The following is a 72,089-nucleotide window of genomic DNA, read 5'->3' as shown; positions in this document are numbered from 1 at the left end:
TGCGCCGTCAAAGTTGCCATACAAATGCTCTATTGTTCCAGTTACTTTCTTAAGGAAGCGCTGGTTTATGCACTGAAGCACAAAAGTAACTGGAACGCCAATGCATTTAGTCGAACACTGAAAATTAGTATCTCGACACTGGTGGAGTCCTAAGAATTCGTCCGGAGTCCTGAGTCGTCGCGCTAAGCAAATTTTCATAAAGGCGCAATGCGGCAGGAAAAAGTTACTGTTGTTCAAACGAAAGGAAACGTAACATAATAATTAATTATGGAAACAGATGGGTGCTTAGGTGAAACATGTCGTGCTAGAACAACAACACCTGCCAAACAATTAAATCGATGTTTCGCTCGCGCATGTGTTGCCCTATTACGCGATAAACATGAACACTTCCATCAGCTATTTACTTCTTTCCGGGACTTGGATCTCTTGAAGTCGCGCACAAAACGTGCAAGTGTACAATGCACATGGAAGTGCAAATTTATTAGCAAGCATCTTTTGACACAATCGTGCACTTTCCCGTGGCAAATGTTGCCACGGGAAAGTGCTCGATTGTGCACGTTGCACAATCGCACATCTCTTGCACATTGCAAAAAGCTGTGAACATTGCAAACCTTTTTGAATCGACCCAGCGCACCTCCATCTGGATCGGCCCAGGTTGTAATGGAACAGGATGTAACTTTTCTTCATCTGAGTGCAACAAATCAGTTCAGTACATTGATCTTAAGTAAAATACAGTTCATGCAGCAGCCAAAATTAGAAATTGGGATGATATGAATTGTGCAATAAGAAAACGCCCATTCCTTACTCGCCCTCGTTGACACTGAAGCATCTGCCAAGCGAAGGATTTCTTGACTAAATTGTACAGCGTCTTCGGGACTGACCACCGTCATGACATCGTCGTCGTGTCGTAGATTTATCATGGTCGTCTTCATCTTGCAACTGACATCATCATTGTGGTAGTTATACCAATGTCATTGCTGTCGTTTTTTTTTTTTTGTCACGTCATCCTCGTTTTCATTGTCGTCATGCTATTGCCCTCGCACGGTCGTCGTCGTGCCGTAATCTTGCCGTTGTGACCACATGAACGCTCACGTCACAAATACAATTCATCGCCTTACAATGACACGTTGCGCCATCTGGTAACACTTTGCGGAACTCCAAACATGGCTGCATAGCAAACCATCACTACTGTTTCGAGTAACATATTGACTCACACAGGGCGTAGGATTCGCTTATATTTTTTCTTTTTCTCGAAAGCTTATGTTCCTGGCCCAGCCCATAACGTATCGTCCCTTAGTTTGTTCTTGTATATGTTGTATATCATTGCATTCTACTGGAGCTAACATAAGGGGCAGAAACTTGGTGGTTAACAAAGAAGCTCGAGAACAAGTTAAGGACCGCACAAAGAGCGATGGAACGAAAAATGTTAGGCCTAACGTTAAGAGACGGGAAGGGAACGGTGTGAATCAGAGAACAAACGGGGATAGCCGATATTCTAGTTGACATTAAGTGGAAAAAGTGGAGCTGGGCAGGCCATATAATGCGTAGGATGGATACCCGGTGGACCATTAGAGTTACAGAATGGATACGAAGAGAAGGGAAGCGCAGTCGAGGTCGGCAGAAAACCAGATGTGATGATGAAGTTAGGAAATTTGGAGGCGCAAGTTGGAATCAGCTAGCGCAAGAGAGGCGTAATTGGAGATCGCAGGGATAGGCGTTCGTCCTGCAGTGGACATAAATATAGGCTGCTGCTGCTGATCATGATTTTGCATGGCTTCTTTTGTGTTATGAACACGCTATAGCCCAGTAACAAATCGTATTAGGCTAATTTTCCAGTTTTGGGCTTGCACACTATGCGGCCCGTTGTTACAGGAAGCAAGCAATAGCGAACCACACCTTGGAGACACCTCAGTTGTTTGAGCTGGCGGCAGCAAACGTACAACGAAGTAAACGGCAAAGAATAATTCGAGACACGGCAGATAAAGTGAGCTTTCGAAACATTTCGGAGGAGTAATAGGTTGAGTGGCATCAATGCCGTGCATTAAATTCTTCATCGCGAAGAACCCGCACGGCTGGCTATGCGTTTCGTAATTCAAAACACTTGTGACGTGCTGAAGAAGAGAAAGCCACAAGAAAAAAAAAAAAAAAAAAAAACAAACAAACAAAGCGGAACGACAGGATGGGGCAGCGCTTGTTCTGACTTCCCTTTTTTTCTGCCCGCTCGGGCGGCTTTGTTAGCACACAAATTTCTAGCACCGCGTGTTTATTGCTTCTTATTTACAGCGCTTACGAAACTGCACCGATGGCGGCTCAGATCCAGCCAGCATGTTCTCGAAGAAAGACGGATGCAGATAGAAGCGGCCGTCGCCTCCTATCCGCCAAGCTGTTACATATGATATGAAGGAGCGAAATGCCTTTCGAGAATCTCCCCCACGCTCTGGTTTTCTCGTGGTGAATAATCCCCGAAACTTGGATTCTCGCGCCGCCTTTCGCTCGCCTGTACGGCGATGGAGCGGGCTCGGCATCGTGGAAGCGAATCGCAGAATAATTCATGACGCCTCGGAGGCATAACGCAGAAGATTCTGGAAAAAAAAAAAAGGAAACAAAAGCCCAGGCCGCGTGTCATTCTACGGGGACTATAGGACGCACACTTGAAAGGACGGAGCCGCCGCCAGCGATGCGCTCCTTCCTGTTGGAAATGGGAATCGATCAAAAGTGCGCGCGTTTGCGGCGTCGCTCGGCCAATTTGGACGAAAACTCCTTGCGTGAATAAGTTGTCCGCGCTCGGCGCCAGGCGAAGGACTTACTTGATATTCTTCGGCGGCAATTTGTCCGAAGAAAGAAGAACGGGGAGCGAACGCCAATGTTTGTGCTTGCTCGATTTCTTTCTTTCTTATTTCCTTTCCTTTTTTCTTTATTTGTTTTTTTTTCATTTCTCTCTGATTTTTCAGGTCCATCTGTTCTCCTTTCGTCCCAGATGGTAAACGAACAGCAATGTCCTTACTTTTTCTTTCCGGTCAAATGTCCCAGCGATGAGTGGGTTTGGAATGTGTTCACAGCGGTCGGAATATTTCTCGAAGTGGATTTTGCGTTCGATAACCTCGAAACCACGCGCATATCCCGCACACATCATGCACTTACTTACTTAGGCGCATACGAACGTGTACTACACGCACACGCAAACACACGCACGCACGCACACACACACACACACACACACACACACACACACGCACACACGCACACACACACACACACACACACACACACACACACACACACACACACACACACACACACACACACACACACACACACACACACACACGCACGCACACACGCACACGCACACACACACACACACACACACACACACACACACACACACACACACACGCACACAGCACACACACGCACACGCACACACACGTGCACTCCCAGACACATACACAAACGCACTTACACAATAACACTTACACACACAAACACGCACACACAGACACACACACGCGCACAAACAGGCACAGAAACAAACACATTTACACAAGCACACAAACACACTTACACACAGAGAGACGCAAGACAGACAGACATAGATAGATAGATAGATAGATAGATAGATAGATAGATAGATAGATAGATAGATAGATAGATAGATAGATAGATAGATAGATAGATAGATAGATAGATAGATAGATAGATAGTCCACATATGTTTGCATAGCGATCAGGTTGAGGGTCTTTTTCGTTGTTGTTGTCTCGATTTCCTTCCACCGGGAGCACACCAGCCTGCCCTGGTTATATTAAACGGTCCTACAATGCGAAGCATAGATCGCATCCCAGAAGAAAAAAAAAAAAAACAAATAGACGCACCGATGGTTCGCAAGTAACAGGCGAAAGAGTCGAGCAGACGACACGCCACAGTCGCGTCCGCCCCGTGCATTCGCAATAAGGAGCTCCGTCGGCCGAAAGCTGCACAGGAGACTCAGTGGCCTGTGTCTGGGCTGGGCCGAGGTATTTATATATCTCTTGTGCAGCGTTCCTGCAGACACCGCCATCCTCTGCTGATTCTACTGCTGACTCTGTCGACAAGTGTGCAGCTGCGTTGCATCTGAATTGAGGCTCGCTTCTGGCTAGCCGCTGTCCGCTGCTCGTGCTTCTTGATATTGGACAGGCAGGCCCTTTTCGACGCGCACAAGGATTCAGGAGATCGCGCATCACTCAGCTTGGAAGCGCGAAGCCTTCACAGACTTCTAGTGGCTAAATGTCTGCAGCATTATGGAAATAGGGCGCTACCAACTGCCGATCGCTGGAAGAGCGCGCCTGCTTATATTTACTCGGCTTCCCAACATTTCATGCGTTCATGAGCGCGCACGTCGTCTGCTGCCGGGGAGTGGAAGCAGAAGGCACAGTGCAGACCTTGGGACGTTATGGCAAGAATGACCTGCTGAATACGCCAAGAAAAAGTCCAAGGTGTAAAAATTGACTTCAATCAATCAATCAATCAATCAATCAATCAATCAATCAATCAATCAATCAATCAATCGACAGATTAATCAATCAAGCACATGAAGCGAAGAAGCACATGAATCCCGGGAAAAAGAGATACAATAAATTAATTGAAAAGTGATGGCGACTGTACCGGCGTGGTCAGGGGAAAGATAAGTATGTCCCACTATCGAGGACTTTGCATGCGAAAGGTCTTTTAGTGAGACAATGATTTTCGGGACAAATCCAGCTTTCGTGTATGGCCTTTTCCTGTGGACGATGCTTCGTTGAGGACTCTTCCAGTACGCCACAGTCCCATTTAAGATGCGAGATGGCGGAGGCCCTATATCAGCTGATTAAGTGCCACAACGCGTGTTTGGGCGGTCGTCGTGGGAGCAATCCTCCTCGGTATAATTTTTTCACTGCGCAGCCATTTTATTATAAAGTTTACTGTGAGGGCGAAACCGGTTCGAGCTTTAATGAGCGCGTCTTCGGCCCCTCGCGGAATACCTTTATGTATGGAGGATCTTCACAGCGAACCACTTACTCTGCGAGCGTATGCAAGACACTCTCGCCTATAGAGGTTCTCGAGTTAGTTGTGGGTCTCAATGACAGCACACCGGTAAGGATGGTTTATGATGTTGTGTGACAGAAGCACTGAAACCAAACAATGTAGCTTAAAATACGAAATGAAATACTGTCGAGTAGATATAGAGCCGAACACTAAACGCGATAATTATTAAGTGAACCACGAACTTATTCGCGGAATAATAAGGGCAAAAATTTGATGCCACCATTTTTTCGTTCAGCTGTATAAACCGGGTCATTGCGGCGGCTAGCGCAATTTTGCACATTTTTGCACATTTTCTTCCCACTTGGCCAGGGTGCATTTATCACTGCGTTCATTGCTTGTCTCCTACACTGTATATTCGGTGACAGCCTAAGAATTGACCATTTGCGGAAATATTATGCGCATGCGCGAAAAAATGTATTGTGCACTCAAAAGTGCTTTTTCTAACAAACGAAATGAGTTGTCGCACATCGCTGACGTGCTTTTTTTTTCTTTTTACCTTGAGACGCCATACCCGACTGACCAGGGGTGAAGAGCGCGTGTTCTATATAGCCCCGCTACCGCTATCTCGCGAAACGCAAGTCACTCACGCAAGTCACTCACGCAAGTCACTGTTTCGAAAATGAGGCACAAAGTGTGAGTTTTCTGGTGCTGAATTCTGAGGCAGTGAACGAGTATTGTCGTGACGAGGCGAGTGAATCATCGCGACATCTTATGACATCACCAGGGCTGCACGATTTTTGTGGGTTTCGGTGTGGCCCGAGCCCATGCGCTCAGACGGGATCGGACGTGGCTCGGGGAAAGCCATCGGTTGTGCGAACCGAATACCTCGAGACGGTCTTTTGTGGTCCCTTCATATATATACAGCTTCTATAGTGCCCACGGTATAAGGCCATTGCATATACTGCGGGGATTCATATCCACCGGCACGGAATAGGCGGCCGTCTATTGGGCGTCTGTTACGGTGTGTGGAGACGCGACTATGTGAATCATGCAGCTGGTGCCGAGAAATTTCGGGCCATTGAATCTTCTCCGCTCGTTTCACCAGTAAGGGAGTCTTTGTAAGGTTAGTGCTTGCAGCTATTGTAGCAGAGTATGGATATAAATTAGCTACTGTTTTTTTTGTTCGTTCACTGCTGAATGAGATATGGGTAATTGATTTGATTCCCCATAACGTCGAGCGACAATACATGCTACAATTGTGTCAGACGTGATCGAGTTGACGATACTACATTCGTTGTTGTTCTGTAACCGTTCGTGAATGTCCATCTTGTTACCTGCCTTAAATTAACGCTAAAGAGGTATTGGTAAGTTATGCTAATTATACTGCTATAGCAACACCATCACTCTTGCTGTAAAGGGTGGCATGATAAATCAGAAAGGATGGGTGGCGAAGCCACTGTGAAGTTCCTGGGTCAGTTATCCATGACGTCATAAACTGCGACAGTCTACACGGTTACAGTTATTTGATCATCGGTAAATAAAGAAAGAGTCCATTTCGTACTGAACGAACCAACGAGTCAACCTAGCGAATTTAGAGTCCATAATGATCAGCATATGAAAAAATAGATTAAGAGTAGGGACATCGCACTGACGTACGGACGCTGAAGCTTCGACGCGACATAAAACACGTGACACAAGAAAATTTTTGAGTGTGTGTTTTCAATACTGTTTTCACCTTTCAAGAAGTATACGGGGTAGCCTTTAAAGCAAATGCCATTTCATTAACGGCTGGCGGTATTTTGGAACAACGTTCGTGGATGTAACAGTGTTAACACCGTTGTATGCACAAACAACACAGCGGCAATGCTTTGATAGAATTGACCCTGCAAAATTAAATTTTACCGAAAACGGTAACACTTAAATAAATATATATACCTTCGGTTCCGATGGCCTGCTCTCAATAGGGCTGTGCCGTGCCGTACCACGGACTCAATCCCAAAGCTATACGGTCTCGCTCAAGCGGCCTGCTCAGCATTGGGTCTCTCGGAACGCTCGGTTTCAATGTATCAAGTCACATAGGCATCATATAATCGATTTTATAGCCTCTCCATCCGTTTTGGAGAGAAAAGATTTTATAATGCCCTCTGGAGAAAGGACAAACGAAATAGCCAGTGAATAAAAATAGGAATAATAAAGAAAGCGAAGGCATTTTCTAAAACAAATAGTTCCTAAAGAAAAATATAAGTGCCTGCAGCTGCGTTTTCAACGAAGCCTACTTGAAGGAAGAACGAAACTTGCATGCAGGTCACGTATGTCGTATCTAGAAGTTCGCTCGCCGTAAATGCTTCGCTTCTTCACCGAAGCGTGCGAGCCAGCTCAGAAAAAAGTCGAGGAACTCGATGACCCAGGGCGTAGTGCTCTCGCTTATTGTTATTGTTTGGAGGTTCGTTCGTGCTAATTGGCCCACAACGCCAAGGTAGAAGACAACTAATTAGGAGCGGCAGAGTTTCGAGGTAATCCTGACTTTCGATCTGTTTAATCATACGGAACGGTATGGCGAGTAATCTAAAAAAATTGAACTTTCTGTCTAAGGGCCAAACTCGGACAGTGATAGCGAGGTATAGCGTAGCGCTTAAACTCCTCGGAAGGTGTTCTAACTGTACGCAAGTGGAATTGTAAGTGGGTGCAACATACACGGGCACGCCAAAAGTTCTGGCACCCTGGTAAGCTTTAACACGCCGTGTAGGGCCTGTAATTACATCGCAGAGGCGCCACTGCACTGCCCGTAAAAAGCGGCGCCTGTGAAGTTGCACTGCTTTCAGATTGTGATCACTACTATTGTTTCGAACTTTTAACTATACCGATAATATTTGAGATGAAAGACATGCGCTCTGAATGAAATGTTTCCGTACTTTTGTTTGCGCGCTGCTACCAAAAAATTCCGCGGAATAATTTGAGAAATACTGAGCAATAAGAAGATAATACCCTGGTGAGCAACGTTGGCGGTTGAATATTATAGCATCTAGCTTGCATATACGGCGTAGATAAACATGGGGCATACATATACCTTAATGTGTACAGAACCTCACGGCGACGCCGATGGCGAGAATTCACATGCAATTCATATACTTTCTATCGCATTAAAACCAACTTGCTTTGTTGAAGGAGCGCCGAAGCGAACATATATTTTAAAACGGAAGGCTTCCGGGAAGCGGAATCAAAGATGATAAAACTCTCATTCATTCATTCATTCATTCATTCATTCATTCATTCATTCATTCATTCATTCATTCATTCATTCATTCATTCATTCATTCATTCATACTTTCGGCACTCTTACGCAAGCGACGGAGTGAACACGAAACGTATACTACAGTTACAACATTCGCGCAGCACTAGAAATAATAATATTAATATTCGGCATTACTATTATAAAGGGAACAGTAAGATGATGAGTTGGTGGACACAATTGTTGAGTGGTGTACACAAGGACAAAGCTGAATAAGTATACGCTCGTAAGATAGTTTTGTAAGCTAGTACCACAGTTTTATTTGTGCATAATTGTAGCTTCATTTGCGTACTCATTCACGAATACATCAGCGCGACGTCAGAAAGTTCTTGTGTTTGAATAGTTTTGGCATCGGAAAGTGTTCAGGTGCATATGGTTCCGTTAGAAAGCACTGTAGGCCTTCTTTGCCGATAAACGATTAATTGCACCCGAGCCGACGACGTCGAAATCAACGACTTAACGACAAGCTAGCGCATTAACTAGTGCTGGAAGTGGGCGGAGTCACTACTCGCGTCTTTCTTGCCTGGCTTGGCGATTCTCTTCTCACGGTAAGGATACCGCTTTGCTACTGAGGAATAACAACGTTCTAACTGAGCCTAACGTAACGCTCGTCTTGCTTGTTCATGTAAAGGAATAATAATGGCGAACGATTCTATGGTAACTTGATTTTCTGTTTCTGAAGACCACTATCTTGCAAAGCCATGCAAACAATTTCTCATTTTTGCGCACAGGGACACCAAGTTAACAGGGCTGTTAAACATTAAGTGCACATGTACAACGGTTTTCACGCGCACAGACTGACCATACCGCATTCGTTCTTGCATTTACAAAAGTCCCATGTTAGCTGCCCGTAACAGCGGCATCCCAACGCTCCCGTAAAATAGTCTATATACCTCTGAATTATTAACTCAGCAGCATTTTTTAGAGGCTGTGAAACAACTCTGCTGAAGAGAAAAATCGCTCAGGCTGAAGATTCCCAAGTGCGCCGGCTGTTTTCTTTCTTTTTTTTTTCGATCTTCGCGGATGACGCACATTCTCAATACGTCTACGTGCTCGAAAGTGCGCCTGAAGTGGGTCACACTCCGCGCAAGCGACTCTTGTACCCTCGCAATCCCCCATTTTCCCTTTTCGCCTCCTGGGCCCCGGATCAAAAGGATTCGGAGGCAGCCAGTCTGCCCCCCCCCCCCCCCCCCCTTCCTCAGAGGTAATTCAGCACGATCATGTGAAGATGTCAAGTTGGACAGGCTTCTTATAGTTTGGCCATACCACCTTCTGCGCACGCGCTGTTCTTCCTTTTTTTTTTCTCCTTTACCGCATAGTCAATGCCGGAAGCATCTCTGTGCGCTAGCGTGTACAACCGCGTGCCCCAATCGTGCGGCTTCCTTCGAAGAACAACACGTTCCCTTCTCCTCCGCCTTTTTCTTTCTCCTCTCGACGCAGAATACTGTGTAAGGACTCTTCTTTTCTTTCCTAACCTACCGCTTTCCTCTCTCTCTCTCTCTTAAAGTTCTTCTTCCTGTTTCTTGGTGTTCTATTCCTGCGGTACACACCGCTACCGCGCTGAGCTGCGCCACCAAAGCAACAACAACAGCTACCAAGAAAACGAAACAAGACCCGGAACTTCGCTTCTTGAAGGCGCCACGCTTGACCTCCTTCGGAATGTGGGTCACACAAGGAGCGCTAAAGCTATCACCGCATCCTATTCTCCCTAAAGGTCGCGGGGTCATTCGGAGGGGCGAAGGTCGCGATATTCGTTACAACTTTTCGTTCTCCAACGGCGCGTACTGACGCACCACGGTCTCTTTGATGATTTAGTTATGCCTCCCGCTGACGTAATCGTTGTGCCTTCTGCATCGAGACATTCTCGTCGGCTCAACCTCCGTTGTATTGGGGGCATTTGAAAGATTCATTTTTTTATAAAATTCCGCATCATCTCCATATTCTTTATGCGCAACTAGGGCCGCACGGCAGCGGAACCTTTTGTGATCAGTGCGAGGACTAATAAATATAACTCATTTTTCAGCGCAGTATAGAATAACGATCCGCTTGCAGCTTCGATGCTCTCTCGAAACAAGCCCAGGCTGCCAGATCATCTTTCCTGGTTACGGGCTCAATCGTGCTTCAGCAAACCTCCTCTGAGCTTAACTTCTAAGATGTGTTGCTAGGGCCTGTCGCGACCAATCGCATAGCAGATCGGGTTGCTTCAAAGGCTGATGCAAGTACGTTTTATAACGATATTGAAGTGCTTACTTTTTATGTTGGGAACGGTTTGAAGCGCATTCTGCAATCACCTGTGCAATCAGGGATACGATTGAGCAAGGATTTGTCCGTCTTTCGTTTTGTTTTGTTCAGCGATTAAGTGTGCGGTGCCGTTACGTCGATCCGCGCAGTTGATCGCTGGCCGAAGGAGACACGGTGCGGGTTTTTATGTAAACCTTGATTGACAAAATCGAGAGATTACAGAATCAACCGGCAAGGTTCGTTCTGGGGCGGTACAGGCGAGGGCAGAGTTGCACTCAAATGAAAAGCGAGCTAGAATGGGAAGAGCTCTCCTCTCGCCGAAGAAAACTGCGTTTGAAATTATTATTCCAAATATATAATAACAAGACCGGAATTAACAGAGACATTTATCTTAAACCACCGCTATATATATCTAAAAGAACTGATCAGGACCTTAAAATTCGAGAATACCGGACTAGAACGAACCTCTATGCTAACTCCTTTTTTTTGCTCGAACAGTAACAGAGTGGAATCAATTGTCTTGTGACCAAGTGTGCTGTGTTAATGAAGATTTGTTTTTTTTCCAAGTTGTAACCCCCCTACTTACACGCCTTTGTGCAAAGCGGGGTATCTCTGAATAATAAAGAATAAAGCGTCCTTGACGAATCTTTGTAATAGTGCGCGAATATTCGAAGCTTTCAAATAACAAATCGAGAAAAAATGAACAATTCGAATCGGTTTTCGAATCAATTAGTCATTATTAGTAAATGCGAATATTTCTCAAATAATTTCCGAATATTTGATATCGTGAACCATACGAGATCAAACATACAATTGAAGCAAATACACGATAAAAATATCCGACAGCTATAATAAAAAAAAACAGAAAAAAAACACAAAGCACGACAATTACGTAGCGGAGAGCATTATACGTCATTCAGGGAGCCGCACTGTCAAGTGCGAAGCACTTTAGAGACCCGGGTTGTCGGCGTCTAATGGGATGTCACGTCGTCCTGGTCAAGCGCAAAAACAACGTCTGCCGAAAACTCGCGTCTCGTTCACTTGGTATATACCAAAATTGGCATGGAAGAGTACGAATGCGCGAATAACACGACTGATAAGTCATGACATCAATAACATCACATGCTCGTCAATTACGTCACGATTAACGATAATGAAATCACGCGCGGCGCATACCTGCAATGGATATGCGAGTATGAGCCAGGGATATGCGGGAATTAGCAGAAACTCGTGAAAATCACTTCCGGAACGCCAGTCTGGTACAGCGTAGCGCAAGAGAGGCCGCCACCGCCCCACAAGCGCTCGATTATTCCTCACTTACGCAAGAATAGCACAAGAATAACATGAGGGAAGCACCGGCGCATCACTGCTTTGCACTGCCCCAGGTTCCACGTGATGGAGCTGCACTAGCGCTTGATTTGAACCGCACGAGCACAGAATTTGAATCCAGCGCTTAATGCTGCTCAAATCCTGCTGCAATGCTGCTCAAATCCTGCGCTTGCGTAGTTCAAAGCAACGGTGAGTTAACATAAGGGAAACACCGGCGCATCACTGCTTCCCAGCACTACCCCAGGTTTTACGTTAGTGGACCTGCATTAGCTCTGGATTTGAACTACGCAAGCGCAGAACTTGCGCAGGATTGGAGCTACATTAAGCGCAGGACTTGAGCAGGGTTTGAACTACACAAGCGCAGGATTTTTTTTTTAGCTCAACCGCTGTCATTCGCACTCACCGAAGGGTTCCGAGTATGCGAACAAATTGCTTATTTGTTCCTTATGCTCGATTTCCGCTTTCAATAAACAACGCTTCATAATACGCCCTGTAATGACAGAAGCTTGATAGCGTTGGGAATACACAAACTGGGATGGGAACACCGCTTTATGTTAACGGCGAAAACGGTTGGTCATTATTCGAAAAGTATTCGATATGCGATTCGATTTCGGCTTCTGGCACGGTATTCGCGTTCGACTCGCTCTGAAAAAGAACTGTTTGCACACCCTTGAAAAGTCTGTCGTCGCTGTGTTAAAACGACAAACGCTCGACGAGCGTTCACGCCCAAGCGGTGAAAATAACACCGCTTCACACAGGTGTGAAGCTTCGCACAAGCTATAGGAACAAAGGGTGCACCGACAACTTCTTTTGCGGGCGCAGCTGCTTGTCCCGCACGCAGATTTGTTACTCAAAAGTTCTCGTCTTCCCACTGCATCGTGTTTACTCTCCAAGCGGGGAGTAGAAGAGCTCCACCCGAATTGGGTTAAATAGCGGCAATCATGTACTCCCGCAAACGCAGTCGCTAGCACTATATATATACCTTCACTGTGAAAGGGTAAAATCCATTTCAAACACCCTCACTCTTTCTTTCAACATAACGGTGGATGGACATTTGGTTTAAGTAATGGTCCAAGTTAGGACATGGCTTAAGGGCTGCTAGGAATAACCCCTTGCCAAGGATCTCAGTGATCCAAGCGGTTGTGCAGCAAAGCAGGAAACACGCTTAGCCAATGTATACTATGCTCGAAGCACGCTTTGACTTTTTATCGCATCTCTGGCGGTCATTCAGAGATCGTGCTAATCTCGAGCAGTCGCCGATATATCGAGAACAGATAACCACTACTACCGTGCTTGATGTTGTGGAGCCGTGTGTATGCCGCGCGCTTGCGTTCTACATATGAGTGTGTCATTTCATGAAGCACTCTTGTCGTCTGTAGTACGCATGCTATAGACGTATACCCGAGGAAACATCTCCACCTTCGATTAAAGAATGTCTCGCTCTCTCTCTCTTCAAATATGACAGCATTTTCACTGTTAGGTTTGCTAAAGACTTCCACGCATACTGATGTAATCCCGGATCATCGAATGACTGAAAACTTACTGATGTCATCGCTCTACGTAAACCTTCACTGCTCTATAAACCTTCGTCTTTCTTTTCCTTGACGCCCGTTTCTCTCACTGCGGTCGACCTCTTTCCTAACCACTTACCCAATTACGATGATCTGTCACAAACCTTATTAAATCATTTACTCACTCTCTCCATTAAACAAAATGTTCGTGGCTAAATCAGTTCTGCAAAAATCCACAAGATGGAGGAAGCTTCGAGAAAAGGGAGAAGATGTCATCCACCCGAACGTATAGCACGAAACTATACACGGGAAGCACACACGAGTTTCTGAGAAACAAAAGCTTCACAGATGAAGAAAAAAATTCGTCCCGATTCGGGGATCGCGCCCGGGACCAACGCTTTTCCGAGGTGGTCACTCTACCATTCGAGCTGACCACGATGCTATAGCAGATCTCAGGGCGAATCCTAACTAATCGACAACCTTAGTGCAGGGACATTGAGCATGGCAAATCAGCTCCATGGAAATCAGCATGGTCGAGAAAGCTTCGTGAAAGGGAAAAAATTGTCGCGCGCCCGACAGCAGGGTGAAACCACAAAAGAAAACTCGAAAGTTTTCCTTCGTGGCATTGTGGTACATTCGGGTGGATAATCACTGTTTTTCCTTTCAAACAAACTGTTCCCTGCTCTAGTCATTACAAGATCTGCCCGACTCCACGTCTTCATTATTCCAAATAGGATATTATCAACGTGCCTTCTAATCGAGTTGTTACGAAATTAACGAACGTGCCATGCTATCATCTATTAAAACCAAAACGCCAAATGAACATTCGCCCTCCAGCTTCCCAAACAATCATTCACTTCTCGTCGATACCAGCTGCCCGCATGGAAGGGCACTCGGACCATTAAATCGCGGAGATTCGGCGTACTTCCGGGTGCACTTTCTTAATGTATTCTTGCCTCGAGGCTGGCTTTAAGGTCACCAACCACGAACAAGAGGCTTTAATTTAAGGATTCGGGAAAGTAAAGATTCCTTTTTTTTTGTTTTCGTTTTCTCTTTCGTTAGAGGGCGCATAAACGGAGGATCGAACGGAATGGGCGGGACTCTCGGAGCTTCTCTCGGCCACGTCGGATAGAGAGGGTAGCAAGGGTTCCTCTCGAAACAATTGCCGCACGCACGATCCTCGGGACGGAACAGGCGCGCACTCTTTTGTTCTTCGGCATCGCCTTCGACCACTCAAAGCCTTCCCTCCAGCCAGAGTCGTCGCCGCGGTCAATGAGACGCCATCGACAACAGCAGCTGGGGCTCAGCGCTCTCTGCACCTGCCTTTCATTACGGAGAGCGTTTTTTTCTTTTTTTTGTCCGAGCCGGCTATTGTTTTGCCAGCTTATACAGAGCCGGCACAGCGGACGCGACAAAATTTTGCGGCTCAAACGCTGGACGCTAATGAGCCTTATTACCGAAGACGTATATGCGGTTTTCCGCTGTGTGCTCAAAGAAGCACGCGAGATGGCAGGGACGTTTTAAACTGGATGGAAGGAGTGCGTAGCTTATGCCTTGTGCTATCCGTTGCCTTAGGCATTGCACTCTGTGGATGCAATGTCGAGGGTACTATTGATCAGCCATTTAATTAATCCGTCTGCCCGTTGGTCGGTCGGTCGGTTCCGTCACTGACGGACGGACGGTTAGAACCTTGAACCCAAGCCTGAAAGAAAGCTTCACACAGCGATAGTGCAATAAAATAATCATGTAATCGCGCGTGTGATCCCAACCACTTAGCACCCACTTGCTTTTGGATGCGGAGCACAGACATTTTAACGCGACAGCGCTGAGGGCCTGGCAGAAAATCCGGTGTCGGCGTCGGCGACCGCCGTCGGCCGGAGTTGTCCGCCAGAAAAAATCAACCCGAACCACAACCACGCAGGCCCTCCGCGTGGCGCATAGGCGTTACTGAACTAATTGAATTTCTCAAAGTAAAATGCGTCAGAAAATTTGTAGTCTTACACACAACCTACAGACTTGACCAGCGTCGCATTGTAGATTGAATATACGAGAAAAAAATCATCCTGCTACGCGGAAACTCGCACACAAGCCCCTGTTTGCTTGCGATGAGTCAATGCTTGTAGACTCTGCCTTACGGGGGTATGAGTCATTGCTCTGCCCTGCATTGCTGCCTGGAGGGGCCCACCATTGTTTTTTTTTTTTTTCTCGACGTTACGCCACTAAGAAATCCCGGGATTCCTATCCATAAACAACGGCGCTATAAAAAGAAATGGAGCTGGGCAGGCCATGTAATTCGCAGGGCATATAAACCGATGGACCATTTGAGTTACAGAATGGATGCCTAGGGATGGGAAGCACAGTCGAGGACTGCAGAAAGCTTAGTGGGGAGATGACATGAGGTAATTTGCAAGCTCGAGTTGGAATAGGCTAGCGCAAGACTATCGCGTTCCACTCTTAAAGGCGAAGCTTAAGCGTCTCCAAGTTTTTTCACCTAAAGCTGAAAATTTTTTGCTGACGTAAGGACATATAAAGTTTCACAACTCTTTAGATATATACTGACGGGGTGTCAGTAACCGAAAGTAACATGAATGCAATCAACTTAATCTCTAGCGCATCGCTTCGAATAACGTGACACACCTTTCTTTTCTTTTTTTGTTTCTTTGTTATACGATAAAACCAACACTATTGGTATTGAGGCTAGGAAGAGAAAACGAAATAACGGCGTTGAAAAAAACTAGCATATGATGCAACCGAAAAAAACAGGCAGTAGACAGCCTATACCCTCAGTTCATAGTAGAGCTGTGCAATGCTACGACGGCTATAAGCCCTTTCTTTCTTTTTTTTCTTTTACGATAACCAAACACTTTGGTATTTGATCTAGGAAGGAAAAAAGAAATAACGGCTTGAAAAAACATGCCATGATGCTACCGAAAAAAACAGCAGTAGACAGCCTATACTCAGTTTCATAGATAGCTGTGAATGCTACGAAGGCTAGAAGGAGCGCTCTGACTGCTCGCATCCGCGACCAAAAATAATGCGTCAGATAATAATCAAAGATACGGGTATGCGTACTTTAACTCGATGCAACATTAGGTCTCATACTTTATTGCCAGTAATATTACGTAAGTGTTCCATGGAAGGCGTCGCACATCTAAACTTATTTTCCGCAGAACGCGGAGTGATACGTAGCTACCCACGGCGACCACAGCTCACTACCTGCGTTCTCGACCAAAACACAGTACGTCGCATACTGAAAGTACAAATGTCCGTAAGTAAAGCATAATTCGACGTGAGCGTAGGTCTGCAAGTTGTAATTGCAATATGTTAAATATTCCGTAGATAGGGTCGCAAATCGACAACGATTGCACTACGAAAGTCGCGGAGTTAAACTGCTATGACCGGACTACTTGCGTTACTTCCGCAGGGTTTCCATTCTAAACAAGAAACCGAGTATGAACAGCAACAAAATACGAGCAAACGCATACAGAGGACAATAAGCTGCTAATTATGGCTTAAGTACATCGGCAAGATAAGGAGAAAGAACGGATGGACCTGAAGAATGATTTTTGGAAGCCTTTGTCTTCAAGGAACAAAAGCTTGGGGGAGCCGTTCAAACATATGTAAAAACGTCCTTTCTAGAGAAACTGGGAAATCACTGACAAAAAAGAAAAAAGAAAGGAACATGAAAGACAGCAACTAAAAGTCCCTGTCACAAACTGAGTGCGCAAAAACACTAAAACAATGCATTTTCCAAAGTTCGCAGTCGCGTATTAGAAGCGTTTCTCCGCATATTTGAAGAAAATCTGCGAAAACTGCCAAGTCAGATCTGAACGCAAGAATAAGAAATCTCCTTTCAGTGGCGTTTATAAGCGATCTACACCTGCTCGTTTTCTTCCCACGATTTTTATCGAAGAGCGCTTTCAGGGTGAGTGTGCCTTTATTAGGCTGGTATCTGACCTTAAAACGGTATTTTCTCGAACCCATATGCTAAGGTCATCTTGTTAGTCCAATAGAGAATCAAAATAATCGCTCGATTACAGAAAATACTTCGTTCAATATTTTTTTTTAATATTCACATCAGTTTCCCAAACGTTTCAATTGCAGAAATGAAGCCAGGTTATAACCGTCATATCCCTCAGCAGAAGTTCAGAGACTATAGCACCACTTTTGAAACATCCGTCCTTGAAATTGCGCTACAAAATACGTAGGCGTTCCAGTTACCAGCTTCCCGAAAGTTTATCTCCAGCAGTTGGCACTTTCGGACAACGTTACGTGCAACGCCTATGCGAATTTTGGCAATTTTGGGGGGACGAATACCTTGAAAGTGGTACAAGTAATGTAATTTCTGCTACGCAACGTTACTGCGCGGCTTCGATTTCGCAGCTTGAATAACTTAATAAATAATTAAGAAATATAATTAGCAAATTTGTTGAATCATCTACCTGGACTACGTGATTTCACGTGCAGATGATTTCCACCTGTTCCGAAAATCTACCTTAAGTCGAAGCGGAATAGCGCGATCCCTCACAGATGATTCGAAACAACAGCTTGGGGCGGGGACGGGCAGTTCGCAGTTGTGGTAAAGTGAGGCGTATTCTTCGCCGTGTGGGCATTTGTAAGAGTATAGAGTTTAGTAAGGGTAAAGTGGGTGGTGTATGGAGTGATAGAGTCTGAGGTGGGGGAACGTGTTGGTTTGAAGCCGTCGCCATGACAACGGCTTCTTCGCGCGTTATAGCCTTGTGGAGGGGGGTTGGTTCGTCGAGTGGTAGGTTCGTCGGTGGGTAGGTTCGCTGGCGTGGCGGGCACGGAAGACTGCCCTGGCCGCCGGAGTTACTGTCAATAATCAGAAAACGCATAACTTACGACACACTCTTTCAAATCGTGTAATCGGTCCTTCGCAGTATCCCCCCAAACCCTGGCCACGTTGGTCTTTCTCAATGATATAGAGACAACATGGGGTCCCTGATCACTGTATAGAGTGACTGATTTGCCTATTGCGTACACGCGTAAGCTACGAATGCAACTGAACTTTCGCTTAAGTGTCCCTTTCAGAACGTGCTATAGGTACCGCTGTTACTGCTTCAGCATTCTGGCAAAAGAACATTTTCTCGTAGTGCCTATATCATCTCTTCGAACATTAACATTATGCTGCGCTCCTCCTCTCTCCCTCAAGAGCAGCCGGACATCCGGGACCTGGAGCCATGCGCATCGCCTTGGCAGCGTTGCTGGTGTTCGCTGCCATCCACCTGGCACCGTCGGTGGAAGCCAAGAAGCCGAAATGCAGGGTCCTCCACAATGTGATGCATGTCAATTGGAATAAGGTACGGACGGGCGAAAAGTGCAAAGATTACGCGTATACCGCCTGCATTAGTTACTGGTCACGCGCTTTGCTGTAGATCGAACTATTTTAACAATTAAGAGTGCACACTACACTGATGCTTGTCAGAGGTCATTTGCTGACTCTACATTACGTCTGATATGCATGCACTTGCATCCCAAGTACGTAATGTGATTTATTTCACTCTAAGCGGTCGTCAAAGGTTTTAATTATTTCAATGTTACTTTTTTTCACTTATCTTTCGTAGTTTTTTTTTTGCATAGAGTTACGATTTTTGGGATGACAAGCTCTTCAGTATCAATAGTTCCCGTATAGTTACTTGTTTCTTTTATCACCGCTTGCTCTACAGTTACTGCTGCCATCTGCCACCATTTGAGCGGCTCAGGTAGCCCGTGCAAAGCTTTAACGCGGCCAAAGTGGTATCTGTAACAGTACAGCGGTGTAGCTAAAACTCCCCAATATCACTGAGTAAGAAAGCGTAGGCTGCGCTCGCAGCCACTGCAATTAAGGCGTTCGCGGTGCATTTGCAGTTCGGGCGAAAGGAGTGGCTGGAAGTGCTTCACTCGCGCAGCCGATTTACGGCGTGCTTGTCGAGGGCGTACTTTCCCAAGGCTGGAATGGTCCACTATCGCAAGAAGAAAGGGTAAACATGACTTTTCTCATGATTTTTTTTACCACTCTCGCAGCCTGCTAACTTCAAGTTTTAATGAACGAACACCACTTTACCCGAAACTAATCTCTGAAAAAACAGTATGCACTCAAAGAAACATTAGCGCCCGTTGGGGCTTATCTTGCTTCCAAGAATTGTCACCTATATCACGCGAATCTCCCTTCTCTAACGCTGCGCTAACGTTAATTTCAGGCCACGAATGACATACTTGTGTCAGCGTGTGGTAGCTGTGGTAGAATATACAAACCGTGGAAAACCTTTTGTTAGAACGGCCAGGCTACAGAAACGGAAGACACTCGTTATATTAGTAAAATTAGCTCTGCTTCCCAAGAACCGCTAGATTTTTAGGAAGCATACTAGGTCCCATGCGTTCTCCGTCGAGTCAACGTCGATCATTAGGTTTGTCTTTCTAATTCCTTCATGACTTTGCCACGGTTTAGCAAGCTCTGGCCTTTTTTTACATCAACGCTTCTGTTGTGTTGCGCGCCCTGCTTCGCTGACCTGCCTGCCGAGCCACCAGCACAGCGCGCTTAGGTGCGGCAGTGAATGTGTATCCTCTGAAGGAGCAGTAAAAAGATTATTATTATATATACTATTATCACCAACGACCCACCTGTACATTGCAGGATCATATATTTTCTCGCAATATTGTTTTTCATTTTTCCTCCCACCTCTTCATCCTTAAGCCTTTCTCTCCCCAATCGCCTTCCCAATGCAAATCAATGCAATGCCATTCGTATATGTAGGCGGCTGCACTGTAAGATAATTTATACACTTAAAAGTGAATACGGGTGTAAATATGGGTCTTTAACTCTCACTCTTACACCCTTTTTGTGCAAGGGTGTGAGTTATAGATTGATTCACACCCTTAGTTACTTTGAAAGGCGTAAATTATTTAACAGTGTACGCATGTAGGTGGCTACACATCATCATCATCATCATCAGTCTATATTTATGTCCACTGCAGGACGAAGGGGCGGGCACACATACGCTGACTGAATTATCTGCAGTAAATTATTGACAAATATCTCTCTTTCTCTTGCTACAAAGCATTCCTGACAGAAACGTGTCGAGCGCAGGGTGGTAAATTGAGGAAGTGCACGAAAAGTTGATGACGATTGCTACTGGAAGACAAGGTAAAACCCAAAAACGTAAAAGAACTTTCAGACTGTGGCCGTTGTTCATCTAACGCGAAGTTCGTTTGCGCGTAGAGAATGCATGTAGTGCATAACCGGAAATCGAACACACTGCAACCGCACTATACCCGCCGCATTTTATAGCACTGAGCCATGAGGCGTCGAGTTGAGACAACATAACCACTGCCCCCAGGGTTTGCTTCCGAATGCCGGCTCGGTACCGCCAACGGGGTACCACGCTGGTACCGCCAAAATTTGCACACAGTCGTCCATGCTTAGGGATTGCACTTGCTTAGCGACATATGAATTCAGCATTTCTTCTACTTCATGCAATCGAGAGACCGGTAAAACGGTAGGTAAGAGTCAGCTTGAAGGCAGGAAAGAGTGGAGAAGGAAAGGCAGGGAGGTTAACCAGTTTAGCACAACTGGTTTGCTACCCTACACATGGGAGCGGGATGGGAGGGGGGAACGAAAGATGGGGAGGCGAGAGAGAGAGAGAGTACGTAGCACAGCACACGCATCATCAGTCACAGTTTGTCACTCTTGCGTGGTACGTGACATCACTGTCACAGCTGCTTGTCCAAGCCCGTTTCTTTCAAAAACCTAAGTAGTCCCTGTGTCGCCTTCGGCTGCGATGTCAAGATTCCAAAAGTTAATTGGTGGTGATAAACTTAACGAAAAAGATAATATACCAGTGCTGTACAGATACAGTTAGGGAAGTGGCAAAATTTTGAGTTGAGAAGAAAGTAGGAAAGTGATAAAGGCCAATAATAAACAAATATGACTAAAACTCCGTACTAGCTCGACAAAACGTGATAGGCGGTAACCGCATAGTCTGCCTGTAGAAAATACAGAGACTTCAAAGCAAGAAATTGCGGTTTCCCTCATAGTGCCAAGCAGTGATGCGATAACTGGCGCAGTGTATATGTACGCAGTATGCCTTACACATATTCGCTTGGTAGCTGTTGTAGTAAACATCCGTAAGTGTGCGCGAGCAATATGCTTTCGAGTATAAAGACAACCTAATTTGTCAATAACTCGTCAAATAACTTGTCTCTTCTTCATGGCGTCCTTGTTTGCGGAGGTTGTGCTCCCTGGTTGAAGGGAAGTGGAAGAATACGGCTTCTCCCCCCTCCCCCTCCCCCCCCCCCCCTAGTTTTTCTGGTATCATGCATATCGTTTCTTACCGTTGGAGCCATTTAAGTTCTTTCATATATGTGCCAGTTTATAAGGGGTCAACTACTGACGGCGGCGTCAAGCATTAGAAGCTCTCTAGCAGCAATATTATTTTCTGCTTAGCTTCGCAAGAAGCGCAGTATTATTTACAGAAATTTCAGTGAGTGTTGCACTCAGTCCAGAGGCGGAAAGTAGCGGGTGAAGTATTGAAAAGTGCTCGTTGAATTTTGTGACAGACCTAAGGCAAAAGGAGAGAAGTCGAAGCATCCGTTCAAAGTCCACCAAGGCGACATATTTATCTACAGAGACGGTGAGTTGAATTCGTACAACCTTGCCGCTTAACTGAAGAGTAGTGCCGGATTGTAACATCAACGTGATGGCCGAGCGCAGGATGGTGAAAAAAAAAGGTGAAAAAAAAAATGGAGAACTGGGTTATTTATTTACAGAAGTCAAGGCAGCAGAGATCGAGTGCGTTTCTGTCGTTCAACGCTGTGAACAGCGCTAACCGACCCCGTACGAAAGAACATTTAGAGAACCCAGAACCTTGGTTTGAAAGACGTTAGTACGAATCGCTGCCGAAGCGCCTGACCGACTGATGCTTTTTTATTGCTACAGAACGTTATACCTCCATTGCATGAGCGCATACAAAGTCCACTGAAATCGAAGAATTTCTATTTGTATGCATTAAGGCCCATGTCAAAGTGAGAACGACAGTAAGTTATGTTATCCGGGTCAGTTTGAAGAGATGCAGTGTCAGAAATGTTAGGGTATTTTTCTGCAAACCAAACAGTAGTCTGTAAACAGACAAACTGAGCTACTAGGGTGGCACTGCATATAACTATTAGAAAGAAAAAGAAAAAAAAAGAAAAAAAAAAAACTAGAGAAGCCATAACCGAGCCTTGTGGTACTCCGGCAGCGCAACTGGAACGTCAGGTGAATGACACTAGTTAACAGTCACGTGTTTGATTTGGTTGGAAATGGATTTGGTGTATCAAGTTGAAAATAAAAGGGCCACTGTTCAGGGGCAACTGTGTCTTAGTTGGAGCGGGTGGTGAATGCAGGCGAAATGCAACGATATTTTTGACCGCATAAATTCAGACAGTGTATATAAAAGAAAACTCGGCGTGAGAAGTTTTGCGCTTGGTGGATGCAATAATAAAAGCACCCAAAAGTATTTGTTTTCGATACATCAAACGAAAAAAAAAATGAAAAAGAAAAATCCAACGCCGCCATTACCGCTGGCCCAAAATGGTATAAAGTCTGGAGCGGTAAGATTTCCGCCGTCTGCTGGTATTTCCGCCGTATCTACAAACCACCAGATGCACGCGTCGGTTGCTTAGATGCGCTTAAAAGTATACTTAAAGGCTGATAATATGACAGTTAGTCGATTAGTAGCCCTGATTATCAAATTGCTTAAATACTAGTATAGTCATTTTCCTTCGACGAGAACATCCCTTAAACAAAAACGAGCTCCAACAAAAACAAAAACGGACGAAGCCTCGGACGATGTCACTAACAGCGGTACTACTACAGTCCATGTGCCCGGTCACCGAGCGTTTAGTAAATGTAAATGTGCGCACGGACAAGCTAAAACTCCCTATTCTCTGAGATAACCACAACACACTGTACATGCGATTTACTTCCTTTTTGTCTTTGTTTCTTACCTTCAAGAACAACAATTTGAGCAGCTGATTGCGTCGGATAATCGGACCTGGGCATTGGTCTACCACTGCTGGCCGAATGGTGAGAATAGAAATTCGTTGAAGAAGCGATTTTGTTCTCACTGATCTTTCTGCTATCGATTACATCAGCCTGCGTCTATCACTTTTATGCAAATTATGCTTCGGGATTCGTGTCCGCTCAACGCGGCGGCTCTGAGGCCAAAATCAAGCTCGGAAAAAATTCTAGAAGATAACACTTGGGCTCTAGAATGTCCTTACTAGGACATCTCCACAATTTAAACTCGGGAAACCCTCTTTGAAACTATGCCGTCCAGAGTTTGAGCTTTAGTCATTTGGTACTAGTGTTGGATTTTACACATTAACATGAATAGATATGGTTAGACATTTGTTCGCGCCTGCAAATAGTATCGGCCACGGCATGCAGCCGAGAACATATATAGAAGAGTACAACAAACCGTATTTATTATTATAACAGAAATATATCGCGACTTTCAGCGCACTGATGATAACTAGGCACAAGTAAATGAAGAGAAAAATTAACGACAATCATCCTACCTCTACGTACTAAAAAAATATGTAGCCTATTGATTGCAATGCATGGGTGGATTATTCACATTAGATTAGCTAGATAGCTTTCTCAATGAAAGACAATAAAGGGCCCGTAGTACTTGCAGTACAGAAGCTAACCAGTACGAAAAAAAACATACTTATTGGCTATAAACCTCTTGGCTCTTACTAGTTACAAAAACTATGCCCACAAAATTGCACGACGAAGTACAACTGTGTTCCACCGAGCACGAAGAAAAAAAAAAAGATAACATTACAGGTTGATAGCTAAAACAACCTATTGAAATACCGCATTTCTTTTCTTGGTGCAGCACTTCTATAGGCTGACTATCCTAATCATCAGCATAGCTTGTCGCTATGACTACCACCACCATCTTGAAGTCAACCGTCAGAATCTGTTCTCTTCTACCTACAAAAATAATTCAGTAGATAGTCGGTACTGCCCTGTATAGCCACACTGTCTGGCAATGTCTTTCGCGATGTGCTAATGTTTAAACTAACAAGTGATGTCCACATCGCGCCCTCCAGCGACGTCTTCAGAATAACGGGAACCGATCTCGAAGGCGATACCTTTGAGTACCGCAAACACCGGAAGGTGATTGAAAGTGATTGAAAGCGATTGCAAACGCAGAAAGCGATGACGACTACCATGTTTCCGATTCTAGCTATACGAACCCATCCGACTACTTGCACGCGTTTCAATTATTTCTGGTTAAGCATTAGTTCATAAACCTGCGACTCCCTGCGCGAGCATAGATAATAATAGCCTGTCCGCGTAGGCATCGGACTTTAAGGAGAGAGCTGTAATTCGTGTCCTCCTGAAATTTCGCAGTGACCCCGATTGTGCTCATCGGTGTAGCGACATTTAGCACTACCTAAAAACGCCGCTGAATGCCCTACGTAATAAAACTGTTCAATGGTTGGCTGGGTACACTTGTTGGAGCGGAGCCACAGTACCTCTAATATCGCCTTGTCCATTTTTATCATCCGGGTCCTGTTCAACTATCTAATATGCCATTGTTGAGATGCAGCTCCGTCTCGCCATAGTTAACATTATCGCGTACTTAGGATACGCTAGGGTAGAGAAATTTCCGCGTGGCTGTTAACCAGCTATATGCACCTGTTACTTCACAATTATAGTTGTAGGGATATCCTCAACACTTTCTTTCATTGTTTAATAGCTGCAAAATGTTGAAATTTTGGCCACTGAAAGGGGCCAGCTATCCCAAAGCTAAAATCTTCGACGATAAAAATAACAAGGAAATAAATAAATATTGAAATGCTGAGAAAGTGTTGAAACAAATCCATAGCAAAATAATAATAAAAAACTATTCATACAAGTCAATGGAACTTGAAAAAAAAAAGGATAAGAACGAGATGGGTATACGAACAGCACGAGTATATAGGAACAGGTCACGAGAACAACGATAAAATTAAAAGCTCAGATGAATTACCGTTCACAGAAAATTAATCAAGTCAGAGTCCACGAGAAATCTCCACACAGTTTTGAGAGCTGATCTTTGTTGCAGCACGCTAAGGGTCCTGGTGCGCAACGCAGGGATTCATCTCAACTGTGAGTGCCAGACCACTAGTACTCCCCCATTCATTTTTGCTCGAAGGCAGACTGCACGATATATATATATATATATATATATATATATATATATATACAATAATATATATATATATATATATATATATATATATATATTGAACTGCATGGAGTACTCCTCCAAGCGCTTTATGCTTCGGGAAAATGTGTAATCCTAAAGTAGCGCTAGACAGACAGGGACAGACACAAGAAAGATAACAGACTGTGCAAACTTCCAACTCTCGATTTCGACCATTTCGACAGGGGTAGACACTTTTTATACGGACATCTCCCGCATGTCAACCGAGACATGGCACCATGTCAAAGATGGCGCTCGTACATGATCACTGGAGAAAGCCAGTTCTATTACAGGATGGTGATGTGGAAACAGTGCTCGCACTAAACTTCTCGCTAAAATTTCGAACATTAGCTGCATCGATTAACCCACGTATTGGCTGCTATCTAAGTGCCGCCCACCACACTGCTGTTGGAAAAATGCGCTGACATTGCTAATACATATTTTCCTACAGCGTCCGGGGCTCACTTTGTCTTCATGGTCACGAGGAAGCACGGCAGCTTGCAAGGTCGCGTGCTCGCAAAAGCAATGAAGGCCCTGAGGAGAACAGGCTACAAGAAGAAAATCTGGTGGAAAAGATCCGGCTGCCTGCCTTGGGGCAGTGGAAATTTTGAGCCGGGTTTTCAACTATTGATCAATGTCACGATGCTTCCAGCCCGAATAGAAGGCACAGTAGCATAATTTTGGCTGTTTCTTTTTTAAAGAAAATAAAGAGATCTATTCACCTATAATAGTGACGGCGGTTCCTATTCGAGTAGTAGTAATTATGAGAGAACTTTTGTGGAGTAAAAAGTAGCATAACGTCACAGGATTGGAAAATCTGGCGCGGAATTAGATAAGGCAGTGAATGAAGTGCCTGTGTAGTCGTAGACACACTGGAGCATATACAGAGAGAAAAGGTGAGAACAGGTTGCACTCCAATCTATACCAAGTCCCGATACGTGCGCGTATGATGAGTTATAAACGCGTGCTATTTTCACGAAATTAAACGCATCAATTTAGACCAAACTATAGGAGCACTTTCGTTTCCGCCGTCCCCAGATCGTGTTGCATCAGCCTAATTTTGGCACCCATATTTAGAATAGAGTAAACGAGACCCCATCTACGGCTACAACTGCCATCTAGATTTTCGCGTGGTGAAGAAACGTTGCTATGCCACTTGTGGTTGGGAGTGGCGTTTACGAACCGCTTACTATACTGCCGTATGGGAATGACCGATAGCCCTGACGTGCGACTCCAGTAGGTGCGAGCAAGCCATCGAGCACCTATTGTGTGTCTGTCCTGGCTGCGACATCCATTTCCTCTTTCTACAGACAATTTTAAATCGACTGGACTCGAGGCCGTTTTCTGAGTCAAACATACTCGGACTGTGGCTGCATCCGTCGCTGCCCCCCCCCCCCCCCCCCCCAAAAAAAAAAAAAAAAAATTGTGCGCTAGTGCAGTACTTGAAGTCCTCCTGCCCGAGACGCCGCTTATAACGCTCCTGTGAATACTCCAACGTGACTCAGTGCTCACTCTCTTCCTCTTTTCTTCTTGCTATTCCCTATTTTCCTTACCTCTGTGTACGGTTTACATTTGTACCGCTCTTCAACGAACCTCTTTGACATTTACATAGGTCACGCTGTATATGGGTCCCGAAACCAGGGAACCATGCACCCCGTCCGACGTCTGAGAAGACGCCGTCATATGAGCCCAATAAATCTTTTTCTACTATACTTGGGTACGCGTGACTGGGCGCGTACTACTCTACAATGAGTCTCTTTGACGCCAACTTGAAGCACAGGGTACGTGCCACTTGGTCTGCGGCTGCGCTTCAATTAAACCTATTTGATGCCAAGTTGGGTAACTGGCCAATGTGGCAGTAGCTGTGCGCCGCTACTTAATGAAGCGTGTCTGACTTCACAACTTGGATATGTGCCGCAGTGAATGTGCCGCTCAACTAGGACAAAAAAAAAAAAAAAACTCCTTTAAATTTATACGATGTTCGGCGGAATCGAACCCGCGCAGAGAGCGACCTTCATGGCGGCGCCCTTAGATGGCCCGGCTGCAGTTAGAAAAGCCAAATGTACCAGTAGAAAACCTTTGCAATTTTGCTAGTGCTGGGCGTAATCGAGCGTACGTAACACGGGTACCTCACGAACAGCAAGCCGACGCTTTAGCAAACTGCGTCCCAAATGCATGCACACGGTATGTGCCGCTTTTCGATGAACGTCTTCCACGCCAACACTCTAGCGAGCTGCGCCACGAATGCACTGGGCATGCGCGGATCTTCAATGAACCTCACGAGAACTTGGGTCACTGAGTATACGCAACTGTTGCCAACAACACCGTAACTGCTGCCAACAAGGGCACAATTCTCAGGAGTTCGCACGCATCGGCTCGCCACGTATCCCGTCTCGGAGGCCACACTCGGGCTTCGCGGCGGCGCCACTAGTGGGCGCAGGGTGTTCACAGAGAAGCGCGATAGAGGAGCCCCGCTGACGTACACGTCTCATAGATAATCCGTTACACGGCGGTGGCAACACGTTGTGTGGCCATTTTGCGTCAATGGTAAAACGTATTACCGTAGCCAGCCATTGGGAGATGGGTTCTACCGATTGTTTTTTTTTTTTGTAACTATCAAAAGGGCACGCATTGTGCCCAATTTGTGGTAGTTGCCAACCATATGTTTTCTTTGTCTCTTCTTTTTCAATGTGTAATCGTTTGTTGAAATTTTTGCCAGTGCCATAACAATAATCACACTGCTCTATTTCTAACTGGCACAAGTGCGACTTCCTTCAGAACCAGATACTGGATGCATTCGATGGTTTACTTACACATACACACACACACACACACACACCCACACGCATATATATATATATATATATATATATATATATATAAGATGCAAGGGCGGGGAAGTTAATCGGAAGAGACACACCCATTTTGCTATCCTGCACTGAAGAAAGGGGAAGGCGAGACAGTAAAAAGCGATAGCGTTATCGGGACCCGTTCGTATCGCAACGCACGGCTGTAGGTCTGGTAGAAATGCTGGAAAAGGGGTTTGTGTTTGAGTGTCTTCGTAGCAGGATTAGGTCTCGTACATTCAAATTACAATCTGACGCCGATTGGTAAAGAATCCGACGGCGAATCCGACACCGAATGGTAAAGTCGTACTTTACCATTTTCATGACGGATTTCACTGTGAGGAATTCAATTTTCGTTCACCAAAACCTTGCACCACGTGGAGGGCCTGCACGGTCCAGGTAGTGGGGAACGATTTTCTCCGCCACCCGCATCGCACACCGACGCCGGTTGCCGACGCCAGAGTTTCTGCGACAGGGGGCCCTTAACGCTGTCGCGTTAAAACAAAATGCTGACACAGAGAAACATAACCATCATACACACGCACACAGATGAAAGAATGCGTTAGCAGTTGAGTACATGCGATGTAGTTGATTGTTTACTTCGCCGTTTTCTGTACTGGCGGGAGTCCCAAATGCCGCACTCATTTAATGAGTAGCTGCTGTAGTGTCTGTTATTATTATTATTTGGTTTGTACACATATAACACAAGGACACGAAGGAAATAGGGAGGGAGCAAGCTGACAACTGCCACCGACAGGGGTACAACGCCTGTCTACTCTATCAGGAGGAGGGTATAGAGGAAATGAAAACATGAGGAAAGAAAAGAGGAAATGAAGAAATGACGGAGACACAGACAGAATAAAACACAAATAATGTCTATAAACGGGAGGCCAAAGCTGTATCTTCATACGTGATACAGGCATCCATGCACTTTCATTGCCACGTTGTGTCGCGTGACAATTAAGGTGAATAATAATTTTAAAAAATCTGTCACTAAAAGTTGGCAGACTAGGAAGCAGGAATGTGATGGCGTGATCACTCTGTTCGTTCATTACTTTAAGCGTAAGAGTATTAAGCAAAAGGCGGAAATGAAACTGGACGAAAAGACAGTTTGCCGCTGGTGGGAGCGGAGCACACGACTCACGCATTAGCGCGTGCGGCGGTGCGCCAATTGAGCAATCGCGGCGGCCGTCAAGAGAAAGGAAACGAAGTCCAAGATGTCAGAATATTAGGTAGCATAATGAGGTTAGGAAGCCACGAGACTGAAAAATACCGGTCTGGCGATTTGTCAACGAGGTTGGCGATGTGGGCTTGTTGGTCGATCACCATGGAATTGCATGTAATATAGCGCAGCGAAAACAAGGGCACGAGAACAAACGAAACACAGAAAGAAGCAGATAGCGCTTCTATGCGCGTCCCGTTGCTTCTTGTGTCCCTGTTCCACTTCGTGCCGTTCCATGACGACATTTCTTTTGCCTTTGCGTCTCAACCGTGAAGAAAATGACTGACATGCCACGGCATGAGCGCGCCTCGACGGAGCAGCGCGGGCGAAAGGGTACACCTGCTGCCGCAATAGAGCGCCAGGTGTTGCGTGGGGGGAGAGGGCATCACCGCGACGCCACGTCACCCTCGCACTCGCTGTCGGATGTCTCTGCTATAGCCGCAAGTGCGTTGTCCGCGCAAGCTCTTGCCTGCGTTCTGCCTCGGCAAGGGCAAATCGAAACGCTCCAACCGTCTCAACGCGCTCGCTGGCCCGCGAAGAGCTCATAACTTGAAGGACTGCTCAGCTGCGTTAATGCTTTCGCATTTTCAACACATAGGTGCTTAGGTGTCCTCGTTTTTTTTTTTTACGGATATAATTTACTTGCACAAAAGAACTCCTTGAAACGAATCAACACGAGAGTTCATTTATTTATTTGTTTATTTATTTATTTATTTATTTATTTATTTATTTATTTATTTATTTATTTATTTATTTATTTATTTAGTTATTTAGTTATTTATTTATGTGAGTTTTAGATTTCGAAACGCTTCAGTGTGCCGTCGTTTCACCGATATCGTTTTGGCTAATTTATAAATTTCCATCTCACCTTTTTCAATATGCTGGACGTGCAAGAGAAAGGTCAGAATTGCGGTTTTGAAGCCCGCGCGCACAAAGTAATTCAAGGCCGTGCAGGGGATACTTGTTACATCCCTCACTATTTCGTTCGTTTTGTCTTTCTCTCTTTCTCTCTCTCTTTTATTTTGTTGCGGCTGAGAGGTGAGGTGGCATAGTGGGGAGGGGGGGGGGGAGAAAAAAATGTGGTTGATCCCTCTTATATAGGAATCGGTATAGAACACGAAAGTGAAACGTGTCTTCACAGAAGTAGTGTAATGTTTATTGCACATTGATATATAATGTCTATTGGTGTTTTGTGGCTAAAGCGCCCTTAGGCGTTGATTGACGCCTGGTGGCACGTCTCCTCCATCACGACTACCAACGTCGATGACCATGAGCAACCGTCGTGCATATGGAAGCTGCACTACGCTGCACACGCTCACGTAACTGACCCACTAATACAACGCGCAAGACAAAGCACGTAACTGAATCGTTCAAATCAGCGCGTACAGCGCGTCGTAATTGCAGCCTCCGCGATCAACTTCATTTTCAGAGCTAATTCTCCGCTGTGCTTACGGTCTGCTTCTCGCTTCTTGATTCCCTTCGAATGCTTTCGTAGTGCTCGTTCACTGTCGGTGCGCGTTAGTGTCATAATGCAGTACTTCTCTTTTCTGCTCGTAGGCGGCGGCACCGCCCCGAGCAAGAGCGCGAGTACACGGAGGAGTGTTAGATATATAAGGCGCGTCTGTGTAGCTCTCTGCAAATGCGTTTGTGGCGGAATGGGTTAAACGCTCGGCGATCTATCGTCGCGGACCGAGAGGGTGGGTTCGATTTCCAAATTTCGTTCGTTTTCTCTTTCTCTCTTTTTCATCTCTCCCTTTTATTTTGTTGCGGCTGAGAGGTGAGGTGGTATAGTGGGGGGGGGGGGGGGGGGGAAGAAAGAAAAAAAGAAAAAGTATATAGTAGACATGGCGTACAATAAAAATAAAAAATAGAGTTTACGTCATCTGCACACTCCCCTAGCATTCCTCGGTTTCGTAGACTAAAGGAAATACAGATGTAATGAAATAACTTATAGTTAATGGCGAGTAGCGAATACTGACACTTGTACTACTCCGCGGTGACCGCTTTTCAGTGGCCAGCAAATGTTCAACGTTATCGCCCACAGCAAGAACCGCCTTTCTTTATCTGAAGCTTCTGGAATGCTATCGCTAGTTCTATCTATTGTCTATTGTCACCGAACATTGTGTAATCAGACTGTATGCGCGTCACTAATCGTGTACTACGTGCTGCAAGGCACGCGGGCAAATTACGCTGGGACCTTTGACGAGCCATGTATGAGAGCCTATAGGCGCTTGGCCACCAGCCTCGAATTTTCAACGATCGCCGACCTAGCTCTCGTTTATCGTTGTGCTTGAGTGATACTTGTTTTGCTGGGCGCAAACTTGACCAATAACGAGGTAAATTTGTAACTCACAGCTTTGACACTGCGTCGTTCTTCACTGTCACAACAGCGTGACAATATTGGTGAAAAAGGTGATCGCGCTGTACCATGGTATCACCGTTTGATATGCCGCGAAGTAGAGGGGAAAAAAAAATTAAACTGCAGATTCTGGCGAAATGTAACTTCGCTCACTTTTCAAATGTGGCCGAGTTCACAAAGAATTTGTGATTTACCGGCCGCATTCGCTAACAATATGTCAAACTTCCCAATCAGCTGACGTCTGCTTTTAAGAACATATTTGCCGATGTAACTTTTTGTGAATGCAGGTCCTGTTTTTTAAACCACGAGAGGGGAAAAAAAGGAATGCTTGCACATGATGAATTGAATGTCATCCGGCTTTGCTCGCAACACGCAATTAAAACCGACTAAAAGAACCGTACTCTGGAATGACTGACGTAAAGCGCGGCGTGACGCTTTTGCTCCCTGAGTTCGAAAAAAAAAACTAATATGAAAAATCAGATAACAAGCACCCGATAACGAGTTGTAAGAACCCGATTCCTAGTCAAAATAGAAGTTGAAAAAAAAGAAGAAAAGTAAGCATAACTTCTGTACGACCAGATCGTTTAAGTCTAAAATATAGTGTAACTTTTGCAACTTTACCCACATTACAGCCATGGCTCGAAGATAGAAGCCTGGATTTGCCTGCGTAAACTCACAACCGTGCAATCATTGTCTACAGATTTCTTTCATAAAACGTTATATGAACACGTATATACTCAAAATTAGTTCCAAGCGCATTAAAACAAACTGAACAATGCCTTCTTTCTCCTCACATTCGCTCACTTCTCCCTGGTCACACTCTACAGGCGTCTTTATAACAGCTGGAGAGATTTCACCAGCTGCGCTCGAAACTGCCCAGATGAAGGGCGAACTTGAAAGGCGCTTGCAAGCTCTCAAAGTTGGATGTACATTCGTGGATTCGTTTATAAGGTAAGCTATATCGCTCTTAGCATGGCGTCACCGTAGTTAGGTACGAGATCGTGAGCTCTGGCAAAAAGAAACACTTATTGGCTTAATGTGATTATATGAGATAGGGAAAGGCGTGAATGGGTTAACGACCATGCTGGGAGAGGCAAACGCTGAGCGGGTTACTGAAACCGATGTCTTGCCGTTGTGCGAAGCCGACACGGCTATAATGAATTTATTGAAACGTAACAACAATGTCGACGAGGAAGTGAAGTGCAGTGCCGGCTGGCCACAGCTACACGCGATTTCGTTGTTAGGCGATTTCGTTAGGATTTCTTGACATACCTTAAAGTCAAAGAATATTTTCCTGAGTCAGTTTGCAACCTATCATATATGGAACAATGAGAGCCCGCTGCGCACGATATAAGAAAAGAAATACAAAAACCAACACCTGTACTGCCTTTTAGCTGTTTGACTGCCTTTTTTTGCGTGCGTCCTTAACCGTACAGTAAGCGGGGCAAAGCAGGGAATCACATTGACTCTACATTGGGCAAGGCTGCCTGAACATTGGGCAATATTGGCACCAGTTGACGTGATGCTTTGACGAGTGTGCATGGCACAGGACTACCCGGACAGGACTACCCCCAGTGTTGCCTTCTCAATACACAGGAAATAGATCCGATGTATGTTCAACCGATGGGGAGTAGGATAAGGATCTTAGTTATGCAGTCAGGTCTATAGCCCCTACGAAGACATGCCGGCAATCAATCCTCGTAGTCGTCTCCTTTGAAAGCCTGTGGCTACGCCGTTAAATATATAGTGTGAGCGGGTGGTTTGTCATTACCGCTAACAAGAGAGATCAACACGGCAGATGTTAGACCTCTTAAGAGAGGTAATAAAACTTCTCCTTCAGCCGAAGTCTTATGTCGGCTGTCGCAGGTTCAGCATAAGCTTTTGTTCCGCAACAGGCCATACCATGCTCACCGGCAGAAAGGAGCCCTTGCTACTGACTGTGATGTGGCACTTGGGCTGTCACGTGATGCCGCACCAGCTCGCATCCTGCCGCTGCCCAGTATACAAGGCCGCCGTCGTACCGGATTGGGCACGGGTGAGCACCACCTTCCAGGCGTTTGTCAGATATCAGTGATGTTGCCCTTGAATGTGCGTAGACGAAACTTTCGTTACCATATTCTTGGCTCCCTCCTTACGTATGTGGATGAGTCCAATGCTCAAGCGATCGCAAAGCCGGCATTCAACTTACGGTTACCGTAGGACTTGACGAACTTATGATACTAAGTTGCAATCAGGGGACGTATTCTGCGACGATCACTTTCGGCGATAGTGTCGCCTCGGAGACAGTATCGCCGTCAGGCGCGCGCTGATTGGCTGGTTGAGCAAAATCGGATGAGCTGATTGGCTGGTTGACCACAACGTCACGCGAAGGCGAGAGCATCGCTGAGGCGATCGTCGCAGAATACGTCCCCAGGTTGTCAATGCTCCTCGCCGTACGCGAGAAAGCGTCCTGTTGCCCTCGCACAAACAAGAGAGAAGACCTAGACACGACAACCGATAATTAGGCGATGAGTGAAATTTTACTGCACGCAATTCTTATTTTTGCAGAGCTCTTAAGAATTGGGCAAACCTTTCACTGCCCAAGGTTTGGTGACGTTATTCTAAAAATAAGTATGATGATTATCATCATTATCGTAACGCTTCTCTGCGACGAAGCATTCGCTCTGTGTACAGCACCTGTTGTGTCTGTCTTGCGAGACGCTTGTGCCATTGCGCTGCACCTAGGCTCAAGTTTCCCCACACGGGCTAGCCGGCTTGTCAGGGTTAACTACGTCGTCCCGGTTACGTTATTTTCTTCCTGTATTGATGAATAATAAAAAAAAGAAAACGCTACTGGCGATCGTCAACGCAAATCGAGTTTTACATCTCGCGTTGGGCGAATGCGCACAGTTCTTAAATTGAGAGAGAGAGAGAGAGAGAGAGAGAAAACTATCTGGACCCATATAATGTTACAATGAGTCGCCGATACACGCAACTACGATCGTCCCCACCCATCCCAGCTTCGGAGCTGTCAGCGGTTTCATTGCAAGACAAACACACTCTCGGCCTCTGTGAATGTTTACGATGATATACAAGATGTTTCTCTAAGGAAGCCCCGGACCATAGGCGATCAAAAAAAAAAGAGAACTCAACAGAATGTGACAAGGAATTTTCGCAATAGATACTATGCTCTCACGCTCATGGTGTTGGCAAACTCACAATGTTGACAGAGAAGTGGTACGTTGTACATACGTGGCGAATCTGGTGTTGATCGAAATACGTAAGAAAATACCAGTTTATTGTAGCTCAGTGATTCTCTACTTCGTTTCCAGTTACTCCTCCTTCTTGTGTCTAATTGTACAGCATATGATTTTTTTTAAATTCTGTTTTCTAAGTTATGTCACACGGACACAGCTGGCCAGAAGGACTCTTTTCAGCTCTCGCCAGCCACATCTGCACCAATTTTAAGGTTTCTCTAAAAATGCGGCGCGTTTAAATGAGCTCTGCTAGCTGCCATTACTCCTGAAGAGGAATACTACAAGAAATTTCAAATTAGTCAATTACACTTCTGGAATAGCAAAACGACTAGTCCTTTCGGAAGAGGAGGCGTGGAAAGCTAAAAAAAAAAAAAAAACGAACACGGAAATGAACAGCCCGGTGTCCACGCTGGCCTTTAGTTATCGCCACCAGTTCCCCGCGACGCATTTTAGCAGCTCATTCACGCATCTAGTTAATTTCTTATCAGTAAAGACAGACTGCATTACAGTTTAAAAGAATCAATAGCACAAAGTAGCGAGTTTTGAGAAAAACAATCACAGAGCCAAAACGGCTCAAACACAAAATAAACAAGAAATAATTCAAAATTCTTTACGTCGCATTGACGCTCCGGTGCTGACTTTCCGGAGTGAAAGGGATAAAAAAAGACACTCACAAACACAAAAAAGCAGCACTACCCACTATGGTGCCTTAGTGGCTAGGTCGTTGTGTCACCGAGCATTAGGTCGCGGGTTCAACTCTCAGTCAAGGCGGTCACGTTCCGATGTGTTGTGCTTACAAAAACGCTCCTTTGTTTAAATTTAAGAGTAACTTAAAGGTCCTACGGATTCGCTCATAACCAGTGGGTCACCGCTGAGACGTTAAAACCATGCATAATTTGATTTGACTTTAAGTTTCTCTGCAAGAAGTCAAACCTTGAATGCTACATGAACGGAAATAACAGTGTTTAAAACATAATCTACCACCATAAACTGATTTAGCATTGCTGCTTAATCTCCCTGAAAGCAAAACGCGGAAACCATGACGGTGAGAACGCAATCTGCTTGAAATCGTTGATATGCAGTTCTCGGGACTGGAATGGTACGAAGTGCTCAACAACCCCGGTCCTCTCGATAAATGCGTCGTGCGGAAGTACTACGCGGACAACCAGACCATGAAGTGGATAGAACAAGACGGGTACGTAGCTCTCACACGTTTGCGCACATGCTGATGATAGCAGTGAATTCGACGTCAAACTGAAGCCATCCAGTATCTCGAAAGCTGAACAACTAAAATATTGCTCCTCTATACCACGATGGCTATTTATAAAGGTGCATATCTTCGCGTTAATCTATGGTATAACGACTGAATAGAAGTTACGGCGGATTGTTATTGACATTATTACTATTTTATGTCCACTTTATGGAATCACCCTGAATAGGCTCACGAAACCTGAATAGGCTCACAGCACAAGGCTAAACAGGCACAAAAACGAGGAGAAGTTTATCGACGCAAGGTACAGGTACAGGTACCAACATTTCACAAAAAACACCAGCGCGGGAAACCCACCGCGCCCCCCCCCCCCCCCCCTTCCGAACAGATATACGAAACGTTACTTGCACACGCACACGTACTTAAAGTTCTGAACAGATAGTAGGACGCCATCACCAATAATAGGGAAAAAGAGAGACAAGAAGCAACACGGACAGCGCTATTTCTCGTCTCTGTCTATGTTTAGCCTCCCGCTGTAAGCATAATAAAAATGACGTACTAACTAGCCCAAATATTCACTACATGTATAATACCAAGTTTACCAAGTTACCAGGCTACAATGGTTACAAAACTGCACTATGCTTCTAACTTGGGGGCAAAATAAAAAGAACATAACCCTCAATACAGATTACTAGCGTACGTTATACAAACTAATATGCAGCAGTACCAAACTGAGACGTAGAGCCGGCCACGATCAGGGGCAACACTTCACTGTTATGCTGGCGCACATGCAGATCTAATTTATCAGCCACGACGCTCAATGGCAAAGGCGTTTTGCTACTGAGCACGAAGTATTTATCGTGGACGCTGCCGAATCAACTAAAGATACCGTGAAAGCGTTCGAACAAGGCCCGTATATAAGATGAAAATGCGCAGCCTAGAACAACAAGCGAATGTAAGAAACGCTCGAATCTTGCTTGTGGCTCGAACACACGCACAAAAAGAAAACAATAAAAAAAGTTCCAATGCACGTTTTGGAATCTACGTGAAGCAAAGTTTAAGAAAAGCGGTTAATTAAATACTTTACAACTAACGGACATGCGTACAATTATGCCTACTTACATCCTATGGAACGTGTAATGTCGTGGAATGTTTATGTTTATCTACCACAAGATTCACAACAGTTTTGTGATGAATTTTTTATTCTGATATACTGCACTGCTCACAAGCTATGCTGAAGTGAAAACTCTGATTCAGGTGGATGCACGGTGTGAGGCGTTTACACGCAGCTTAAATACAATGTCGTTATCCGTTAGGAATTATATTACCCACTAATTCCTGCTTCAAAATGAACTCTTTTATAATTCACGTAAGGTGTAAGTTTCAAAGACTACGATGCACCAGGCTTTTATGTAACTACCACAACTGAGCCTTATACGCAAAAGGAAAACGATTGTGGTATAGCTGTGTGGTTCCCTTTAGGCAAACGTTTATTCATCGTTTAAAACCGCATATTTTTCTTTTTTTAATACCAACTTCTCAAAATTTTCAAGCGTCAGGAAAAGACTTAAACAAGTTTTCTTTCAGTATACTGTTGACTCGAGGTAGGCACTTTCGGCTTTCTGGGGACTCGCGCACTCGTAATAATGAGACGTTTTGAACATTCGTATTCCTGCACTAAATTTACTCAGCATGTTCACGTAGCCACCGGTTCGTTGAACTCGATAGGCTCTTCGACTGAGTCAGAGCGCACTCGGTGCATTTCTGCACAGCCACATGTTGAATACGATGCCTGGGTGTCAAAGACAGCACTCTCTTTCCGAGACGGTAATTTTGGGAGGCAGATGATTACCAGCCTTTGTGCAGCAGAATTGTGCCGTATGCACGGCACGATTCACTGCTTCATCCCGCAAAACGCGCTTGCGAAACCGCGAAATTGTTAACAACGAATTCCGTCGGCCTGGTCGGAACGTGCAACGCAAGTTAGCTAGGCTAATTAAAACGGTATACAGAACTCTCCAATTGGAACAGTAGGAGCGAATTCATACGCTTCGGAACCGATGTTGCAGGCGTTTTCGGTGGCTTCAAAAATGGCGCATGTTCGACGGCCATAGCTGCTACGAGTTAGACGAAAAGCAAATTAATTCGAAAAAGAACATAATAAAGAACAAGAGAAAAAGTCAGAGCCAGCCAGAGCTTACCGCTGATTGTCGAGTACGTATTTTTTTATTTGCACCCCCCCCCCCCCCCCTAACCTTTAGTTTAACTAAAAGATAGAAAGCTGCGTTTGAGAGCTAAATATCTTACTTTGGCTGCATAATGGCCCAGTTTCTGTTGACCAACTTCGTGCAATGGTCTCGCGTTACCCTAAACATTGAAATGCAAAAGGATGAATCGAGCAAGATTCATACGACGCAATTCCCAAATCAATACCTGCTTAAGTAACACGATGTGAAGACTTCCCGTTAGCCGCTTAGCTCTAACGCCTTCGCTGCCCATCCCAAGATGGAGTCGGTCCGGTTCGTTTAGACTACATGCAGTAAGGCGTACATGAAGAGTCAGGCAGATCAGACGACATCAATCAGCGACAGTTCCTTGCCAGCTGCTTGAACCGGCGGTATAGTTTGCGCGTTGAGCTCCTAATCAATTCAGTGCACAAGTATCGTTACAGGGAGAAATCAGCCTAGCTTAAAGTAATTGTATTGCGCCCCCCCCCCCCCCCCCCCTTTCTCCACGGACTAACGTTAATGTCGAACTGACGGACTGACACGGACTGACACGCAAGGTGGACTGACAAGTAGTCCGCCTGCCCTTACGGAGTTCGGTAATGCGTTTCAATCCCTCTGTGGTAACGTCTGCTCAGACTGCAGTGTCCAAAGATTGGTTCCTCCTACACGAGGTCATTGTCCAGTCTGTGTATATAGTGTGGTGAAGTGGCCTTTTTCTTTGCACGCCGTGGAGAGGACAGCCGCAGAGAAGATGCTTCATTGTTCTCTCGCAGCCAGAGATGCCACGTGCATGACTCTCGGCCATTTCAGCGCGAAATGAACTCTGGTTAATAAATGCTACGCCGAGCCACGACCCACAGGCGGCTCATGTCTGTTGCCTCAGATCGTGATTACACTGACGTATGGCACGAAAAGATTTTGTTTTTTTTTCACGGTGCGGAAGTGTTGCTTCGCGCCTTAAGAGCTTCTGCGCGTTTCGTTTATGCCTGCATTTTATTTTATTTGTTATCTCGCCTGCTCTTATATTTCAATCACCTCATCGCAGAGTAAAGGTAGCCAACCTTGCAACTGAACTTGTTAACTGAACTGGCTGCTAACCCACTGATTTCTTTCTCTCTCTTACGTTCCCTGAGAGATAGATGTCGCCCGGAGAAAACTGAATTCTCCAAACCTCGATTGCGAGAGGGAAGAAGTAGGTCGTAAAAAATGACCAAAAAAAAAAAAAACTGCTGAGCGCCCGGGGCGAGCATCGGTCTCGTCACGTGGCGCCCTTAGGCAGCCACATTTCGCAATGTTTTTTTTTTTCTTCTCCAGGCCCTACGGCGATGTGGCTAGAACGAAGAAATTCGACTTTGTGGTAGAAGGGAGACAGCAGTTTCTAAAGAAAGACAGTAAGTAACCTTTGCGCTTGCGGCGCGGGTTTTTTCCGCACTTCAGCTTTCTAAAAGTCATGCGCTTCCACGCGAAGCAATGAGTCTCTGCGCCTTCCCTCCGTGATTTGTATAGCCCTCGTGTCTTTCAACCGAGCAGAGCAGGTTCTCATCAGTTCAGATATGAAGCTGCGTTTTCCGAGAGCAGCGGCTCGACCAAGCGAGAGCCTTGTCGCGAAGCCGTCGGCGCAGTGTTAATCAGAAGGTTTGAAAGAGCACGAATCTTTGCAGTTTTCTCGAGAAAGTCTTCCGCGATTAATTTGCACGTACAGGCTTTATTTTTTTTATCTCCACCAGAAGACCTCGAGGAGCAAAGATGGAATTGCTTTTTTTTTTGTTTTGTTTATGGAGCGCAATGTGATTGAGCTAGCTTTCAAGAGCGATGAATGAATTGGCTTTGTCAATACGTTGCGACAGCTTGTGACATCTCAATCAGGTGTCGTAGAATTCGATAGTGGTGTTTACCACTGTCTTAGTAGCAAGGGCTAACACATGTGTTTAACTTGGAGGCAGTGCGAGCAACATGTTTTCGGTTACTCCATTTCAGTCGTTGTGAAAATACAATTTGCTTTAAAATAAATTAATAAGTATGCAATAAATATAAATAAACATAAATCAATATATAAATAAAATAATTTAATAAATATAAAAGAGACAGCAAGGACATTTTGGCACGTACGAATACTAACATGTAACTGCAACGAAGAAAAGAAAAACAAATACTTTCCATGTTAGCATCCACCCTGTGTTCTTTCTACTCTTTTCTTTTCAAGTTTTTTTTTCCTTGTCGAGCTAATATGCGCCTGTTTCAACGTTAGGTCGTTAAAACATATGCAGCCGTATGAACATATGCAGTTCTTAACAATGATCTTTCTGCAGCCTGTGACACGCAAATACTACTCGTCTTTGTCCATTCATGGATAAAAAATCAAGTTCTCATGAAGGATTAAAAAAAAAAAAAAGAAACGTAGAATATTTTACAGTCATTATAGCCACTAGTGACGATGGTTGCTTCATATTGCTTATACAAGAAGGTTATACGAATAATAAAAACAATATAATAATATACAAAACCAGTGGAAGAGGAATAGAAGGCGCATAAGGGGTCCCTGCGTGATCTAAACTTGTATTCACAGGGCACGCGCGCACACATTTGTACACAGGTATATAAAGAATAAAAACGTGATTTATGAAGCAATACCGACGCTACTATAGCGTTGCAACGCGACTGCGGTTCAGCTTCAGCAATGTACCGTCATTACAGAAATTCTAGAACTAACATATACCTAAAAGATGACTTAGAAGCAAATTTTAAAAAAATTGGGTGCTTTGACTTCGTTAGTTTTCTGTAGGTGCAGTTTTAGGGTAAATTAGCCGTTCACGTAAGATGGCGGGCTGTCGTTAGCAAATATTCATCGTTCTTTTAACTAAACACACGCCCAGAAAGAAAAACATGGACGCGCCCTTCGTTCCCGTCAAATTCTAACGAATTACTAATATCGCATGTCTAATGCACTTAGGAATTGATTGCGGTTTCCGTCTTAGATTAAACCAGAACCAGTTGAAAACTCAGTAATACCTCTCACCCCTCAACATGCCCATTTTTATTCCTTGTTTCAGCGTTTCACGCCCTGTGTCTGCTGGCTTCACATCAATTATTTAAGGAGGAAGGAAGGATGATTTGTGTATATGCACGGGGGGATTAAGGGCAGATTTATAGAACGGGTACTAAGGGAAGGACACCACAGCCGACAACGGCATATAAATAGGTGGTGTGATGAAATTAGGAAAGTACTAGCCATAAGATGGAATCGGCTAGCCCAACACAGGGCGTAATTAGAGAACGCTGGGACAACAGTGGACATAAAAATTGGCTTATATTGATGGTGGTGGTGATAATTAAAGATATATATATAGAAAGCATCACCACCCGCAAGTGGAGGAGGAGGAAAACGAAGAAAGGAAAGGCAGGGAGGTTAACCAGACGCACGTCCGGTTTGCTACCCTACATGGTAGAAGAGATTCAAAGGGATGAAAAGAAAGAAAGGAGAGAGAGGGCAGAAGGTACTCTCAGTATGAACACGTGCGGTTGTCCAACACTTCACAATCGGTCACTGAGGCCAGTCGACTTCATGAACTGTAACAATGCCCGCGTCGCTTTGTAAGCCTGCGACGCGTGTGGCCATGGTCCAAGAATTTTTGTCTCTGAAAAGTAAAATCAAATGACTGAAGAGCTTGCCCTGACATAAGAACAGCGAAAATGTCGCCTGGCGCACTGCTCGCTGGCGCAGCGCGTGCTACTACGCCTTCGGTCCGATGATGGACGGGGGGCAGCAGATAAAGGCGGCCGCGTCCAAGGCGAGAATGCGAGTCGAAAGGAGCAACACACTGACGGCTTCGCTGCAACAAGAATAAAAATAAAAATAAAGACGAACGTGGCCCAGAGATATCGGTGATGGAGACCGCGTGTACGCCCGCCCACTATATAGCCTGCTGGTGACTGCTGCAGAGACGATGGCACTTGCTGCTGCGTAAGCGAGATTTACGCAAAGAAGACATAGTAATGAGAGTCGCTGGTTGTATAAGACATTATGGCCTTCTTCTTGAGTTGTTCTTTTTTGTGACGTTTAGTGACGCCACGGAGGGAACGAGAATGTAGGAGGAGATACTGATGTAATCATTTATTTTCCCCAAGTACCGCCGCTGTCATTGCAAGTTGAACTCTATCAGCGTGATGTCGGAGTGACATATTTCTTTCTTTCTTTTTTTCCCGTGTCTGTGGCGTAACTATTTATGATGGAGACGAACGTCGCAGCAACAGGCCCAGCTCGGTTTCTTTACTGCATTAAAGGAGGAACACTTTGGCAGGTGGAACATGGACGTGTGACACAAGACGCCTAAAAAACAAGAGTCGGGATTTACAAAACTTGCGTAAGAGCATCAGAATGATGTACATTCGGGTGTGTTGGTTCGTGATCTTTGAATCTTCGACGCTAGTAGCGAAGAAAGATCACTACGCCAAAAGAAAAGAACAAGAAAAAAAAAAGAACAAAAGCAAGAAAAAAAAAACATAGATGGAACGGAACACAGCGCATTTTGCTTTTTGTTCCGGCCTTCTCTTGCCGTTGTGTTCACGCTCCGGTTCAAATTCTAAAGATTACATAAGAGTATTCACACTGAGGCGCCTGAGTGACTCACAGGCGCCTGACTCGGGCGCCTGTCAAATATGCTGGTTTGCTGAGATAGCGATACAATCGCTGCGACGAAGGCCAATCCTGGAAAACGCTTACCTAAGGTATGTGAGTTTGGGCCGAGGATGATGTGGCCTCAAAGACGCTTTTAAATGAACTGTTCTGGTGCAGTAGGACTCGAAACACCTTAACAAGTATGAATCAAATAGCCCGGCAACAAGTAGCGATGATATTAAATGACCGTTTATGTCGATGAGCAAACAACACGTGAGTCATTGCTTCCTTTCTTTCTTTTTTTTTCACTTTCTCAGAGTCATTCTTTCAGCAGATTCTTGACACGGACCTCTACACGTGGGCGCTGTTGCACATATGCTCCGAAGGAGGTGAGTGCCACTGACAGTGTGAGCGCGTTTTCTTTTGTACGAATTACGGAACAGACATGAAAAAAAAACTATGACATAGCTTTCTAGTTACACAACACACTCGACAGCGGACCGCATATTGCGAGCGCGTTGTGAGCCGCACGCCTCTCGGAAGCTGGAAGTTGTGTGCGACTACGAACAAGATCCATTAGAAAACGTTTCCGGGCATTTCCGATGTCAACAAAGTTTACTGCGTCTGAATAATAATATTGCGCGCATTTGCATTTTTTTTTACCGAGAAGTACTTAGAGCGTTACATTTATGGTATTACTGTGTTTATCTTCTTATGTTTTACACAGTGTGAGTTTTAAAAAGATTGTGTTCTGTACCCATATTTACGAGCATTTACCTTGCGCGGCTAACGTAACCGCCCCTTTCCGCAGTGCCTAAAGGTCCTGAGAGTAGAATAAATGAAATGAAATTTAAGTGCAGAGGGATTTACTCGCGACAGTCAGCTACAACGAGCGACTGCGGAAAAACGATGTGCATCTGAAGCGAGGCATTGTGGGTGGCCTACAGGATCGACCCACGAGTGCAGTTCATCCTCCATTGACTTACTCAATCCGTCCAATCAATGAACTACGCAACGGTTACACGATGTGTTCTTGGTGACACCTCCGCAAGGTGTCACCAAGAACACATCGTATACTCTCAAAGCAATATGCGGCCCTGAATCAGGTACCGAAGTAACGTCGACAAACAAAGTTATTCGCCCAGAACATACCTGCCAACCTCGGAACATTAAAATTCGTTAAAAATTCCGCGGACAATAAAAAGAAAAAGAGAGAGATATATAAAAAAAAGGGGGAGGGGTAGTCATTTTATTAGAGTTTGTCCTGTGCACGCCGTTTATAGGATATATACGCGTAGTATTCACGACGATTTACCTTTACTCTGACAAGCAACCCATAATTTTTAGATGACGGTGAGTATTTCAGAAACTCTGTTGCTGCCTATTTCCCCGGCGTCACGCATGTCTGAATAAACGTGCCCGGAACAAGTGCCCCACTCGTATAGTGTGGCCGCATAAGAGCGACACAGATATATACTGTCACAATTTGTTTCTTGCGTGCCTTTTTTGACATCTGACGCCGCGCCACCCTTCGGCGCCCTTAGCACTGTTTTCGCAAACTGAACCTATCACTCGTAAAACTTGACGCGACATTCGTAAAATTGTAAAACAAGCTCAAATTCGTAAGTCTTACGAACGATTCGGGAGTGTTTGGCAGGCATTACCCAGAAGTTGCATACAAGAACTATTACATTTGTTCACGCTGACCGCCAATATGCGCGTAAATGAGCACTGGGTACAAGTGTGAGACGGCCTGCATTATAGGAAGCGATTTAATGTGCAGGCGCTCAGCATCCTATAGCAGGGTGACTCGCGCGTCTGCGTTGAAGTAATGGTATGAGAGTGATCCCTGATTTCCGCTATACCTGCTTGGAACAGTGGACTTCCTTGATACGCCTTTGAGTTGCTCAGGCCCTCCGCGTGCGTGCGCGAGCTCACCGTGTCCTTTCTCCTCCCCCCCTCCTCCTCTCTCTGTTTCATCTTTTTATTCCCTCTTTCCCGTCCCACAGAGTAGGGTAGCCAACCAGACGCATTTCTGGTTAACATCCCTGCCTTCTCTTTCTCTCCTCCTCCTCCTCCTCCTCCTCCTTGATATGCCTGTTACGGGCTACAAAAGCAGTCTTCGTCCTTTTCCAGGCAGTCGGAAGCTACGGTATCAGTACAAGGACCACTGTCCAGACGCCTAACGAAGAGCAAAGCGCAACATTAAAAGAAATATAAACAAAGGAACAGATACGCACTGGCGCAAGTCCCATTTGGTCTATCCCTTCTTTCGTCAACGCCTATATGTCTACAGCATAACAAGCGAACAGCATAACAGCATAACAAGGAATGGCCTCAGAATATACTCTTGCCTTTGCCCTAACGCTTTGGTCAGGCTCCACTACGTGTGCTTGTGTACTAAGAAACGTGTATCCAAGAAAGCACTTGTAAATTCATACGTCATCCATCTTATCCACGTTATTTGTGGTAGCATATTAGGCGCACGACCAGGTCTCGGTAAATTTGGCTAAAGCTATCTTGCGCTGTAAATATTGCAGATGGTAAATCCAAGCTGGCGCTGACGTTGCGGGATCCCTTGAGCACGATACCCGCAGATATAACAGCGCGGGTATCCCAGACTCTGCAGAAGGTGGGCATCTCCGACGCCATCAAGTGGACCCGGTCGCCATGCATGATCGACCGCACCCTGCGTTTAGACTCCGCACCGTCCGGGCCGGTGATCATGTACCCATCTCCGGGAGCAGTCCAGCCGTTCGATCAGCCACGAGTGACGGACAAGGCGAACGTAAGTGGACGTTGCTAGTAAACACGCTCTCACTGGATACTTAAAACCAAATAATTCAACGCTTTACAAGTTTCAACGTATGTTCACGGCTGCCGATAATGTGTACCTTCGTGACGTTTTTGTTAAATGTGCGCTTTAGATAATTTCGCATCATTATCGGTGCCGACTACTCCTTTTCTCATAAGCTTCTACACTGCCATGATACAAAAAAAGTAAGACAATCGAAATACACAATCTGTGTATTGCAGAATACAGAAGGCACACGTACACACTGCGCACAGGTTTCGACATGAAGTATTTAAAAGGCATGTACTGGCACAACAAAATTGGTTCAGTTAAAATACACGTTTACGAACAAGTCTTGTATACATACACTTAAACCATCATGTGCTCGTCGCACCATACAAACATGTATTCGCCCCATTCACATTCAAAATGGCCCCAATACAAACAACGGGCAGCAATATAATTAATTATGCGTAATACATAAGCTGATGTGATCGCACATCACGAGAGAAAGCTTAGACCACCAACACATGTGCTCTTTCCTTCGCTTTGCTACATTTTTTTTTTGTTCTTTGGTTCGGTATTTTGTCTAGCGCCGCATTGCTAAGAATGTTTCACGGCAGTTGTGACGCTGCCAATAGCGTACGAGAGGCGTTAGTCTTAAGGACATGAAATTTATGTTGAATTGACATTCTGCAGCGCACCGACACAACCCAGCAGACCGATGCGCCGCAGAAGACCGACGAGACATCCATGCTGCACGTGACCATCCTGCCCCTAGGAACCGACCGAAGTCAGTATACTGACCAGCCGCTGGAGATCGGCACACTGCAACAGACCAGTATGCCACAGAAAACCGAGCTACCACACGCGACCATCCTGCACCTAGGAACTGACCGAAGTCAGTACACTGACAAGCCGCAGGAGATTGGCACCGTGCAACAGACCAGTATGCCACAGCAAACCGAGCTATCACACGTGACTATCCTGCACCTAGGAACCGACCGAAGTCAGTACACTGACAAGCCGCAGGAGATTGGCACCGTGCAACAGACCAGTATGCCACAGCAAACCGAGCTACCACACGTGACCATCCTGCACCTAGGAACTGACCGAAGTCAGTACACTGACCAGCCGCAGGAGATCGGCACACCGAAGCAGACAAGTATGCCACAGCAAAGCAAGCTGGTGCCGATAGAGGCCGTGACGGAGAAATCGCTGATTGACATCGTTACAACACCTTGGATTCCTTACGTGAACGAGGAGGAGTCGTGGTGAAGAAACGGAAGAGCTATATCGTTGCGGTGGGCTCGGCAACAAAGGGCTATCGAACTAGACACCACCGCCCTTCACCCATTTGCACAGACTCGAGTTTCGTTGCACCTGACAATCAATGGCAGATAATTGAATGAATGTCACACTTGAGTGACAAAAATCTGCTGCCTGCGCCAGCGAAATTAAATATAGTGAGCTCAACTCTGCCAAACGTTCTTGAGTTTGTCATTACTTAAGGGAAACACTAGCTGGGAAATGCGGAGCCCTCAGTGCTGCATCCTTCTTTCTTTGCTGTGCGTTTTAATGCGCAAACATTAGGAGCGTCAAAGTGAAAATAAGTGTATGTGTGTGAAGTGTGGGAGAGCTTTTATATATATTAATGCAACTGACGGTCGTCGGCTCCGGGCCACCTCTAGTTGCGCTACGCTACTCGAAGAGGCAGGACATATATATATATATATATATATATATATATATATATATATATATATATATATATATGTGTGTGTGTGTGTGTGTGTGTGTGTGTGTGTGTGTGTGTGTGTGTGTGTGTGTGTGTGTGTGTGTGTGTGTGTGTGTGTGTGTGTGTGTGCACCTCTACCACGTGATTTAAAGCAACGTTTTTATAAGCAAAATCCATAGCTTCGGTGAGGCACATCTTCCGGGCGCTTGCCGGGCATGCGCCCCCGCACTTCAACACCTGGCACTGTGAATAATTGTGTTGCTGCGTGCCACTCCTTGTATGACAGTGAATGTATAGCGTTGTGCACGCTTTCGTAGCGTTACGTATAGTTCCACAGCGTTGCACATAGTTGCATGCAGTCGTACGTAGTTGCGTGATCTCTCCTCGCTCGTCGAGTACAAGTTGTTTAGGAGCAGCATAAGAACATGCGCAGCTTTTGTCGTTTTTTTTTTTCGATTTCTCCCATGTAACGAAACCACCAACACGTGGCTCTAGTCTTAAGTGACGCAACAGACGACGTCCTGACGCAACTTCTGAGAACGGTATGAACTGAAGAGACGAAAGGGAACAATAGCGCTTCAAGACCCTTTTGATAGAAAGAAGCCTCTGTGAGTAAGAAAGCGTTGTTAGTGTCATCACCGCCACGGCCGCGCAGGCACAGTACATTGGACCTGACAACAGTGAAGCAGGCTTCCCCGATTCTGCAAGTCTCCAGGCTATATTTAATCACCATTAAATCTGAATAAATAGGTTGTGCCTAGCTGGATCAAGGTGGGGAGCTGCCTTCTTTCACTGAGAATGCGAGAGGCTATTAAAAGCAGAGCCGTTGTCATAGGCTGTAGTCGTATCTCCTCGCAGATAATTAAACTGCAACTGAAGTTGCGCAGCGCCGACTACTCGCCTTGCAATTTCAAAAATACTAAATAAATAAATGCTACGCAAAAGCAACGCGCACACAATACGCGTCCTCTCGCTTTTTAGCTGGCAGCCCCCCCCTGAAACAGTGCAACAGCTGACAGCCGGGACAAAGAGCATCGTCACACAATTAACGGGCCCGACATGCCATCCGGGCGACGACGCCCCAGACTGCGTAGTTACAGCGTATCTCCTCGACCCGCTGGCAGCAGCGTCGCGCTTTATAAAAGCATGCCATTCAATCGCAAAAGCGCTCCAGCGAGTCGACGTTGTACCGAGCGAACGCATGGCGGCGGACGTCATTGTCCAGGTTAGCTTCGCCCGTTATTACACAGGTTTCACTAAACGCGAGAAAACAAAAGGCAGCGCGCCTCTGTCTGCTTTTTTAACTCGACGGTGCGGGCTCGGCGGTGAGCACAGTAACTCGGTCTTGCCCGCAGCAGAACACGAGGACGAGCTCGGAGATAAATGGTAAAGGCTGGTTAGTGGAGGGGTGGGAAGGTGACTCAAATTGAGGAAGACTGCTAGAAACCGAGGGATACTCATGGCGGCGCAGCTTTTTCCTGTAAGACCGAGACATTTGCCGTTGTACTACGTGTGGCCGCCAACTGTTGCCATGCACAGCGACGGGGGGCTAAGAACGAAAAGACACACGGAGCCCGTCTCACGAATTGCGTGCAGTACTCAGGAAGCTACGGTTATCCCTTGAGCCTGCCAGGAAAGAAGAAACCGACGACGTGTAACGGGGAACGAAATGAAGGAGTCAGTCCCGCGTTCTGCGCCACTATAATCCATACGCGACCTTTCCATTCCACCAGAGTTGCGCACGGGAGGATAAGCGGTGGACAAATGGACGGGATATCTCTCCTTCTGAACGGGCTCTCCAGTGGGTTGAAATGCCCTAAATCTGACAGCAGCAACTCCATCAGGCCCACAACGAACTCCGTCTCTCTCTCTATCCCTTTTTCTTCTTTACTTGAAAATGCCTGCATCAGCTTTCTGCAAGTTCTTGCGGCCCTCCTTCTTCTAATGCTCTCACTGCTATCATCTTTGTCAGCTGGATATTTCACGCTCCTGCGCTGTCACGAAAAAGCTAGAGGGTCCGCTCGGAACACGGGTTTCTCCTCCCGTGTCTCGCGCTGATATAATGCTATGATTCTACGCCAAATAGCCCGGATCATTCCTGAAGCACTGTGGTCTATCTATCTATCTATCTATCTATCTATCTATCTATCTATCTATCTATCTATCTATCTATCTATCTATCTATCTATCTATCTATCTATCTATCTATCTATCTATCTATCTATCTATCTATCTATCTATCTATCTATCTATCTATCTATCTATCTATCTATCTATCTATCTATCTATCTATCTATCTATCTATCTATCTATCTATCTATCTATCTATCTATCTATCTATCTATCTATCTATCTATCTATCTATCTATCTATCTATCTATCTATCTATCTCAAGATTAGGACTGCTGGGTGGCGCAGCCCGCAGCTTTCAGCATGCACTGCACGGAACTGGTTGTCACAGGAGGAAGAGACAAGAAGGAAATGCAGGGAGAGGAAAGCCCCGATCGGGCGCCCTTTTCCGTGCCAGCAGCGTTGCGCCACATGCGCGTATCTGTCGCCAGGCGCAACGAAGCGAAGTGAGGAAGCCCCAGCAGTGAGGAGAGAAGCCTCTTTGCCGCGGCGCATTCCGTGCTCGCGCGGTATGCGCCCCGACGGAAGAAAAGGCGACGAGCCAGATGCCGCTGCGCTACGAAAGGGACGAGTGCCCCTCAACCTCCCCGGCCTCGCTAACGAGCAATCGCCGCTGCCGCAGCAGCCGCCGCCTCATTAGGCGCCACGAAGAATGGCCGATGCGCGTCAGGCGGCGCCGGAGCGAGGCCAATGCCACCGACGGTCAAGGACCGTGAAGGGGACAACGAAGAGAAACTCGCTTCACGCCTTTGTCGGTCCCTTAAAGAATAGGGAACGCGCGCGCGAATTTCATCTCCCGTCGATGTAGAGCGACGGGAAGAAAGAACGAGAGAAAGCAAGGGCGCGTGGAATGAAAGAAGCTGCGGTAAACACATCGGTATAACGAAATGGCTTTATTCTAATTATTATCACGAAATTTTTCTTCGTGATCTTGCTTACTACAACTCTGCTACGGCCCTTCCGCTTGAAACGAAGTAACGTTCGTAGCGAAGTCGAGTTCCTCTTTCGATGACTTCGTTAAAACGAGGGCTTGCTGTACTTACTATAACTGATAATTGTGGTTCTTCGTGATCTTGCTTACTACAACTCTGCTACGGCCCTTCCGCTTGAAACGAAGTAACGTTCGTAGCGAAGTCGAGTTCCTCTTTCGATGACTTCGTTAAAACGAGGGCTTGCTGTACTTACTATAACTGATAATTGTGGTTTAAAGGCGCACTAACATAAAACTTTGAAACTACTGCCTCTGGTGAAGGGTTCTTTCAAACTACTGGCATTCAATTGGCTGGAAAAGATTGATTACTGACGGAGAAAATTATCATGCAACTTTACTCTCTTCAGTTTCAGGTCAGAACCGCGTGGCCGGCATGTCAATGCGGCGTCACTAATTTCAAAGTATTTTTTAAGTTATTGGGCCGTTCTTGTGCAATAAAATATTACAATGCGTGAGCCTTTCGGTTGCTTTATAACGCACGTAAATTATTGGTCATCAATAAATAATTAGCTATACGTATAGAGACTCGCAAAAAGAATGCCATGATGCATCACGCTACAGAATGGCTAGTGCGGGTACATAAAGCTGGCGTCGCCATCAATGTCTCGTTTCTTGTTTTTTTTTTGCGTTTTTTTTTTGTCGCACATAAATCATCAGATCAAGGTAAGACTTGGTTGTTAAGTATTTCAGGTGTGTAGCTTGCCAATGTTTCATAACCGAATAATCCTTTCTTGGTCGGTTTTTAACGGATCGAAACGGCACTGTGGTCTACGACGAATGCCGTAGCTGCGGGCTCTAGAAGAATTTGGCCACCTCTGGTTCTTTAACGTGCGCAGAAAGCATGCTACATCAGTGTATTTACCATCTTCGCACATGAAAATGCGGCCGCCGCATCGGACAATTGCTCTCGAGCTCTATACTGAAGAACGCCATAACCAAAGTGCCACATCCATATAGGGCACTTCTAAGACAAAACGGTCGGGTGAAATATTTCAAGGTGAAGTCTACAAACAGAAAGAACACGCATATGAAGTCTTAAGACACGTTCATTTTCGAGTTTTATAACTTATGTCGCAGTAATATTACCACGTCTGCAGAATGTGTGCTTTCGCCTAAAGTTTCGAACGGAAAGCGTTCTGTTGTCCAAGTACGCGATTAAGTCCGAGGAGGTGTTCCGTAACTCCGACCTTATAGGACCGCTCTAAGAGCACCAGTGTACTCTCGAGCTATCCGAGCTCGAGCTATCAGTGTACTATCGAGCATCGTGATATCCAAAGGTATCCGTGACTGACTCGTGAACTTGAAATATGATGGCTACTGACGATATTAACTGGTAAAGAAGATACTCGCAGTGCAACTGCGAGTGTTCTATTTTAAAAACTTGAAAACGTACCAAGACGAATTCGCGAATGGCCAAAGTGCGCCTGCTCAAAAAACCAGCCGGAGCCCGTATTCAAAGCGCAGATTTCACTAAGCTGTTGCTGCAGTAAAAGAACCACGGTCCACGCGACTAGCGTCAGGGGGCACACCTAAATCAGAACCGGTTGCAATGAAGTCTTCTTCGATCGCCTATAAAAACATAAATGGAGCGCGCGCGTGCCTACGTGTGTTTGTCTAGTGTCTGTGCAGTGTGCGTGTGTGTGTGTGTGTGTGTGTGTGTGTGTGTGTGTGTGTGTGTGTGTGTGTGTGTGTGTGTGTGTGTGTGTGTGTGTGTGTGTGTGTGTGTGTGTGTGTCTGTGCATGCGTGTGTGTCTGTGCATGCGTGTGTGTCTGTGCATGTGTGTGTGTGTGTGTGTCTGTGCATGTGTGTGTGCGTGTGCGTGTGTGTGTGTGTGTGTCTGTGCATGTGTGTGTCTGTGTATGTGTGTATGTGTGTGACGCGCACTTCCTGTTCCTGCTCCAAAGGTCCCTAGACAAAGTCAGGCCGAGTACGTCACGCCAGTTGAAAACGTGATACAGGACTCCATGCACGCACGCACGGACTCAAACGCGCGCGCACTCGCAGTGAAGAACGTTACTCTGACGTTTCATTGTTTGCTTCAATGGGCCTCCAGTAGCTGTACGGCGGAGATATAACGACCGCTCGGCAAACGCGCAGCACCCGTCACAGCGCAACGCCGCCAACGACCCCCGAGGTCTGCCGAAAAATTTTCCACCGAGATTACTGCCGGAACCGTCGGCGGGATGGCCCACCCACCACATCGCGTTGGTTCAACCGGAGACGATGCTCTATAACCGCTGCTCCGAAGAAAAATGCGGCGGGCCTGTGCGTTTCAACAGCGCGTGCGTGCTTGTTTGTGCGCCCGGAACGGCGCCGTAACGAGCCATCATCAGGGTTTGCAGGCTAGACGAACTCTCGCCGCTCTAAACGACGCCGCGAGACGGAAGAGTTGGCGGCTGAAGCGCGCCTTGGCCGTACAGCCGGCTGTTGTTGGGCTGACGCTAGCTCTAGTGGACGGCCCATCAGGCCAACGGTTGAAATGAGGCAGAGCTGGGGAAAAAAAATTAGACAATGAGGGAACATTTATCAGCTGCAGTCTTTTCGAATGCCACTAGAACCGGCGTTTTGTATAGTTTTGCTCTACTTTACTAGTGTGATGCAGGCGCACGGCAAGTGCCTTGCGCAAAGTTGTGGATGGGGAAACACGCATGGGGAAACCCTGTGATCTGCCACCTCACGATAATCACGATGGCCAGCGCAAGGGCAGTTTCCTGCCTGGAGGCCACAAGCCGTAGATGAAAAACGGCCTCAATGGCCATCTAAATGCAAGAATAACAGTTAACTGGTGAAGCGGATACAGGTGGTGTCGGTATAGGTGGTTCCGCAATCGATTTTGGGCGCTTGAAGTTAGCAAAACCATGGTCTCTGTTTCTTTCGCTCCCCATGTAGGGTAGCAAACTGGACAAAGTCTGGTTAACCTCGTTGCCTTTCCTTCCTCCCTTCTCTCTCTCTCTCTCTCTATGGTATTTGAGACTGTAGTGTCGGCTACACAGATCGAGCCATCGCTGGGCAGTGGATTCGGACGCCACCTATATTGGTGCATTATTAAACATTCTGCAAAAACATCGCCTTCGAGATCTGGTTCTGGTACTCCCGAGGAAGAAATCGCTGGGTGCCGGATTGGAACACCACCTACACTGTAAGTGAAGAAAAGAGAACTCGAATTGGCGTTCGCTCCCGAGGCCAATTCATGTAGAGGGCGGTGAACGGGCTAGAGAAAAGGAAGAGAGAGATGTAATAAACTTGAATTGCGTCTTCGGTCGATTGTGCGTGGCTTCAGAGAGGAAATCCATGCACAGTCCAACAAAAGACACCGTGAATCCAATGACAAGTAGGAGAAAAGCCAGCGAGAATGCAAAGTGAATTTAAAAAAATGAAGCGCAAGTGAATTCTGACCCAAAGAAAAATGCGTCAAATCCAAGGAAATCAATGTACTCGTTATTATATACAAATAATTATATAGAAGGAAATTATAAGAGAACGCAACGCAAGCCATACGCTCCTAACAAATGTACACACAAGCGATTGTGCTCTTTTTAAACTATGTGCACCATGCGCACTGCAAAGATTCTACACGTCATGCGTCACTAAAGCAATACTACGTAATGCGTAAGAAGGAACAATCGTATAGAGAGTGCATCGGCCTTTGCCGGTACTTTGCGGTGTTTGCAGACGGTCCGAGTGCGTACTTTTTCTTCTGCCACAAAGTAGGTGAAGCGGAGCTTTGTACGTAATGGTCTCCGCATGTGTGCGACGTGTCTGAACGCTTGTGTCTCAGCCGAAACCTCCCTAAGCTCCCTCGTTGGTAAGAGGGATCGACGTCGCTATAAGTTCAAAGTCGGTGTGATACGTCAATGTCGTATAGAGCAAGCTGGCACGATCGAGGCCCGGCAATGCTTGATCAAAATGGTGGTTGTACCGTTCTCACTAAGCGGGGGAATGACATGCTTGGGAACAACGGGTAGCAGCGCCATTACACTGTAAAAAAAAAGTAAGGAAGAAGAAGCTTTCAATTCCGTTTTTGTTTACTTTTGTGGGTCCACCCCTCAGACGCACTCTGCCCTTACTTATGAACATGGTTAGGCGCTTTCAGTAGCAACCGAGAAGAACACTGTGTTTTCCAAAGTGGTCTATAGAGTTCCCTCAAGTTAACTAAAGATGCCTACAGCCCTCAGATTGCAGTTTGTAATGAATGTATAGAAACTCTATAGACCGTCGAAATACACACTGAATGAGGGGAATCGGGCTTCATGAGACATTTGTACACTGCATGCTAACTCGTTCCCGAGACAATGATGGCCCTATTTCCTGCCCAATATTTGGTGAAAACTAAATAATAAATAAACAAGACAACTTAAGTCACGCCTGCTGTCATATCGGAGAACCGCTTCAGTGATCGTCACAAGCTGGGATATATAAGACCGGTTTTGTTTAAAACGTCGGAAGACAGTTCGTAAGTGAACTTGAGCAAGAGCAAGAGTTGCCGCTGTATACGTTCTAGGCAGACAAAGCCAGCGTTTCAAAGAGCTCTCGTCAGTCGAACCGATAAGTTCGAGTATATCTGCGAGTGTGCGTTCTGTGATGTAGATCAAAAGAGGTCGCGAAAATCAGTTTTTTTCCCTCTTTCCGAACACCCACGGCAGTGGCTACGCGGCGAGCCAGTGGAAATGCAATTTCGAATTTCGCTCAAAGCGTTCACCGTAACTACATGCCAGCCGACGTCCTCTCGCTTCTTTCTTGTTTCAATTGTGAAATTTGCATATTTCGAAATTGCTGATTGAACAACAAAACCGTTACCCGAAAGCAGTAAGTACAAAGAACAAAGTAATGCACCTCGGCTTGTCGAGAACACCGCACAGCTTTCTGACTCGGGCGGCACGCGATGCATAGTTGCACGTTTTTATTTTTCTTTCTTTCTTTTTTTTTCTGCGGACGCCGCGTCCGCTGCAGTGCCGCCTGTTTACATTCGAATCCTGCTTGTGCCTGCCTTCAACGTTTATCAGAGCTGCAAACTACGAGACTTGTCGGCAAATATGCTTCTTTTTGTTTTTGCTGGAGTGGGGAGCGAACGAGTTCTCGCGCTGCCGTTATATTCCTTTTTATACAACGTGCATGCCTTCTTCGCCTGTTAGCAGATCTTTCCTGACTATATGCGTCGATTCTCCTTCGAATATTTCGAGCCTGTTTAACCTGGCTTGTGTATAGTCCGGCATGTTTTCTTGCTTACAGATGCCAACGTATACGTGGGTGTGCGTGCAGACAGGGCACGTTCGTTTGCTCGACGGCCTGAAATATAAGCCGCGACAGCGCCTGTAAATTTAGAGCCACATCCTTTTTTTTTCTTTCGCGACTCGAAATCCAGACAAACAAGATGGCATGCGCGCTCTCTCTCTCTTTCGCTCCATTGGACCTTTCAAAAGTTCTGCGGGCCCACACCACAGCTCTTTCGTTTTGCCGTGCAACTCGCCATGTCTCTCTTCGCGAGCTTTTCTTTAGCTCTCCGGCATGCATGGCCGAGAAGAACCGATGTTTATGAAGAAAGCGTGAGTGAAGGCTTCCCCGCGCTAAAAACACACACACACACACACACACACACACCACACACACACACACACACACACACACACACACACACGCACACGCACACACACACACACACACACACACACACACAGCACACACGCACACACACAGCACGCACACACACACACGCACACACGACACGACACACCACACACACACACACATACACGCACGCACCTTTGACACAAGCATACAGCACACACACACACACGCAAACACAAGCACAAACATACACTCAAGCACCACACATGCAAACACATGCAAACACATGCAAACACATACATACACAAACACTACGCGCCAGGGACACAAATGCTCCTAGACAAGACACAAGGATAAAAGCAACACGCAAACACACAGTCTAGAACACACAACACCCAGAGAAAACGAAAGCGGGACAGACGAGCGAGTACACAGGCAAAGAAACATGAGAAACAAAAGAGATCGACGTGAAATAGGTCCGACAAACAGGGTTATGTAAATTGCGAACCAAATTCCTCCGGCCGTAAAATGCGTGAGAATGAAAATGCGAGAGAAAAGCACTGCGCGAGCGGCTGTCAGTGGCTTATAATATTGGTAGCCCGTGGCACAGAAAAATAAAATAATAAAAGAAAGGAAAACCCCGTCGACGTTTAGAGATGCGAGCTCACTGTTGCCTGTCAGCGGAGAGGACCCAGCGGCTGGCGTCAGCATGCACGTGCGGCTGGCGACAAGTTCCGATTTCGTTCAGTTCGTTGAATAATCGCGACGTTTTGTCCCATTTTCTCGTGGTCGTTTTGGGTGGCGACGCTGACGGACGCTGCGCCGCTCGATCGCAGCGCAGCTTGATCAGGTAGTGTGGCACCGGAACGGACTCGCGCAAACAGCGCGCCTGACGAAGTGCACTGTAAAATAATTTACAACCTTAAAACCACAAAAAAGATACAAATTGCTCTATAGCTAACACTCTTACATCCTTTTTGGGTGTCAGGGTGGGAGTTATAGACCGACTTGCACCTTTTTTCGATTTTAAAGGTGCAAAGTATTTAAGTGTCCGCTGGGCTTAGTGTGCGTCTGCTCTTCCTGTGCTCCATCAGTGTCGTTATAGGTACCACGTTCATTCCGCTATTAGCCTCTAATTATTTGCGCTGGGCGTGTTTTGAGAAGCGAGTAACAGTGCTTTATTCTATTTCGCGCTTTGTCCAAAACCGCGAAATGAACCAGTGCCAATGCACTGCGAAATGTGGCTAGAAAAGGGCTTTAGAGCGCGCTTGACGAACTGGACGATCGCCATCTTGACGGAGCGGAGAGTACTACGACACTGGTCCAGAATGAGTCGACAACGAAGGCTTTAAACGCGTTGCTCCGACATACCTAAGGAATTGTCGACTTCTGTGACCGACTCTGAAAGTTGTAGCGCCTTGCATTGCGTCAGTGTGCGCACATTTTAAAGCAGAGCTTGCTTTGCCCACTTTCTCGGGTTTTGCGTTGCTGCTGGCCGTTGGGCCGGTCGCTATATCGCTACATATATTTGTGGGTCTATATATAACCCTTGTTTTCTGACCAAGTATGGCCACCTCTGTTCTGCGTAGCTAATAAATAATTTCCTGCATAAAACCTGAACTATATAATGCCGGTTCACAGGCATCTCTAAAGCACACCGATCTGTTAAGGCAGTGGCGAAATATTATCAACAGATTGTATGATTTATCTCACTTTTCTTTTATTTGACCACTCAGCGCGTGTCCCTGGATGGTCACCCAATCCTCACGAGTGGCCATGCCCCACTTTGACACAAGAGGTACGGAATCCCTAAACGTTGCTTGATACATGTCGTAATTTTCTCTGTACGCACCTGTTTTCCATATTCTTCCCTAGACAAGCATCATACCCTTATGACATCGCTACGAATGCGTCTTACTCTGTGCATCTGCCTGAGTTGGGGCACGCATTCCGGTATAGCTTGGGAGCGATTTAGTGCATAGACACAAAATTCGCACGACAATGATGTTTTCACCTTCTTGGTGGATAAACATTAAATATCTCCCCGAGATTACACGTTGCATAATGAAAGTAAACAACATTGTACGCATCGCTGTTAGTTGTAGAGCATTTATTTACGCGCTTCACTGATGCTTCGCTTCCAACGTGTACGTTGAATTTGCGTATCTTTTTTTTTTTCGCTGTATATTTTTATCTCTTCTCTCCTTCTATCATGTTTTATTCCTTTCACCTCTTTCCGCTGCACATGATAGCCAGCCGGTACTTACCGTGGCTAACGAAACGTCTCCTATGTAGCACAAAGGCCGGTACACTTGAATCCATGACGTCATGCTAGCTTGCCCGACTGCCAGAAAATCTAATGGGGATGCCCCCGAGTATAAGCCGCGGTGATTTTGACGTAACCGCTTTCGTCACGCCCGACTTGGCACTGGAAATTTCGGTCGAGTAGTATGACGTCATAAAGCAGAGTGGACAGGCCTGCCATCTAGGAGACGAGGGCTAACCTTCCTTCCTTTCTTTCTCTCTCTCTCTCTTTTTCCTCTTCCTCTTGGAACGCGAATGCACGCTGGCTCGTGAATGCGAAGCGGGACAGCGTCGATCCGCGTGACGAGACACCGGCGGGACAAGTACAGCTGCAGACAAGTACTTTGAGAAGCATTTCGTGCAGGACCAGTTCAGCACGGTAATCAGTGTGCGCGATAGACTGGTTTCGGTCGGCAGTTCCTGCGATGCTGGAGCGCCACGCGGTTACCTTGAGCGAGGCGTCTCCCAACGAAAACGTGTTCAACTTCGCAGTGTGCTCTGGTTGCAAATTTTCTTTTAAGAATAATGGTGTTCGCGGTGCCGTTCGCGATACTGTGCTGTGATGACGTGCAGTGATCGTCACTAGCCGTGATAATGTGCCTACGATTCGTGTGTATTTCTAACTATTCTAATGTTAGTTTCAATTTACTTGAGAGAGAGATAGCATGTTTCAACGTATGCAACATTCTCACGAAACTGTTACAAAAGTAGTCAGGCTCTACATGCCCCCCGACAACATCCTGACGGCCGCATTTCGATGGGGGCGAAACTCGAAAATACCCGTGTACTTATCGATTTACGTGTACGCGTTAAGGAGGCCCAGGTGGTCCAAATTATTTCAGAGTCCCCCGCTACGGCGTGCCTCACGATCAGATCGTGCTTTGTCACGTAAAGCCCCATAATCCAAAGGTCAACATCGTGGGTAACTCATAGAGTTGGTGGTTAAGCAAAAACACCCACAAGAATATCAGGAAAACACTCGCGTAGTTATAGTAAGGAAGGTAAGATTTCAATGAAATAATAAAACTGTTTCCTTCTTGTCTTTATATTTCACCATTTTCCGTCCCTTAGTGTAAAGTATCAAACTACATGTTCTGTTTAACCCCCCCCCCCTCCCCCAACCTCTCTTTTTATTTTATGTTTTTTCGTCTCTGACTCTCTTCCTGAACAAGAACATTGTTTTTCACACGCGTCCACCAAAGCCTTTCTGATATCGGTTCCCACAGTGCCCATATAGGACCCGCCTAATAAAAAAATATTTTCTTGAAATTAAAGAATAACGAGTAGGTTCACCCGCGTATTCACTCATAGGTCTCGACTCGAACTTTTTCCCCATTTCACTTAGGGGAGCATGGCGCCGCCTCTCGAGTCAAGAAGAGACTACTATTTAACAACGCTTCACGGTGATTGTTACCACGTGGAGTCACCTTCATTTCAGTGCGTTTGAGCGGGCGATGAGACGCCAGCACCTTTAAGCTTCAGTGCCGTAGTAGCGCCATGATGACTTCAGCAGAGAGACATCGCTGGCACCCATTTAGGTGTGTCGTAGTGGTGTGCTCTTGAACCTTCTACTAGAGTACAGACCTTAGTTAAGTTAGAATAACAGGTTTCCGAGCTTATGAGTGCTTGCTTTTACCTAAAAAATAAGAACAGCTAAAGAGCGCAGAATACGAAAGAAAGTGCTCTAAGTGTTAAGAAATATATTGCAAAGTATTGAATTTGGAATGTCTGTAGAGCGTGTGGTGAACATTTCTTTCCGGGTGAATCGCCAATGGTTCTCGCCTCTTAACGACAACGTGACAAAACTAACTTTGCTGGTTAATGACCTTGTTCACGCCATACGGTACATCTTCAACTGCCGCTCTGAAATGTCGCTAAAGCCATTCCTTTCATGAGCTCAGTACACACACGCTCAGACGGAGGTAAATGTTTGCGGAGACATATACTACAAGTACTGTCCCACCGCCTTCAAAGAACACCACTTTTACTCGTACACGAGTGAGAAAGAAAAGAACTGGTGCCTGAACTGTCAAGCTACTTGACAAATGCGTAAAAGAAAAAAAAAAAGAAAAAAAAAAAAGCTGTAGAGACGCATTCTATAGACGATTCGTTGACGAAATCTCGACTAATGCAACTCCATCCGAAGAATTGCGATTTTCTTTTTCGCACCACGGGGTTCTTCGAGGAAGGCCAGCTTAGCAACTCGCGGATACAAAAACTTTGTTCACATTTTTGCACTCGTTCCAGCAAAGGCTCTCCTTCTTTGTGCTTGATAGCTCAGAAACATTCGACACAGCGTACACGCCTAGTCGTCGTTTAGCGATTTTCTAAGAATGCGCTTACAGGGGTTTGTAGTTTTAAAAGTAAAAAAAATAGAGAAACCAAAGGAAAAAAAAAGGACTACCTAAAAGAAAAAGCCAGGCGCGAGCAGAAGAGACCCGAGGAGTACAGGACTTCTCACGAAGTGAGGATCAATGAAATGTCTGTTGGAGTTAGCGACCCGGCGGAGTTGTTTATTGATGCGCGCGTTTGGTTTTGCTGTTTTTTGTGTTAGGGTGCTTCGATATACTTACAAGCGTACAAGGGAAGAAAAAAGAAAGACGTTCGGTTAGAGAGAAAAGGAAAGAAAGAATCCGCGAATAAAAAGCCTAACGTAGACGTGTCAGTACAGAGCTCTGTATACGACTCGAGTGAAAGCAAATCATGAACTTGCTAAGCCCGATTTCTTGACTCTGATGTCGTATTATAGTTTGCAGGGCCTTATTTTCTCAGTGGCAGTTGTACGCGCGCGTTTTATACGCTCCTGGCGGAAGGAGCAGGAGGATTGGGGTGTGTGAGAGGGGGGGGGGGGGGGGTGCTCGAGGAAATGTTGGCTGCGCGTGTGTCCTTATGCAACTATAGACTACAGCGCTCGCTTGTCTCCTGGCTCCTGCTTCCACTGTCCGTAGCAGAGGTCCATTAATATATATAGGCTGGCATCGAAAAGTCCGCGCGCCGAGAACTTTAAAACAGCTTAGGTCGCTCGTTTCTCGTTCTTCAGCCTCGAGGCATTCTTTATTTTTTTTTAACTTTCCTAGCGGTTTGAAAACATGATTCACTAGGTTGTATAGCTGAATACTAGACTAAATAGAAAACTCGAGATTGCTCAATGCGACTCAGTTTCTTCGGCGCGCGCATTGGCAAAATGGAGACGGCGATCTTGAGCGACGCGTAATGACTGGGCTGTCAGAACAAGGAGCCGATGCCTCCCTCGTATATCTCGAGCTAAATTTCGTAGGCATTTAACGAGGGTAGCCTGACTGGATCATAATAAACCGAATGAAGTTTTCTTCCAAAGCAGCGCATAAAGAACTCGTGTACTGGTAACTACGAACACGGTTAGCTCGATTACAAAAAAAAAAAAGGAAGGAAAAACAACGATGAATATTTGAAAGCTAGCTACGTACGACCGAACGTCATGAATACTTGCGCCGAACTTAAAAAAAAAGGAAAAAAAAGAGCGGTACGGAATGAAGGGGAAGTTTGTGGGGAAGGGCAACTTTATCTGATTCTCTGCCCGTTTTATATTGTTCTCGTGAGTTCTCAATCAAGAGAATTTATGAAGTCAAGTTCCGAAACTAAAGTATCGCATATACAAATCGTACAGCGTTGCCTACAGCCAACGTGCAATATAATATACGTTGCTGTTCAAACGTACTCATTATAACAAATTCTCCTCCCCTTTTGACTATTGTCGTAAGGGGTTTACGAGGCTGGAGTTGTATTGGCAACTTATGTGTAGAAACGAAGTTGGCGCGCTTAGGCGGCCCCATAAAGAAATTTCCGTTATGCACTAATAGTTGTAAAGCACATATAAGCGGGCGTTCTAATATATTACCCTAACGAGCTTTAAAGAGGGATTACTAATAGCAAGGATGGAAGGAAACAAAATGCGGCGAGACCATGTTGGGAGGAGGTGCAGCATACCCAATGTATATCCGCAGAACAGGCTATCTCTCGCTGCCTTGACGAGAGGCCCACGTGACGTTTACGTCACGATACTCCCTTGCTTTTTTTCCCCCCCTGTCTTCTTACTTCGCGGCGCATTTACAGAGGCGGCACTCCGCACTCTGCGCATTCCCAACATTTAACGTGTATTTTCGCGCCCTGGATTGACCATTTATGCGGCGCACGCGCTACGCCTCTGACGCGGAGTCGCCACGCCAGTGACGTCATTTCTGCTGGTGAGGAGGAGTGGTAATCATGCGAGATGAAGCGTGAGCGCGCGTTCGTTTGAATTTTTAGTCCTTTATGGGGCGTGCGTCGCTGCAATAGCTTGCGGATTTGAGCATCACGGCGTGGTCTGCGCACCTAGGCCCGCATTCATAAAAAACTAGGCTATAGTTCTTCATGAGAATAAATTTCAGCCAATACTGATGCCGGGCATATTATCAGCGAGTGCGACTAGCCAATGGCAAATAAGACGAACGAAAATCTATGGGAATTCGACCACTGGCTTTTATGTTTGCAATGACCAAACATGAAGAGGGTGCCCTTGAAGGTAGAAAATTCAATAAAATAACAATATCGACGGGCCAGGGTGTCTTAAACGAAATAATCAAGCTGAAAGAGTGGAAAATGAAAAGCATAAAAATCCCAAGCCCATGGCGAGAGGCATCTCGCTGCTCCCAAATTAGCTTGAAGGTCGCACAACACTTTACAAAAGTTGTGAGAGCCAAAGAAGAGTACAAAATACTGAGCGCTGAATCTGACCTTGAAGAGAGAACGCTTCTCGCAGAAAGGAAAAAAAAATAGAAAAGCGATAGTTGACGTCAGCGATTATAAAAAAGAAGCGGGAAACTTGTTCCGCGCCGTATCCGTGTTTGATATATCGAACACAAGCTAAATGGTGCGGAAATTATCGAGCTTGCGGAGTCCTAGAGAAGTTTATATGTTTTATTGAACAAGTACGAATTGATATTTTTGTTCTCACGGAGTACGATCAAATAAAAAAAAATCTGTTGGTATATCTAAAGAAGGCAACCAGTGACAGCGGTTATAGCAAACACGCGCAGAATGAGTCAAGCTTTGAGTTTATTAGGTGTGCGTAGTATCAATCGCAGTAATAATTCGCGACTGCAAGAAAATGTTATTGTAGTTGTTGCTGTTGTTGTTGTAATCGTCGTCGTCATTGAAGCGATTCAGTAGTTAACGTTCGCGCTCTTTCGCAGTCCTAACACACTACTTTGTAAACTTTGTCTATGTCTACGACGATCCTGATGCTTCGTAGATGAAGCACAACCCATAATAGCGAGAGTATGCTTAGGGGAGACGGTGAGTACAAGTAACTCGGACAGATTTCTTTCCCATTTCAAATTAGGCATACCTCTTGCGAATGCGTCATAAGTTAGACCGTCGAGTCCTTACCATGATACCTTTAGTACGAACCATCAAAACAAGTCTCTGAAATAGGAGTCAAAGGTAAACATTCGGACGAAATCTACCTGGTTGGGTATAACTGAATTAAACGATTAATAAACTCTAACAAAAATTTAATTTTAAAACCCCACGTTTCGGAGCCCGGCCGGCTCCTTCTCTAGTTGAGGTGTCATAGTCAACTTGGCGTCAATAAGTTGTGCCATACCAAAGGGGAGGGCGCAGCTAATTGCATTATTGCCAAAATGCGGCTCCACACTTGCTTCCTTATTCTCCAATAGTGCAGGCCACGCGCGCAGAAGGCGCGAAAATTGGTTAGTGCAACGCCGCGTCGTGGCCTTCGGAACTCCACGGTCTCAGCGCAGGAATAGGCAGTTTATACCACGAGCCCCCCCCCCCCCCCCCCCCCCCGCCCCCCTCCCTCCCTCTATTGATAAGACGCGACAGGCGTGATATGAACAAAGCTCGCTGACTCTCGGCTGCATCGGGAAGACGAACGAGGCGTATTGGCCGGCTGTGTTTAGAATCGCATTTAGGCCCGAGCGACTTCTCGGCAGTGACTGTGAGAGCGGTCATTTATATAGTGCGGAACGCAGGCAGGCGATCTCCGTATGCCGTGGGCGTCCTTGAAGGCGCGATATCGCCAGCTGCGCCGCCGACCCTCGGCCCCCAATGGAGACGCTGGCTGTCAGCGCGGCTACGCAATTTACTTTACACTCGCGCACAGCCGGGAAAGCAACGGACCCGGGGGGGGGGGGGGGGGGGGGGACTTTTTCGGCGATCTGTTGCCCCTGAGTTTGCGCAAGAGTGAATGCCATTCAGGGCCGCTCGCGCCAGTCCATTTGTGTTTACTGTTTATCAGTACTTTCAATACTACACCAGTCTCATTTCGAGGCCGTAGCAGGCGGGTGCTATATGGTTTAAAATGTTCTTTTTTTTAATCTTTTTTTTTTTTTTTTTTTTTTTTGCAGCGCGACGACGAATAAGGCAGGAGGGGAGAACACGCAGAAACAGGACAAGCGCTTTTTTACGTATTCTACCCTTCTGCCTCGACCATTATTAACGTCTTTGTAAAATTTCTGTTGCGTTTCTACCGACTTTCTGCACGTTCAGTAGACTTTCTGGTGACATGCAGTTGAATGCCATGCGCGTTTTTTGCAAAAGCCTACCGTCGTCCCGCTTCAAAAAATATTCGGCATGAACATCATCCAACTATAGCCCGAGTCACAATCTAAGGCATTGTTTCATTGATACAAAGAATAATACAGAAAGTTCAGCATAACAATGTATATAAATAACCATGCCGACTCCCCGAACGTACAAACAAAAGATATCAAGTGTTAGCATATCGAGTTAACTGCGTCCGAGACGGTAGCAAAGGATCCAGCAGGGATGACCATGGTACGATGGCGATAGCGAGCTGGCATTACTTTCAGTACGACCCACGCCATTCGGCAAGACCCGCCACGATTTGCACTATATCTGGTGTTTGTTTGCACTATGTACGGTACCGGCCAATCGTCCAAAATTACAACCAGGAGGCAGCAAGGATGACATTGGTAGGACGACGGCGGCGTTCGTCATCCTACCAATGTCGTTTCAGTAACGTATTCGGCAAGAGCTATTCGTCAAAAGCTATTCGCCAAGAGCTATTCGGCAAGAAATGAGCCAGCAGCAGCAGCCGCCAATAGCAGCAGAAGCAATCGCGTGAAAGTCGCAGGAAAACGCAAAAAAAAAAAAAAAGTCCAGGCAGATCCCACGCCCTGTGGGAATCGATGTTATGCGAAGCAGTGTGCCTACCAAGTTAACGAAACGACCATGGGAGCACCGAGACGTAGGCGGTTGTTTCATGACCTACATGACACGCGTATGTTATGACATTGATGTCATGATATGAATGTCATGACATGACATGAAAATGTTAGGGTCGTGACATTCATGTCGTGACCTATAATTTATGTACAAACCCATTTCAGTGGTTTTTAAGTGTTAAATTTTTTTTACTGGGTCATTGTCATTTTTTGCTGAGTCATGCTCATGACTGACTTCTACCATCATCCTTTAATGTTTGCTTCCCTAGTGCCCACGTCCAAACCGATTCAAGTGGTTTTTTAGTGTTACTCATTTTCGCTGAGTCATTGTCATTTTTGCCGAGTCATGCTCATGACTTTGACTTCTACCATAATCCTTTAGTGTTTCCTTCACTTAGTACCCACGTCCGAACCCATTTCAGTGGGTTTTGAGTGTTGATCTTTTTCACTCATTGTCATTTTTGCTGAGTCATGCTTATGACTATGACTTCTAACCTTCATCCTTTAGTGTTTTCTTCACTTAGTGCCCACGTCCTGACCCATTTGAGTGGTTTTTGAGTGTTAATGTAATTTCTCTGGATCATTGTCATTTTTGCTGAGTCATGGTCATGACTATGACTTCTGCCATTATCCTTTAGTGTTTCCTTCAATTCATCCTCACGTCCAAACCCATTTCAGTAGTTTTTGAGTGTTAATATTTTTTCACTGAGTCAATGTCATTTCTGCTGGGTCATGGTCATGACTATATGGCTTCTACCTTCATCCTTTAGTGTTTCCTTCACTTAGCACCCATGTGCGAACCCATTCTAGTTACATACCAAAGAGAGAGAGAGAGGAACGTGGTGGGAAAGGCAGGAAGGTTAACCGGAAAAGATTCTGGTTTGCTACCCTGCACTGGGGGAAGGAGAAGGGGAAAAGAAAGGCGGAAAGAATAGGGAAGAGAAAAAGCAGTCACGAAAAAAAAAATTGAAGGAATTAAAAAAAATGTGGTTGATCCCTCTTATATAGGAATCGGTATAGAACACGAAAGTGAAACGTGTCTTCACAGAAGTAGTGTAATGTTTATTGCACATTGATATATAATGTCTATTGGTGTTTTGTGGCTAAAGCGCCCTTAGGCGTTGATGCACCCACGCTGACGCTTGGTGGCACGTCTCCTCCATCACGACTACCAACGTCGATGACCATGAGCAACCGTCGTGCATATGGAAGCTGCACTACGCTGCACACGCTAGCACAACGTGAAAGACGAAGCACGTAACTGACACACTAATACAACGCGCAAGACAAAGCACGTAACTGAATCGTCATCGAGTCAAATCAGCGCGTACAGCGCGTCGTAATTGCAGCCTCCGCCATCAACTTCAGAAACATTTTCAGAGCTAATTGCGGAGGCCACGCTCCGCTGTGCTGAGTACGGTGAACACCACCTAGGTGGCGTTGGTAGTGCTTCTTGATGCCAGCGTCCCTTCGAATGCTGGCATCGAGGCGTCGTAGTGCTGAGACCACCGAAGCGTTCACTGTCGGTGCGCGTTAGTGTCATAATGCAGTACTTCTCTTTTCTGCTCGTAGGCGGTGGCACCGCCCCGAGCAAGAGCGCGGGTACACGGAGGAGTGTTAGATATATAAGGCGCGTCTGTGTAGCTCTCTGCAAATGCGTTTGTGGCGCAATGGGTTAAACGCTTGGCGATCTATCGTCGCGGACCGAGAGGTCGTGGGTTTGATTTCCAAATTTTGCATGTTTGTGGAACTTTTTCTTCTGGTTTCTTTCTTTGTATTATGTTCGTGTATGTTCGTGTGACGTATTTCCGTGACGGAAATACGTCAGTGAAGTCTTGGTGGACCCCGGCATAAAACACTTTCGTGTTAAAAAGAAAGAAAAGGAGGAGGTTGGAAACGTCTGTGAGAACTATAGTCTGTCAGATAGTCCACTCGATCGCAAAAACTTCAAGAGTGCCTTGACTGACTTGTTGTGTGACGACTGTATAGGCCGGCGTTCCAGGACTGTCTGCTCCGAAAGCGGCCGGTCGTCAAGACGTGCCAGCGCGGTCGCGAATGACTGCCTATGTGCGCTGTATTGGGGACAGTGACAAAGTACGTGCTCGATTGTTTCCTCGTCGCCGCAGTGGTCACACGCAGCACTATCCTCCCATCCAATGCGGAAAGCAAACGACTTTGTAAATGTGACACCAAGCCACAATCGGCAAAGTACTGTTGTTTCGGGTCGGGATAGTCCACGTGGAGGTCAAAGTCGAAGACAGGGGTCCAGTCGATGCAGACGTGTGTGTTGAAAACTAGGTGTGTTCCACAACGATTGTGTGGCATCGTTTGCAAGCACTCGAAGTTTCGCTGCTGCATCTGTTCGTGACAGCGGGATTGGTTCCTGTGCGCCGTCTTCATGAGCAGATCGAGCAGCTTCATCAGCATATTCGTTGCCCATTACGCCACAGTGGCTAGGGAGCCACTGAAAGGTGACGTCGTGTCCTTGCTCGACGAAGCAATGAAGGAGCTCTCGGATTTCTAGGACTAGTTGTTCGTAGGGTCCAAGGTGTAAGGCGGAAAGCAAGCAATGTATACAGCGCTGCCTTGGAGTCACTGAAAACACTCCATTTGTTAGGTGGTTCCTCACGAATTATGCGAAGTGCGCTACGAAGAGCAGCAAGCTCCGCGGCTGTCGATGTCGTCTGGTGTGATGTCTTGAATTTCAAGGTGGAGACTTTCGCAGGAAAAAAACACTGATCCTGCAGAACCGTCCATGGTGGTTGAACCATCAGTGTATAGATGGGTATGATCACTATATTTTTCGTAGAGCATGATCAGCGAAAGTTGCTTGAGAGCTGGTGATGAGAGTTCAGCTTTCGTTAGAATTCCAGGCACTGTCAGTCGAACTTGTGGCTGAGCCAAGCACCAAGGAGGAAACAAAACTCTCGTTGCAGCTGTGTAACCAGATGGAAGGAATATACGATAAGGCAGTATAGTCTGACAAAAAGAGGCACGTGGTCGGTCTTCTGGCAGTGAGGCTAGATAGTGGGAAGGGGCGCGAGCAAGGTGCCTGACGTGTGCTCTGAGCGCTTGTATAATACCAAGTTACATACCAAGTTAACGAAACGACCATGAGAGCACCAAGACGTAGGTAGCTGTTTCATGACCTACATGTGTGACACTATAATATTTATGTCACGACCTATCATTTAGGTTCGTCATACACTCTTGTCATACTATGCCAATTTTGGTACCTACCAAATTAACGAAACGACCACGAGACCACCAAGACTTAGGCACCTGTTTCATGACCTACATGTGTGACACACTAGGATATTTATGTCATGACCTATCATTTATGTTCGTCATACACTCTTGTCATACTATGCCAATTTTGGTACCTACCAAGTTAACGAAACGACCATGAGAGCACCAAGACGTAGGCGGCTAAATACATAGATAGATAGATAGATAGATAGATAGATAGATAGATAGATAGATAGATAGATAGATACTGTCATGTAACAAATGCTTCGCATTTAATACATGGGCACTTGGCTTCATGTGCAGGAAAACATTCAAATACTAATGACAGTGGCACACATATAATCAACAGCGCGCTGTTTAAGAGAAGTTTATTTCAAGAAAACGTATCGGCTACAAGTACAAGGAAACATTCTAACACTAATGTTAATGACACATATAATGAACAGGAAGCATTTTGAAGAAAAAACAGAACACACCAGGGTGACGTACCAGTGTGGCAAGTGCCAACCAGCAAGCAAATAATTGCTTTGGAGCCCATTACTCAAAGGCAACAATGCTTGCATGCCATAACAAGGAACCCCCTCACTTGCTCTAAGTAATATTCTCTATTTCGATCAACGTTTTCCTTAGCGCTTGCGACAATTGTTAAGCTTAAGTAGAATTCCTAACAAGTTCAGTATTAAGCATCTTTCTTTTTACTTAATCATGACTGCATTCTTGTTGGAGACAACATATGTAAAATAGTAGGTTAATATTGTGAACAGTGTTTCGTTTCCGAAAAGTATAGACACCCTTTTTTTCGATTTCTTTTCCGTATACTGGTTCTCCTTTTAAACCGGTGGCGTACTCATTCCAATATAATCATTTTGTAATGATTATCGCACGAAAAGCCAAATGAGGTCAGTACACTAAGTATGTAGCAATATTCGGGGCGATCGGATGACTTTTCTTGATCTAGTGAAATCAAGAGACCAAGCGCTGGCCAGGGGAAGTATTCTGCAAGAGTCCACCTAGTGGACATTTCCATTTCGTCTGCTGCTGAAGTGCTGGTTGGCTGTGGCGACTGGCTCCTGCTGAAGCACGCTCCTGCCCAGCCAATCAGAACTTCAACAGCAGACGAAATGGACATGTCCACTAGGTGAACTCTTACAGAATACCTCCCCTGGTCAGCGTGTACGTGATCATGTCACGCGTAACGAACGAGAGACTATGCATCTCTCTGATGGGAACCGAGCATGTCTAATGGCGTCCTATTAAGAAAGGTATCAGACTTCCCAAGCGTCGGGTGACAGCAGCTGTGAAGGTTTTGTAGTCAACGTTGAGAAGCGTGATTGGCCTCCATTCCGCTGGAAGAACTGATGATGAATCGTACATAACTAGTATAGGTATCAGCACAATACGACCATCGCGAAAACTGGCCGGGAATTCAAGGTTCTCAAAGCAGCGGCTGATAACAAACACGAAACTGGCGCCAATATCTTGCCAGAAGGTTAGATAAAACTCAACTGGGAACCGGTCCGGCCCTGAGGCCAAGCCACGCTTCATGGATTAGAGAGATTTAGAATTGGGGCCCCAAGCGCCTTGGGGCCCCAAGAAGACAGCGGGCCACAACTGAGCCTGCGCAAAATGCAATGCAGCCTTGGGTCTTTGCGTTAGGGTCAACCAAAGACGCTGAACTCGAGAAATAGCGTGGGTTCCCAAGCCGCCTTGGGTGGCTCGCGCGCGCGACGAGCAGTCGCGTGATAGCCAAGAGAGACATACGAGACGCAGCCATCCAGAGCTCAGATCGCCCAATCAAGTTCGTTGCAGAGAAAACTTGCCGTGTTCTGGGTGATTTTCGGCGTTCTTAGAGGCAAGAGACTCAGGGCACGGCCGCTGGATAAAAAAGAAGTGCTGCGGCTCAGCTCAGCTAACCCTGGATATGCAAAGCGGAAGCTTGGTTTAGTCTGGTTAAGCCTTGGTGTCACTTGGTTAGCCTTTGATTTATCTGTAATTATTATACTTAGGTATACACTCATCGATATAAGCCAGGTATAAATTATAAGCCGACAAGTCCAAGCAGTGTTGCGAGCCGAACGGCTAGCTCTTCCTCAGTCTTCGACGCTAGCTTCGCGCGCTTGGCATTCTGGACGCTCTCCAGTGAAGCAGTTCGCCTGGCGAAAGACACATGTCAGACGTCGCTTGCGGCGTGGTCAGACTAGGGAGCCTACGTGCAAGCACTGCTTTAAAACACCGGTTGCATGTAGGCTCCCTAGGTCAGACGCCGGTAAGACGCCGCGGGGTGGTCAGACCATAGAGAAAGAAACGCTGCCAGCCAACTGCGCCGCCAGCTGCGACGCCAGCTGCGGCGGTTGCTGGGCAACGGCTCAGCAAGCGGTGCTGCCACCGGCCACAGCAAACGGCGAGAATTCGGCCAGTGTAGCCTCCGCTACAAAAGCCGGCAGATCCCATGCCCTGTGGGAATCGATGTTATGCGAAGCAGTGTGCGGGGAGCCTACCAAGTTAACGAAACTACCATGAGAGTACCAAGACGTAGGCGGCTTTTTCATGACTTACATGACACGCGTGTCATGACATTCACGTCGATTAGTCTTCCGGAGTCCCTTTAGCAACACCTAGGAGACCTTCAGGCGAAAGCCATAGCCATGCTTATGACTATGACTTCAACCATTGACCTTTTTCTTCCTTTAGTACCACATCCGAACCCATTCCATTGGTTTTTGAGTGTTAATCTTTTTTCGCTGAGTCATTGCCATTTTTACTGA

At 45.9% G+C, this 72,089-nt stretch overlaps 2 protein-coding genes across 2 annotated transcripts; both read left to right on the top strand.

Moving 5' to 3' along the window:
- The first annotated feature begins 18,530 nt into the window (after positions 1–18,530).
- LOC119446455 (uncharacterized) lies at positions 18,531–26,310 on the top strand. Its single transcript, XM_037710888.2, has 5 exons — positions 18,531–18,692; positions 19,240–19,352; positions 21,928–22,001; positions 23,363–23,434; positions 26,062–26,310. Exons 1-5 carry the CDS (start codon positions 18,573–18,575, stop codon positions 26,286–26,288), a joined length of 606 nt encoding a protein of 201 aa, XP_037566816.1. The 5' UTR covers positions 18,531–18,572; the 3' UTR covers positions 26,289–26,310.
- A 6,553-nt stretch (positions 26,311–32,863) lies between these two features.
- Positions 32,864–47,616, top strand: LOC125944577 (uncharacterized). The gene is made up of 7 exons (XM_049665071.1): positions 32,864–32,988; positions 33,933–34,072; positions 36,356–36,468; positions 40,026–40,102; positions 43,644–43,715; positions 45,867–46,114; positions 46,820–47,616. Exons 2-7 carry the CDS (start codon positions 33,941–33,943, stop codon positions 47,396–47,398), a joined length of 1,221 nt encoding a protein of 406 aa, XP_049521028.1. The 5' UTR covers positions 32,864–32,988; positions 33,933–33,940; the 3' UTR covers positions 47,399–47,616.
- Positions 47,617–72,089: the final 24,473 nt, after the last annotated feature.

Source organism: Dermacentor silvarum, chromosome 3, assembly GCF_013339745.2.
Source record: "Dermacentor silvarum isolate Dsil-2018 chromosome 3, BIME_Dsil_1.4, whole genome shotgun sequence".
Taxonomy (NCBI): domain Eukaryota; kingdom Metazoa; phylum Arthropoda; class Arachnida; order Ixodida; family Ixodidae; genus Dermacentor; species Dermacentor silvarum.
The sequence above is the reverse complement of the archived record's forward strand: the minus strand, read 5'-3'. Positions and strand labels throughout refer to the sequence as shown.

Bases quoted from the DNA above. Each gene is read 5' to 3' on its own strand.
- LOC119446455 (XM_037710888.2), top strand. From the start codon at position 18,573: ATGCGCATCGCCTTGGCAGCGTTGCTGGTGTTCGCTGCCATCCACCTG. The intron at 18,693-19,239 runs GTACGGACGGGC...GTGCATTTGCAG, and splicing joins TGCATGTCAATTGGAATAAG to TTCGGGCGAAAGGAGTGGCT. The intron at 22,002-23,362 runs GTGAGTTGAATT...CTTACCTTCAAG, and splicing joins CATATTTATCTACAGAGACG to AACAACAATTTGAGCAGCTG.
- LOC125944577 (XM_049665071.1), top strand. From the start codon at position 33,941: ATGCTCACCGGCAGAAAGGAGCCCTTGCTACTGACTGTGATGTGGCAC. The intron at 34,073-36,355 runs GTGAGCACCACC...GTTGATATGCAG, and splicing joins TCGTACCGGATTGGGCACGG to TTCTCGGGACTGGAATGGTA. The intron at 43,716-45,866 runs GTGAGTGCCACT...TAAATATTGCAG, and splicing joins GCACATATGCTCCGAAGGAG to ATGGTAAATCCAAGCTGGCG.